Source organism: Medicago truncatula, chromosome 1, assembly GCF_003473485.1.
Source record: "Medicago truncatula cultivar Jemalong A17 chromosome 1, MtrunA17r5.0-ANR, whole genome shotgun sequence".
Classification (NCBI taxonomy): Eukaryota; Viridiplantae; Streptophyta; class Magnoliopsida; order Fabales; family Fabaceae; genus Medicago; species Medicago truncatula.
In genome coordinates, this window is record NC_053042.1 from 54,143,006 (window position 1) to 54,194,525 (window position 51,520).

Here is a 51,520-nt window from a genome sequence, read left to right on the forward strand (position 1 = left end):
TAACCCTATGATTCATAAAGAAAAGAGATTTTGGTAATCTAGAGTTCGGTTGAATGGTAAATAATGAATTCAATTCATTTTTGAGAGAGCTTATTAACGATTTGAGTGCAATACTTGATTACCTACTAGATCAATTTGAATCAACTAGGTTAGCATGAAGAAAACAAAACATAACCGGTAAAATGCATTTATTATTGTCATATGTGTTTGACCTCGTGAGGGCATATTTCTTTTTCTTTTTTAAAGAACATAAAAGAAATTACTAACAGTAGACCAGGAAACAAATGTGTCCTTCATTGGCATTAAAATAAAACCATTACACATTTATGGCAAAAGTAGGAAATTTTCCCATAACCTTTTAGTAGGGTTGAGAGAGGCAAAAATTTAGAAAACAAAGTGAAGTCAGTAAGGTATAAAATTAGTGAAATTAGGTGAAAAAGACATTTATGGCATATTATAAGTGAAATATTTGTGGTTGGAATAGAGAGACTAAGAAAATTTTGCTAGTAGTAGCTTATATGAACCGAAGAAAAGAAGGTGAATTCTTGTGATGTTTTTAAAGAGGGAACGGTTGCATCACGCATACTGTATCTATTTATTAGAAAAGGATGGTTTTGAGATCTAAAAAAACTAGGCTCTGTATTTATTAGGAACTTCTTTTTATTGTTTTTACCTCATATACTATATATCCCTGTCACATTCAATAAATAACCCGTCATTTGGATAGAGGGAGAGATACCATATGATATTTCTGCTTTTCACCCAATAATTTATATGTAAAGATTTTTTTTTTACGGTTAATTAACCCGTTAAATCATTAATCACATTTAACTTTAATATTAATTACTTCTAAAAATCACGTGTATGATTAGTTGTGATAATGTAAAAACCGTCTCACGCAATATGAGATATACAATAAAGGAAAGAAAGTGATATAAGAAGAAAAAATAATAGATTTGATGTAGCAAAATAGAGAGGAGAAAATGGGGTAAGAAAATCAAGATTACAATTGAAAATGTTGTATAGAGTTAGTACTTGATCGTGCTAGTTGACTTGTTTGTGAATGGCTAAAAAGAATTAGTAAGTAGTAATACACAGTTGCATATCCATTCTTTTATGTACATGCATAATGCATTACATTCTGTGATCGATGTACATGAATGTTTGTTGGCCACTAATAAAATAGAAATTCCCCCACTTTGTTGCAGCATAGTGCTTTATAAATTACTAGTAATAAATAAATTATACGTATGCATTGTTTCTCAATTTATGATCATCAATATATCCATTTCCCAAAGTTGACCAATCCTCTCGATAAGGCCCTTGTGCTTACTTTTGTTGGAATGAATCGAGTTGACTTTAAATTAAGTTGATGAATTTCAATTTCTTGAGTTGCTTGAGGTAGTTAGTTTCGATGATTTGCTACAAATGACAAAAATTGGTTTCCTAAAAATAAAATAAAAAGGTTTAGTAGTTCTAATTTTATGTGCAAAATGCACACAAATTTGGGTTGTGGTTTGAGGTACAGGTTAATAAATTGGAGGTCGGGATTCAAGTCCAAATTAGATGAAGAAAACATACTAATATTTACTATTAAAAATATGCAAATAAATTGTTTGACAATTGTGTTCAGAATATTTAGAACTACTTTACAATTAAGCAGATTTATTTTGTAGGAACCGTTAGATTTGAAGAGATAAATTCCACCGCCCATGCATCTTTTTTTTTTTTTTTTTGTGGTGACCGAGGTTCGAACTCCGACCCTTGTATATATTATACATTATCCTTACCAATTGAGTTAAGGTCACAAGAATCCAATTCTAAACACTAAATTGTCAATGTATGTTTGATTCTATTTTTAGAGAATTAATTATTATTTTTAAGAAGTTTAGAGAGAGAGAGAATTAAAATTGATTTTAAATAAGTAAAATTATGAACACTTAGAATTAAATTATTGTCACCGTAACATTTTATATTCGAAGATCAATTTTGTTTTGTATATTGAATATCCTTGAAGACAAATTGTTTAATTATAATTTGCTGGCATTGTAGCAACCACCTTTTGATCAATCCGATGGTATCTATAAACCATTAAAGTTGACTCCATATCAAGCTTATTAGTTACTATTAGCTAGGGAGTTGGGATCTCTTATCCAAAGCTTCACACCTTATCCTATAGAGAAAACTTAGAAATAATAATGCACCTGTTTTTTCTGTGACTAAACAAATGCTTGTACACTGATCCATGTGATCATGGGTCCTAAAATAATGGCTTAGTTGTAGATAAAAGTAACACTTAGCAAACTTGAAAATGAGGTTTGAGTAGAGGTCCCCAACATTATTTCTTATCAAATTAAAGCCATTAAGCTTTTAATAGTAAACATGACAAAGAATAATTGTAACCTCATGATACATAAAAGGAATGATAACTATATTACACTAATGTTGATGAATCAATAAGTACTTTGGTAGTGATTACATCCAATGGATGCCTTCTACTTAAGGAGAAAACTCCACGTGAATTTTATATTGAATAACTGTCATTTAATTTTAGGCCCTTGTTTTCACAAGTCTGGTTTTACTATAGATCCTCGTGAATCTATATGGATATTTAATTTCCCACTTGCACTGTTTTGTTGTCCCATTCTTATGAGAAAAATATTGTTTTTTTTTTTTTTTTAAGTCTTACATATATTTTGTTAGTTCAGCAGAAAGATAAATAAAATCTGATAAATAATTATTTTGACGAAATTTGAATCCCGAATCTCTCAAATAAAATAATCATATGAGAAAATTATTGATGAAAATGTTTTTCTATTATGTATAAATTTACACAGGTTACGAAGTTCAAAGGGATAAGTTTGTCTTGAAACTTATGTATTTTATATTAAAATATATAATTTTTTAATAAATAATTTTTGGGCGAAAAAATGGTTTTAATCAGATCCCTTTTTCAAAATAATCACAATTGATTCTCTCAAATAAAAAACTAACAGAAAGAATACAAAGTCCAACCAATTAAATATTATCATTTTCATAATAGATGCCAAAATTACCCCTACAAAAAACAGATAGCCAGAATTTGACGAAAATTATACGAGGATCTAAAAACAATAATTATCCTCCCCTCAAGTAAAAAAAAAAAAAAAAACAATGATTATCCTATCCTAAGAATTTAAATATATTTAAGCATATAGTTTTTTTTGTGATTGGAATTTGCCTACGGTATTGGATATTTGGATGTTTCCTATACTAGTGAGTAGTGCCAGCTCCAAACTAGATGACGATTAATTTTATTCAATGCAAAATCGAATAAGTTTATTTTTATCATGATTCCAATAATGAATATGAATAGTATAGTAGAAATGAGATGAATATGAATAATTTAATTTCTCCAATGTGTTTGAAATCTCTTTTTAAATTAGTAGTAGAACCGTAGAAGTGATATCCTTGTGTGGAATCTTTGTATCATTATGTCTTCCGAATCTTGGGTTCTAAGAGAAAAATATAGTTGGAAGTGAACTGTTATGTCTCCAACTACACTTATTGGCTATTGGTCATGCTCCATGCATGGATGCACATGCCAATTTCAATTTTCAACTATGGTTATTCCCCAACCTCTCTGTTTCAGAATTGTTTAATTAACTTCCTAACGAGTATAAGGTTTTTTTTATATTATTTTACGGAGACCAAATGTGTATAAGCTGCTTCAATATATTATCATTGTTAATTATTAAGATTTTTTTTTTAAGGGAATTATTAAGATTTTTACCATCAAAATTTTGTGGCAAATTACACCTACTCACTAAATGCTTTTTATTCACTTTTTTCCTTTTAATTTACTAAGTTCGCACGTTAGAAATTAAAGTCAGATTGCTTAGAAAAATCGCCATCCACCTAATTTGAAAGCTTCTCTTCAGACGAAAAAAATAACGTTGCTGAGAATTAAATAACTTGAAACGCGCGAAGGTGAAAAAGAGTTTCGTGTTGTATATGATCTACTACAAATCTATGACAAACATTTAGCAGCAACAACGAAAAAATGAATGACATGCAAATCTTTGTATGATACACTATTAGCTTTTCCCATATCAATCGAGAAGGTAATCATTATGCCGATAAACCTGTTGATTATGTTTTTCGTGTGCATACATGATTTTATATATTGGGTCTTGTTAACCGATATCTGGGACACTGGTATCTTGTTAACCGATGTCCCAGAATACTGGTTAAGGAATCTATAAATAAAATTTTCTATCTTAGAAATATAACCTGTCATTTTTTATTAAGTAATAATTACATTACTTTTTAATAAAAATTTACTTTACTTGATACTTAACCAATATTCCGGAGGCATTGGTTAATATTCTCCTTATATATTTTAATAGGGAGAACTTTTTCGGTACTATATTATGTATGTCTTGATTTTTTTTGTTTTAAGGATGTATGTCGTGATTAGTGCCCTTTTGTTTTTATGTTTCTTTCACTATATATGAGCTTAGTTCTTGCTCTTATATTGTTTTCTTGTAGTACACTCCGCCTTTCTAACCAAGGTTTTACTCCGCTGTTTGTTGGGTCATCAGTGGAGCTCTTACTTATAATTTATAAAGTGTTCAACCTTTACTTTATTATCTGATGTAGGACATATAACTCACACTTGCACACAACACTCCCCCTCAGTGTCAGTTTATCTATTCATCATACTCCTCCTCAAGCAGAAGCTCTTACTGGCTTGTCCCCCTCAAGCAGAAGCTCTTACTTGCTCGTATCGACATTGCAAGAAAGGTTCACAACAATCTCATTGCTAGAAATATAATAATTACATGCAGACTTTCTAAAAAGAAAGTTATGCAGTACTTACATAATGTACTTATGAAATATAATTTATTTAGCCATTCTTTTTGTACTTATATTTTGATCACATCTCAATTAGGTATTGGAAGGACTGACATACTTATCTCCTAATCACCTGGATAGTTGATGACTACACTAGATTCACCTTTATAATTTTATATGTATTTATTTTTGGATCTATAATCGACTTAAATATTTTTCATAAGCTCAGCAATTTAAATATAATTTTAGTAAGTACCGTGCAAATACGTCTCATCGTGAGTTTATTTGAATTCCTTAAAAATGTTTTTTTTTCTCTAGTTAAGGTGATAAAATTCTGGATGGATATAGATTTGAATCTTAATTGATAGATCAAAAAATTCAATAGTCCATTAAAATTCATTATTAAGTCTAATGTCCATCCATTAAATCTAATGTCCATTCAATACATCTACTACTAGATTTCACTGGATGGATATTAATCCGATCTGTCTAATAGAGTTTTGATAATCGGACACATTTTTTTTAGACACAATACAGACACCATAGGTAATTTGGACTTTTCAACATTAAAGCAGGGGTATTGTTGTAAATACACCACACGTCTGTTCTTCATCCCTTCTCTTATTTATGCGTGTTCACTCACATGACAACACCATCATGTTCCTGTCACTACCACACCATCCTTCTCGTCGTCATCCTCCGGCGTGGTTCTCACAACCGCGGTCGTTTTTACAACCATCATCCTCCTCTGCCGTCGTTCTCACAATCGGCGTCGGTTTTCACCATCCTCCTCGCCACCACGATCGTCCATGCCTCCGTCCAGCACTGACCACCGTCTCTCTCGATCTAGATCTCACCCCACCGGCGGCATCCTCTTGTCCCTCACGTCGTCAGAGATCTGATCACACCTTCCGAAATCCATTCAGTTGTCGCCGTCCAAGACCCGTTCTGTTTTCCCTTCTCTCTAACGTATCTCTCTGTTAGAGAGGGAAAATTGAATTGAAGATGGAGGTGCAAGATTGAGAGAGCAGGAGTTGCAGAAGAGGGTTGGGGAAGAATGAGAGGGAAAGAAAAAAGAAAAAAATACCATATAATTATACGGTGGTGTCTGTATTGTGTCTAAAAAAGTGTGTTCAGTTATCATTTCTCATGGAATAAGATGTGTGTGTGTTTTTTTTTTTAATTTGTTTTGCATAATTATTTTATTAATAAATTGGTGCAAAAAAGTAAAAATGATGAACCTAATAAAAGCCCAAAACAGATTTTCTCAGGCCCAAAACAGACTTTAAAATTAAATATATATTAATAGATGGTTCTCTTATATTAATAGATGGTTCTCTTGTGAAGTTTTTGACTTTTTTAAAGAATAATTTCTGAAACTCATTTGGTTCTCTTGTGCTTGAACGATTTGGATGAAAAGAAACAATCAGATTTTCAACAACAACACCTTACCTTTACATGAGTTGCTCGACCAAGTTAAGTTACTTTCTTTTAATTGTCTCAGGCTAAATCGTTTAACTTCACCTACACTTAGGATGCATGGAGGAGACTTCCTTTATTGTGTATTGGCATCTCTATATAATTTTTTTTTTTTTGCACGGCAACTTGCTTTTGTTTTGGTTTTGGTGAGATTTTAAAAACTCTAGTTGGCCTCCTTTAGCACATCTTGTGCAGGGGTCACTTTCATTATGTTAATATAATCTCATTTTGGCTTGTTAAAAAAAATTAGCAACTGTTTTTAATGTATCATATAAGTAGGGGTGTTCGCAGTGCGGGTTTGTTCGATTTTGATGCTAAAAGTCATCCGAACCGTAAAATAAAAAAGTATGCGGTTTGGTTTGGTTCAGTTGCATTTTAAAATAAAATCCAAACCAAACCAAACCAATGCGGTTTAGATTAGATCGGTTGGTGCCGTTTTATTTAGACAATAATAATTTTTTGTTTCCAACATTAAAATCAAATTAAAAAGCTAAGAGTGTGTTTTGAAAAAAAAAAAAAAGATCAGTTCAAGTAGCACATAAATACTTTTTTGAAAAAAAAGCAAAGAAGGAACTTAACTAGAGAAAAAATGTGTCATTTTATTAAAGTTACCATTGAGTTTCTATGAGTATTGGTCTAGGTGATATATATTTATTTCGTGTTTTTCTTATATTGCGGTTTAGTTTAGTTGATAAAATCAAAACCGCAAACCGAACCAAACCATGCAGTTGAGTAGAAATGATCCGAATACATTTGAACCAAATACAATTTTTGGCGGTTTTAGTTTGAATTGATACGATTTGTGTTTTTTCTATTAGATTGGTTCGGTTTTGAACACCCCTTACGAATAGGAGTATATTTGTTAAAACATTCTAAGAGTGTGTTTGGATGGGGGAAAGTTTTGAGGGAATTCAAATACTTTCAGGTGAATTTTATTGTTTGGATAATAATTTAAAGAATTTTCAAAATGATGGAAATTTTTGAAGTATTTTGTTGAAATTAAATTTAGAAAATTTCAAATGACACATAAATGTTAAGAATTTCAAAATTCTTCATTGTTATATTTTTTTTCTTCTTCATATTTTGCATTTTGGTCCCAAAATTTTCAATTTGACCCCTCAAAATTTTCAAAAATTATAATTTGACCCCTCAGAATTTTTAAAATTTACAAATTGACCCCTAATTTAAATTTAAAAATTTGGCAAAAAAAATTAAATTTATAAAAGTTGCCCAAAAATAACGACAATGATATTTTTTATTACTCCATCCAAACAAAAGTATTGAAAAATGAAAGTAATTTAATTGAATAATTTAAATTGCCTAAAATTCTAAATTCTTTAAAATTTCTCAATTATCTCATTTAAACCACTCTAATAGTTACAATAATTAATAACTACATTAGTTTTGATGTTTTTTTAATTTTTTTTCTTATATTAAGGATCATATTCAAAAGTAGCATAAAATATTGTTGAAACTCACGTCTATTATGACACATTTTTAAACCCAAGAGATGATGTATAATTTAACAATATCGACATTTTTTTTAAGGATTATCGACATTGTTTTGATTAAGGTTATGACAATTTATATAATCCCCTTTAAAAAAAAAGACAATTTATATAATCAATTTTCTTTTTGGTACATACTATAACAAATCTTATCCGAAATAATTTGACTACTACAAATTTAAAAAATAACGAAAACATTTCATCGTCTAATCAATTACCAACGTTCCAAAAATTAAATATCCCCAAATTTGAAATTCGAAATGCCCCACAAACATACCTATCTCTCTTCTTCTCACTTCACCCTCCGGTGCTGACATCATCGACGCTGTGAACAATGTCGGCGATCGAGAAAAACCTCGTTCAGATCTTCGATCGGAAAAAGCGAATCATCGAGCATGCTCGTCAGGAATCTCGTCTATGGGAGCATCACCTTCTTCCTAAACTCATCCTCAACGGAATTCCTCCTCCTCCATGGCTCACCCACTCAGATCCCAAAGGTTCTCTCTCTCTCTCTCTCTCTCTCGATTTTCACTTGTTCGCATGAATTTGGGTCAACAGTGAAATTATGAGGGAGAAATTGCAATTTTCATTTCGTTTTAGGTTAATAAGATTTTACATGCATTATTGTGATATTGGATAGTAATTAACTCTAATTGTTATTATTTTCTGTTAGATCCTTGATTCTGTTAAGTGGAGCATTTTAGATTTTGCTTAATTTTGATAATCTGAAATCTAGTAGTTTAAATCTATGCACATTAACATGAATGATATTTTAATTTTCAGTTACGATATGGATTTTCTTGTTTTCTGTTTTATATAGTTTTAATAGAAGGATCTGTCAAATAGGATAGTGGCTCATTGTTATTATTACGACGATTAATCTGCACATTAAGGTTTAGTAAGGTCACTTATTGTGTTGTGACAAATTCTAAGCTGATTTTACGTTGGGAAATTTGATCCTGATTTGTCATAAATCTTTTTGCATTGTATACAGATTTAAACAGACATGAAGTTGTTTCTGAAGGTTTACTATCGCGGACACAATTTGGAATTCCTTTCACTGGTCAACAATGCAGTCTATACAGCAATCTGGATGCTGTTTTCAATGGTGTTCATTATCCTGTTGGTTTACGCAATGAAGTCTGCGCTTTTAAAAATGACAGTGATATGGGGCGCAGGCTTTCAATTTTGCCGGATTGCTCGGTCAACAATGCTGGATGTGCTTCAAGTGATCCTCCAGAATTGGATTCAGGTGCTATTTCACCTCAGAATCAGATAGAACCAAGAGTCTCCGAGAGTTTCCATGACCCAGCAGTGTCACTAGCAAAGTTGCAAAGGTCAAGGTCGAGGCAGAAGGCTCTCGAGGAACGTAATAGTGCAATAGCATCCAACCGGTTGTCAGGAGATGGTGATAATGCTGGTGATTGTACTGCCGCAGCTACAGGTTCTGCACCGCCGTCTCTACAAGAAGACCATATCAAGGATTTAAGCTTGGTCAATGAGTTTCAACCCAACAGCCAAAGTTTTTTGATGGAAGAAGTGAGAAGAGAGGACTGTCTAACTCAAAAAGGTTCAAGGTCTAATTACTCTGGCCGTAAAACAAGATCTAAAGCTTCATCCCAGAAGTTCAACTCTTCGAGTGCAGGTACTTCTTCTGTAGAGAAGGAAGATGGTCCTCCACTTAATGATTTGAAGGAGGTAATGGAGCTAGTCAACCGGCCTTCTTTTATAAATGAAACTTGTGGGGTTCAGGAACCAAATATAATAGAGTTTCAGAACAACGAAGTTGGAAGCAGTGTCTATGATAAGAGTTTAGCAAAACCTAAAAGTTCTAGCCAAGCAGAACATAATAGTGAATTGTTGAACTTAGACAGCTCGTCAGGAAGATACAAAGTGGTTGAAGCATCTGATTTGAAGCAACCATGTTCTCATGTTGAGTTAACCGATCTAAGCAAAACCTCCGATTGTATCAATGGAAGCAGGAGGAGTATAGTTAAAGATGGTGACTTCTGCCAAACTAATCAAGAAAGTAACATTCGAAGTAGGTTAAGACTGCATAAAAGTTCTTGTCCATCACCAGGGGATGATTTTTTCACAACTGGCGGTTCTGTAAATTCTATTGATAAATCCGTGCAATTGCTTCAACCTTTAATTTCAAAGAATTTGCAGGACCCCTCAGTGGCCATTGTTGGGTCTTTCGGTAGCCAAAAGGAACCTCACATTTCTGCAGGTAAAACAAAAGAACAATCAAGTAGAAGTGGTTCTGGAAAGGCATACTTAACCAGAAATTCAAAGTTTTCAAAGTCTCCAAATTCCAATTCACGCGAGCGAAGTGCTGTCCGTTCTGAATCCGCTGGTAAGAAGTCTCAAAATGTACAGCTGACCAAACTGGATCATAGAAGGTTATCTACAAGTCCAAAGTATTCCAAATTAGATGTAGAAATTTCAGTGAATTCTGCAGAGAAGGAGAACATTGCCGAAGTTGGTGCTTCTAGAAATACAAGGGCTGTGACTAGTCACACAACAGAAGGGCCGTTGATCTCTTCCAGTATAGATGGTGGGTCTTTACTTGCAGAATCATTATACATTAAAGCAGCTGTGGCTGAAAAGGACTTGGATGTCCAAGAAAATATAGCATCTGATGTGAATTCCAATGATAATGCTGAGCACAGATCTGCTGCAACTAATGCCAAAGTTCATCTTGATTTTGATGGATTAGTTGATAATGAACCTTCTTGTTTGGGGTCAAGACTCAATACTGCCAACCCTAAGGTTAGGGAGGATGTTTCTGTCTTAAGGCTTTCCCCTGATTTCGTTGTGTCTGTGATTCCTAAGCAACTTGTTTTTGATGATGGTGAAGAGACCAATAGGGATGGAATAATTAGCCTTGATTTGAAAGAAGGATGCCGAAGAATGTCACTATATAAAGAACCGCCGGCTTTGTCGGAACCATTGAAGTTACTCGATGACATACAGGAAGTTCTGGCAGATTCTTTTTCTGAAGCAGTTACTGAAAATGATTTGCTCAGACATTCAGACAAAAGTGTCACAAACTTTAATGTTAGGTTCTCATCTGGTTCTCCTACTGATGACACAAATGTTGATTTGGCACAACAGGCCCCAAATACCATTTGCTTGGGTCAAAATGGTGACTTATTGCCGCAGGCGCTGCTCAGTAATGGAAAAGTTACTAATTTTTCAACTGACTGCCATAATTTCAAAAGTTCCACACAGAGTTTTACTAATAATGTGGAGCATTCATGCTCTCAGCATAAGAGAAGGAAGGTTGAAATTGCAACAGAGAAATTTCTTCCTGACTCTACACTCTTGGCGGAAAAGCCAGTTGATTCCATTGACCAAAGGCCTGCAAGTGGAACCTCAAGTATCAAAGAAGACAATCCTGAGGCTGTCATTGAAGTTCAACATTTGGCATATGATCAGGCGGATAGTATAGGAGATCAACATACTAGAAATAGCCCAACAGATGCGATGGAAGACACCGAGGAAAGGAAAAAAATGGAAGGGTCTTCAGTTAAAGTGAGAAAAGAAGAGGTAAATCTATTATGTTCTACATTATAAATAATATATTTCAATATTTTTTTTATGCACCCAAAGTAAATATGAATTGTCCGTATATCTTGCGATAACAGAGTTGGTGTCATTCAAAATTTAATATCAAATTGTACGTTAGGGAGTCTTGGTTTATATCTTTGCCGCTGTAATTGTCATGCAGTTTTGTTTTGGCCGAGACATTGCCAGAGTTACTTTATTATGATCTTGCAATTCTTTGAAAGCTATTTTAAATAAAATTTATATACCACAAGTTATGAAAATAAAAAGCAGAATGGTTTGAAGTTTTTAACTCTATTTGAAATATTTGCAAGGATAGAGAGTAATGAAACAGCAGAGCGGTGGGAAGATAGCTCAGTCTACATACACTGTGGCCTAACCTTGTTTTGTACTAGTTGAAAGCTGTAGCTTTTTTCATGTTATCCTTAATCAAATATAGAAGCAATACCTTTAGGCTTTGTTTGGGAGTTTGGAGGGGAGGGGAGGGTTTTGGAAAAAAGGAAGGAGCAAGTGGAAGAAATAGAAGACATTGGGGGGGAGAGGGCTATTTTTTTATTCATAATACAAAATCCCCCTCATTTGAGGGAACTCAAAAATTGTATTGGAGGAGGGTTTTCGAGGGTTTATATGAATTTTTTAATTTCAATCTATGTTGTTATAATATTCTTAAAATTAAAAATATATCAATAATAAGCATTAGTTTATCATTATCTTAAAAATTGCTCTTTCAAAAAATGTGAAAGATTTCTCCATTTCTCTATATATTTCTCACCCTCCAAAACCCTCCCTACCCTTCCCCTCCAAACTCCCAAACAAAGCCTTAGGATGGGAGGGAACAAGGATAAAGGGAGAGGTTCAAGGGAGAATCCTCGGTTGGTTAATAGAAATGAGTCTTATCAACTGTAACAGTAACTTTGATGCAAGCTGGTATTATTTTATGAAAGAGAAATTGAAAACATGCAAGCTACTGATTTAACCTGACATTGGTTCTTTAGACTGGAATTTCATGTACATATATATCCTTTTCAATTTGTCTGTTTTAAAAGGAATATCAATTAGTTTTTTATTCGTTTCCTTGTCATAAATTGTGACACTTCACAGCCTTATAGCCTGGGCCATCTCTTCTAAAATCAGAAAGTTCCATTATCAGGCTAGTTTCTAATGTTATTGTTTGGGGATAACCAGTGAAAGACTATTTTCCATGAGCTGGATTGTGAATAATAAAAGTTGAGACAAATGAGAATGAATTTTTCTATTGATTTATAAATATTACACTTCAAGATATGCCAAGTTTTCTGGCTCTCTATTTGTCATTAGCTTGTTTTAAAATCATTGTATTTAACTAGAACTGCACTGGCAACTGAACATTGATAGAATTCTGTAATCTCCTACTCTGTAATGAACATATAAATGAATACGTGCTGGTGTATAGTTGTAAAAGTTGCTTTTCCATTTTAATTGATTTGTCTGAGTAGATTGTGCTTCAATGATTTTCCTGTCAGCAGAAACTTATATTGGATGGAAGAGGCCGAAGCTCAGACAACCTTATGTTGCCAGAAACAAATCCGTTCAGTTTTAGTATTGACTCAATGAGGTTCAACATGGACGAGAAGGCGGGGTCATGGCATCTTGAGGTTAATTCTGGACAAGATAGTGCAGAGCATCTGACTTGTGTTGAAAGAAGCACATCAAGTAGAAGAATCAATCCCGGAGGTGATACTGAGTTCTCAGATGGTTTGTCTGTTTCTCCAGGATTACGAGATTTGAATTTGATTGGTACAGGCGAAGCTTTACCAGAGTTCGAAGGGTTCCTTATGCAGACAGATAATGCGCAACCATGCACTGCTCGAGACGAAATGGAATTGGAAAGTCTGAGTCTTCCTAGTAACTCCGTAGATTATACATCACTTGGTAGATCTAGATTCATGTATTCTCCATCATGCTATTCTTCTACTCCATACAAGTTGCATAGCCTGGCAAACCTTTATCAGTCTTTACCTAATGGACTTCTGGAGGGATATGGTCTAAGGACTTCCCGTCCTGCATACGATGGGAGTCCAAGGTCCCTTTCTGATTGCCGACCAAATTGTAATGGTCAGTTTACATCTTCGGTCCAAACTCTTTGGGATCGATTTAATTCGAATTTCGGCAGTTCAGGAAAGCGTAAGAGTTCAAAACCAGAGCTACCCTGCATTAATGAAGAAAATGAAAATGTTGACGAGATTGCTGGTACATTTCAAAGAGGCATTGGTTCAGAAGGAATAACAAGGTCAATTACCAGGGGACTACTAGCTGATATTGTAGATAATGCAAACCCTTCAACATCAGTTTTACAAGATGCATTAGCTAGTGGACGTAAGGATTCTGTGAGCTCAGAATTTAACTTCGACGGGACTCCCAATAAAATAAAAAAGAAACCTGACATGCAGAATGGAAATGGGATAAGATTTGCAAATAAGGGGAAGGAAAACAAGAGTGTAGTAAATGGTGCCAAGAGGAACTCTGAATCAGTACGTAAAAGATCCAGTAGGTCAAAGTTATCTGGAAAAAATAGTATGAAAGATCCAGTAAATGGTACCAAGAGGAACTCCGAATCAGTACGTAAAAGATCCAGTAGGTCAAATTTATCTGGAAAGAATAGTTTGAAACAACGATGTCCCACTTTTTCTGGAGGGAAGTCTACACGCAGTAATATTGTATCCAATCTTACTTCCTTTATTCCATTAGTGCAGCAAAAACAAACGGCAGCAGTTTTTACAGGTAAATGGTAGTTATTTAAAAAATGAAATTTGTTTTACTAATATATAGGTTGCCTCATTTGGATTTTGCTCACAATGTTGTCAATGGTGGATGGCGATTTATGGTTGATGGCCAAAATTCCACCAGATAAATCTGGGTTTAATCCATGGCTTTCAAAAATTGCTTATGGCGGCTGGCACAAAATACGCTACCCCATTCCGCCATGGTGCTGCCCTGACCTTTTATGTAACAACAATAAGTGCAAAATTACCATCCTAACATAGAAATACAAATGATTGATCTTTCTTATAGTTATTTTAACCCTAGCATGTGAACATGTAGGCAAGAGAGTTATCAATGTGCCTTCTCTGATTAAAGCTGAGGCTGCCAAGCGCAATGCTGACATTAAAGCGAATGAGCAAAAGAAGAGGAAGGAGTTCATGATGGAGCAGCAGAAGAAAAAGAAGGAGGAAGAAGAAATGGCAGCAAAAGAAAAAAAACAAAGGGAAATTGAAGAGGAAAAGGAGAAAGATAGAAAAAGGAAGCTTGTTAATGACATGAAGCAGCAAGAGCATGGGAAGATGCATGCTAAGAAAGCTAGAGCTGCAGTAAAATGCCTCTTTTGCCAATAAAATAGTTTTTATCTCTCTTTCTCTTTGATTTTGCAAAAAGGCTAACATATAGATTTACTGGTCTAGGGTGAAGAAGTCCGTGAAAGCAGGAAAATTGACAATCGTAACAACTTGCTACTGCAAGAAAATAGACAAGGCAATGTGCAGAAAATTTCAGAAACTGAACCTTTGACCATCAGCGATCCTGCTAATAACAAAACCAAGGAAAGCTGTTATGATAAGTCAGAATCTGTGAGCGAATGTGCCAATAAAGGAAAGGTAAAATAATTTTATGATGCTCTATTCTATGTTATCTTTAACTATCATAGTTGAAAGGATTTCATAGCAGTATGGTCCCGGTTAGGAAAAATCCTTTCCAGTTCTTTAGAAGTTCTTTTCTTCTAACAATGCAGGCTGCTTATTTTTTTAGTCAGACAAATAATGCCAATGCTTTTTGTTTTAATTACTGTGAATATTAATTGTTTAAAGCCAACTGTTTCCTGGTATTTATAGTGCTCAACAATTATTTGAAGAATCCATATGATTTATCCACTCGGCGTTAAACTGTTTAACCAAACATAGTTCTCTCGTGTAATGAGTTCAGCTTGTACGTGTGCTAAGCAGGGGTTGACTGAATACTAGTCTTTACAATGATCTTCTGGAGTCTTATATTCTTTAACATGTGTCATTTGGTTCCTTTATAACCATTGTGATATTTAAATATCTTTATAGGCAAAAATGGTTGATTTGATCAAAGCTGTTATAGACAATGACTCTATCATCAAAAACTCACTTCAAGAGCAATCATACGAGATGTCTCCATATAGATCAGATGATGATGAAGATGATGATGTACCAAATAATAAGTTTATGCCATCATGGGCAAGGTTTGTGACTGTTCAAGTTTTTGAGCGTACCCACTTAATAATGTTATGGTGCCTTCTCTTAATGTGACTTTTGGGGTTTTCAACCTTTCATGGCGCATGTGCTTTTGTGGAGCATTTTTTTATTCAAACTGTAACAAGAAAAAAAAATTAAATAAATGCTTTAAAAGCAATATGTGGTTGGCACCAATAATATTAATTGTGCAAAATAGGTACCCCTGTTTGGGTTCTGGAAATAATGCAGCAGATAGATTTACTATTGCTTGATCACATAGTAATAATGAAATTTTGGCTTATCCATTTACTTAAACCATTGAGTTTGGTTACTTTCTGCAGTAAGCATAGCCTGTCAATGATTATTTCTTCCCAGAAAATTGACCCGGAAAGAATATTTCCTCGGCAAAGTTTTTGCGATATAGCGAAAGGTAACTTCAAATGTTGATTTTTTTATATTTTCTTTATATATTAGTTGTCTATAAACTAAGCACCAATTGCATTCTTTTATAGTACTCCTGCCTCGGAGGCTTCTGTTATAGTACCAGTTCAGGAATCAGGACGTAGTGATTCTCTCATTCATTTCACAATAAGGGATTTTGTGTTAAGGTATGCTGTCTCTTGACATCTTATACCTTGTTTGCATGGAAAACAGCATTGTATTTCCTTTTAATTCTTGGTAAGCATTTGGTTATTCTAAAGGTCATACTTTGTTTTAATATTCTCAGTTTGGAGACTACTTGTAAATAATACTGCCATTGCCATTGCCATTGCCATTGCCATCTTCCTTAGAAGAATTGCATATTATGATGGTTTACACTTTCACTTTTTAGTAGTATTTATTTACTATTCCTTCAAAAGATAGTATTTATTTACTAATGCAAGTCCACATCACTAAATAAGTTGAATTCAAACTGATTATCGCGATTATACTAATTATGTCATACTTTGTTTCCCCAGCATCAATTGCATGTTTTTTTAAAAGGACATTAATTGCATGCTGAAGGTGTGTTTGATTGTCTGATATGTGTTAGATGCCAACACTTGTATGACATATGTCACACTATATTCCAATGTAATACTCCCTCCGTCCCATATTAGATGACTTAGTTGATTCCGACACACGTACCAATGCATATGTTTTATCTTTGATATCTTCAATTCTCTATTAAAAAAATTATGAAAATTTAATATTTTAAAATATTCATCTAGACGAATCCAACAACATCTTACATGGTATTATTTACCTTTGTGAATTAGTAGAAAAAAATTGTCAAAGTATGTTAGGTCAATAATGTATATTGTCAAATAGGCCATCTATTGAGGGACGTAGGGAGTATATAAAACTAATTTTTTGGTTCAGACACTTTGAAGACATGCTGTGGAATGTGGATATAGATTGAGATTGGCTAACTTTGAAGACATGCTGTTAATATAAAACCTATATATTATTGTTTCTCACCTTAACTACTCTCTTATCATCTTCATCTCTCATGAAACACTTTAGTAAAATACACACTAAAGTCATCGTGACTAATCCCAATCCACGTGGGTAGAGTTCCAACTCTTAGCCACCACTTCAATTTTGTTGGACATTAAAAAGAGACATTGATGATACCAGAATTTTTTATTTTTTGCAATTAATCTCGCTTAAGGAATTCGTGTGTGTATGTGTGTGTTTAGTGGAAGGTTTAAATTTCAATAAGAAAAGTGTGGAAGGTTTTTAAATTTGTCTATGGAAACCTTCCACTTCTTTCAAGGATTACTGTACGATAACACCAAGAGAAAACTAAAATATGAATCACACGCTCAACTAAGATAATTCTAAATGTTTATTTTTATAAATACAAGCTGAATAATGGGCGTAAGTGTGTCTGTCTGACCGTTTTTCTACTGCACTAAATTAATATAAGAGAGATATTAATTCAAGTAAGAAAACTCGATCATTATGATAAATAAACACAATTGATCGTGATTGTTGAATTCTAATTTTAATTAACTAAAAATAATGGCTTAATTTATTTTCAATTTTAAAAGAAGCTAAGTTACTCTTTTTCCTCTATTGGCCAACATGGCTTAGATTAATGAAAGACAAGTCACGACTTTGTTGCACCAATATTTCTACACTTGTGATGGAAGGTGGTTCAGTATTTGACACCGACAGATATGTGATTACATTTTATTAATTTTTTTTATTTTAAATTTTCAATTTTTTTTTTTGGAGAATTTTCAAAATGTTTATATGTTCATTTCGTGTTTGATGTCCGTGTGTTAGTGTTTCATAGGATGCTACGCTTGTATGTACAGGTTGAGGACTTGTGACTAAATGACTTGGCAAGGGTTTTTGCCTGTTTTATACAATATAAAAACCTTCTAATGAAGATGAAGAATCAGCTTTATAATGTATAATTATCTAATCTAATAATAGACTTGGTCTGTTGTATACTTGTGGCAGTTTTTTGTAGAGCGTCTTTACGGATTAAGACGTTGCTGCAAAGATGATTAGAGGATACCTGCGCTATCTTTTCTGGAGTTGAGCAATGAGTTCAAATCAATATTTTGATGCACCCTCAAGTCTGCTGCTTTTAACGATTTTTTTGTTTGTTTTTGATATGTGTCCTTTTGTAAAGTTAACTAGTTAATTGTAAAAGAAGTCAATGTATATGTATGAAAAAATTCATTGTTAAATTGTTAACACAAAGCGAAGCGAGGAGTTGTATCTATCTATCAAGGCCCTTGAACATGACAACTGTTACGTCAGAATGTAAACGTTGGTTGGCAAGCATAGAATGTACCAGCTCTTTGGTAGTAATGTTAATGTTGATTTATGATTCATATATTAAAAAGTATGTTGATTTATGATCAACTAAGCTAGTAAAAAGTTTCGGATATTTTAAGCTGGATAATGATTGGTGTATATCCATATACCAATTCAAGAGCTTCTAACAGATGTTAAAGATAAAAAGAAAGTGAGGTGTTTGAAAATTATGGGCGTTTATGTATAAGTACTCGTTTAAATTTGAGCAGATAACATGCACGCTCATTCTGTTTTTTTTGCTTTTTGTTTTTTGACAATTGTATGAACTAATAAGAAGGTTTTGAATAACCTCGATGTCAGTGTGAGTTCTTGCACTCTAACGAGGCATTTATCAAGTAAATGCTCTAAAATAAACTTGTTTCATTAGTAGTCGTCAAAATTCAAGAGCAAGAATTGGAGAAAGAAAATAGGTCATTCAAAACACGTAAATCCTCTTATCTTTATTATAAGGAAAAAAATAATTTTTAGATTCATCGAACAACTTATTTATCTTAGGCTTAATTGATCTGTCGGTCTTTAACTTATTTCTTGTATTCAATTTGGTCTCATAAGTCTTAATTTTCTTAAAAACGTCATTTAATTTATTTCTTTTATTCAATTTGGTCCAATTTTTATAATTTTACTCCCCTAAAAAAAAGAGACTGTTGGATTACGGAAGTCTACAGATTTTATCGTGTATAACCAACACCTAATTTATTTACTTTCTTCTTCATCACTAAACCCAACAAATTTAATCATCTTCATCATAAAAATCTAGAAAAAATAAAAAATTAAACATTTCCTTCATCTTCTTCTCAAATCTTCATCTTCATACAACATTCATCAATCTTCATCTTCTTCATAAAAAATTCAATTTTTTTCTTTTAAAAATTATCATTTCAACTTCAACAAAAACCACATAATTAAACACTTACTTAAATCTAGAATTGGCACCACCACCATCATATAACTCACAATCAAAATTCACACTCATTTATCAAATTCATCACCTTCAACCACAAATCCAAATCATCTTCAACCACAAACTCAATTTAAATCAATTTCATCACCCTCAACCACAAATTCAATTCATCTTCAACTGCAAACTCAATTCCAATCTGACACCCATTTTTTTTTTCACCTTTAACCTTCTCTCTCACAACCACTCAGTCATCAATCACATCCCTAGATCTCACCGTTTCTGGAACGCCAAAATCGCTTCTCGTGTTTATGAGGAACACGGTTTCCGTCTTCAATGGTTTCCCTTTGTTCCATTTTCTTCAGCTTGCTGGTGTTCATGTTTCTGGGGGTTAAGATCCTCTCCATTTATGTGTTTCTCCATTTCTTTAATTTGGAGAGATAAAGACACATAAAATCTTGAAAAAAGTAAAATATAATTAATGACGGTGGGACCCACTTAGTGGTTGTACCCACCATCTATTTTTTGTGTCTATCTCTCTCCAACTTGCAAAACTCCATTTATTTTGCCAAATGGAGAGGATCTTCACCCTGTTTCTGGAACTAATAATTTACCTTCCATTTGATTTAAGTTTGCGAATTTCTGATTCATCAATTTTTTTGTTTATGCTAATTAATTACACTAAATAAAGAGACAAATTCAATTGAATTAGAATTGAAAAGAAAGAGTTGAAAGTACCTGTGGTGGCTTGTTTGGAAACTTGTTCAGCCATCTTAATGACATCTTCCCATGTTACTTTGTCATTGAAGGAAGAAGAAGAAAGAGTTTGATCCAAAACCTGTAGGGTTTGTTTGGTTTAATTTGTGAGTTTTTTTTATTTGTGGTGTTTAATTTGAGTTTTTTTATTTTATTTTTTTAGGTTTTCATGAGAAATGTGAAGAATTTTTATGGCATGATAAGGTTGAAAGAAGATGGAGGAAGAAGATGAATAAAGCAAAAAATTAGGTGTTGGTGATACACTGTAAAATCTGATAGACCTATGTAATCCAATGGTCTCTTTTTTTAGGGGATTAAAATTATCAAAATTGGACCAAATTGAATAAAAGAAATAAGTTAAGGGACGTGTTTGAGAAAGTTAAGACTTATGAGACCAAATTGAATAAATGAAATAAGTTAAGGGACCGGCAGATCAATAAGCCTTTATCTTATTAGTATACCGTTGTCTTTATCTATTATACAATTGTATAGAGTTTTTGGATAATATTCTCAGGGGTACTAACTAATGTCAAAATTTGGATGAAACCCATGGCAAAGTACAAAAAATCATCCAAAACTACAATGTCAATGAAGGGCCTTTTTCTTGATGCAACAAAGACAGAAATCCATTCCCTTAGAATGAAATTCAGACCCATGATAAGCTCAAGAGTAAGATCATTAGTTTTGGAATCTTTAATACATTTTATCCTTTGCATGTACATTCTGCTTCCCACAAGATACCTAATAGCTTTCTCTGTCATACTTTGCAACAAACTCAAAGCAACCAGTTTCGTCAAAATAAAATAAAAGGCTTATGTGATATACAACAGATGAATTGATGATTATCAATGCTGAGCCTTCATCTAAAAATCTCTTTGCCGTTGTTTAAGAAAGCAGGGATGGATGTAAAACTCCCTTTATTTGGAGTTAACTGAAAGAATTATACATATCAGAATCCACAAAGTTCACCAAAAATCTCCACAAGAACATAATCCATCCTTAAAGTGATGAAAACGGTTTGTATCTCGAATAATAATCTCTCGGCTTGTAGACTTACAAACAAATTTCATAAAATTATGGCAATCACCACAAATTCTAAGGTTTTTCATAATCCTTATTGGTATATTACTAGGCAAACACATCAATCCAAAGGTGATTGCAAGTTTCTCACTGTGATGCCTCAAAAGCATCTGTTTTTTGCTCTCTTCTACATCGTGCAGGTCATTATTGGTATCAACCTTGTAATTCAGCTTTTCCAACTCTTCCACCAAACTATCCAACTTGGCATAAATCTCATTGATTAGTGGATGATTTCTTTCACCGACAGTAAAAGAGTGAATCTTATTCTTAATTTCAATCCAACTTGTACCCCTATCCTTCTTCAATTCACTATCTCGAAGAAGCTTCCTCGTTTTCGCAACTTCCTCCCACTTTTTATTTGCTGCATATATGTTTGCTAGCAAGACGTGGTTACCGGCATTATCAGGTTCCATTTCAAACAAATGCTTGGCTGCAATCTCAGCAAACTCAATATTTCCATGAATTCTACAAGAAGCCAAAAGTGAACCCCATATAGAACTAGTTGCACTAAATGGCATTCTCTCTATCAAATCATAAGCTTTGTGAACAAGTCCCGCACGACCCAAAATGTCAACCATACACGAGTAGTGAAGAACACTCGGCCGAAGATTATGCTCTCTAACCATGAGATCAAAATATTTGTGTCCTTGTTCATGCAAACCCATATGACTGCATGCATTTAGTACAGATACATATGTTACATCATCAGGAAATAAGCCTCTCTGCTGCATTTTTTCGAATAAGATCATAGCCTCTAGTGCGCATGCATGTCTACCAAACCCAGAAATCATAGCATTCCATAAAACAATGCTTCTCAACTCCTCACCTTGAAACACAATGTAAGCTTCTCTTATGCAACCACATTTTGCATACATGTCTATAAGAGAAGAAGTAACATAAATGTTTGAACCAAATCCAGATTTACAAGAAATGGCATGCACTTGCTTCCCTTCAATCAAAGTTGCAAGGCCTGCACATGCACAAACAGCAGACGATATCAAAAATGCGTCCTGCTCAAAACCCATCAATTGATAATCACGAAAAAGTAACAAGGCCGCCTCATGAAGCCCATTTTGCACATACCCCGCTAGAATCGAACTCCACGTAACAGCATTTGTTTCAGGCATACTCTCAAACATCTTACTCGCATCTTTTATCGAAGAACATTTAGCATAAACATGAAGTAAAGCAGTTCCAACAAAACAATTTGAATCCACAGAAACCTTAATTGAAAAAGCATGTAACTGCATACACTCAAGTATAGCACATTTGAAGGCACATTCACACAGAACACTAGAAATAGTAAACTCATTAAACAACGTTCCCTCTCTTAGCATTTGAATAAAAAGCATGAGGGCTTCTTGTTCCTTTGCAATCCTGGTAAGGGCTCCAATCATTGTGTTCCATGAAACTACGCTTTTAACAGGCATTTCATCGAATACTATGCGAGCATCGTGAACTAAAGAACACTTAGAGTACATATTAATCAGCATATTAGATGTTAATATATCGGTTTCAAATCCAACAAGAATAAATTGAGCATGACATGCCCTTCCAGCAATGGAAGATCTTGATTTAGCACATAACTGCAGTATGTTTTGCAAGTTCGATACACGGGTAGATTCGGCATCAACAACATTAACATCTAATGGGTCTGATTTGGGTAGGGAAACAATAGACAAATTCTTCAAATGAATGGAAGAAGCGCAATTAAAGAGTCTGTGACAAATTCTGAAAGGATTCATGTGAGATGTAGAGAAAGCATAGGAAAATAACATGCTTTTAGCATCCCTGGAACTGCTTTGGATCTTAAGTAACTGTATTGGAATTTGTGTAGTGAGAGGTACAAAAAAATAAAATTGAGGGTTAATGTATGGTTTCAATGTTATAATAAGTTCAACCAAAAAATTGGGATAAAAGGGATTTAACTAATTTTGTAAAATCCCTATTAAAAAATAACTAATCTTGTAAAAAAAAATAAGGATTCTCAAATATCAAAACATAGGCTTAGGCTACGGTAGGAGACCTGCATAGGTCTCTTATCGTGAGAGAGCTTGTTTTTTTTTTTTTTTTTTTTTCCTTTTCGAAATGGATATGGATCTTAGGATGTAGTTTATTTAATTGGATGGTAGTGATTTCCACCTTAGGTGACCTGATTAAATTAATATTGTTGGAAAATATTATAAAATTGATGGTATCATTTACAAATGGTGATTTAGTCATTGAACCAAATTATTATTGAAAAATGCAGGATTCTCATTTATGGCAGTTTAATTTTTATCATTAAAGTATATACCTCACAGTTACAGCAATTTTTAGGAAAGAAAATCACTAAATTATCTAGTAATCAAACACAAATATTTTCACTAATTTAAACCACACTGAATGGGAAGCAAAGATTAAATTTATTATTCCCAACCATGATTAAATTTATTTTTCACAAATTCTATATAGCTTTTTATGGGTTGAAATTGGGAAATTCAAGTAGCTTCATCTTCCATAAACCAATAAATTCATCCACAAATCAATTATCCACCCTGAAAATCATCCCTAAACCCATAATGAATCCCCAAATTCAGAAAAGGAATCTGCCACAAACTCAATACTCATCTTCATCTCACAAATCCCCATACCCGAATTCAAAGCACACTACATAGTCATCCTGAACCCATAAATCCCTAAATCATGAAATTCTCAATTGTTTACATGTCCCCAGTTTATTTAAATCACGAATTTGTCAAACCCATAAACTTTGAAGTTGAAAATGTCTATGAGAAGGGAAGAAGAAGAGAAAAAAGCAATGAATTGAAACTTGTTTAACGAAAATTATATTTAATTCATGTTTTATTTAAAAATTATAATTTTCTTACACATGACAATCTTATCAAGATTAGCTTTCGTTGTATGACAATTCCCCAAGAACTACTCTCTATGTTTCTTTTAAGTGTCGTTTTGAAATATTAACACCAAACAGTTGTCGATTTAAAAATAACAAGAAACAAACTTTGTTTTAAAAAAAACTTTAGTTTTTCAAATTTATAACATTAATTAGTTTTTTGAAAAAGATAAGAGTAATCAACAAAGGGTATAATTGATAAATTGTACCCTTAAAATATCAAAATGACGGTTAAATAGGAATGCTAAATTCACATTCAAACGACACTTAAAAAGGAACGGATGGAGTAATATTCTTATCTATGACAGTCTTACTAATACTAACTTTCGTTTTATGTGAATCTTCTTAAGAAGTAAGATTTTTATCTATGACAATCTTAGTAAGACTAACTTCTTTTCTATGCGAATCTTTTACATTTATGAATTAAATATTATAATATTCCCATTTATGGTCGTTAAAATATGAATTAAAAATGAATTTTTAACAAAACATGATATTACATTTATGACCGTTAAAAATTTATATTTAATTCATGTTTTGTTTAAAAATTCTAATTTTTTTTTGTGAGATCTTTATAATATTCTAAACATTTATGGCCGTCCAAACACTAATTTCTTATCTAGAAGAATATTTCAAATGACTAACATCTTCTATGAGAATCATCAAAACACTAATTTCTTATCTATAAGAATATTTCAAAAGACTAACATACATTCTATAAGAATCTTCTCAAGACTAACTTCTTATTATAAGAATATTTCAAAAGAGTAACACATGTTATATGATAATCTTTCAAATACTAACTTCTTATTTATAAGAATCTTTCAAAAGGTTAACATCCGTTCTATGAGAATCTCCCAAACACTAGTTTCTTATCTATAAGAATCTTTCAAAAGATTAACAAACATTCTATGAGAATCTTTCAAAGACTAACTTCTTATCTATGAGAATCTTTCAAAAGACTAACATACGTTTTATGAGAATCTTCTTAAGACTAACTTCTTATCTATAAGAGTATTTCAAAAGATTAACAAACATTCTATGAAAAACTTTCAAAGACTAACTTCTTATTTATAAGAATCTTTCAAAAGACTAAAATCTGTTATACGAGAATTTTTCGAAACCCTAATTACTTATCTATAAGAATCTTTGAAAATACTAACATCCGTTCTATGAGAGTCTTCCAAACACTAATTTATTGTCTATAAGAATATTTCAAAAGACTAACATCCATTCTATGATAATCTTCCAAACACTAACTTCTTATCTATAAGAATCTATCAAAAGACTAACATCCGTTCTATGAGAATCTTTCAAAGACTAACTTCTTATATGTGAGAATCTTTTAAAAGACTAACATACGTTTTATGATAATCTTCTTAAGACTAACTTCTCATCTATAAGAATATTTCAAAAGTCTAAGACACGTTCTATGTGAATCTTTCAATGACAAACTTCTTATCTATACAAATATTTCAAAAGACTAACACTTGTTCTATGATAATCTTCCAAAGATTAATCTTAAAACTTTGTTGTTTATAAATATTCTTTTTTTGGTAGTGAGTTTAGAAATATTCTAATTTAATTCATTGCATGTGAAAAAAATATAATTTTTTTATAAAAGAGTTCCTTTTAATGCTCTTAACATTTATGTAAAAAAGTGTTAAAAAATTAAAATCTTTAAGTAAAATTAAACAAATTTTAATTTATAGGGACTAAAACATGTAATTTTTTTTTTGAGATCTAAAAACAATATTCAATATATTTATCGGGACTAAAAACTTATTTAACTCTTGTTGTCTATTGACCATTCGATTAATAATATTCAATTATTTAAAAAAAAATCATAATATTCAATCTATAGTAAAAACGTGAATATACTTCCTCATTATATGAAGTCGTTATATTTCTCTAAAGAAAAAAATGAAGTCATTATAGAAAAAAATGGCGTTCAAAGGAATAGCAACGATGTTGTAATCATTACAGATCTGGTGGGAAAGTAATTTCTTTATTTAAGAGGATATTCCAAGATTGCCCTGCACTTAAATGAATAATTTAAATAGAATTTACCTCCAACAACAAGTTACCAATGTACAACCACCTCCAAACACAAATTATTTTAAGACTGGTGCTAGTCACACCTCAAAAAAACAAGTTACACCCAAATTTATTTAAAATTTTACAATAATACCAAAATTGCCCTCTTCATGTAAATTTTTAAAAACCCATCTTTTATGATCATTCTGAACCCTTACCCCCTTTCATCCACAAATCACCATAGATGTGCAACCAATATCTGAATCAACATCTTTGTTATTGATCTGTGTCGCGTCATTTTTCGGAGATCAAGGCTATTTGATTAGCTTTTGACTCACTAATTATTTCACGACTGAACATTTAATTTTATTAAGGAAAGGGGAAAAAAGTTCAAACTACCCCTATTTGAAAAGATTTAGGGTTCGGGGGTTAGTTACATAAAAGGAAGGTGTTAGCACCCTTTATGTCCGTAGTACTCTACGGGAACCTCTTGGTTTTATTTAATCCAATGTGCTATAACTTGCTTGTTTTTGAAAAGAAGGAATTAATGTGATGATTAAAAGAAAAAGAAAGTGAGACCTAATTTATCTACATTTTTTATTGTTTGAAAGGACATGGTCCTCTGCCTACGTACCCGTGAGGGATCAAAACCTCGTAGTTCGGGGTAGAAAATGACGCTTGATTGGTTTTGTGTTTTTTTATTAGTTTTTGAAAAAGGTTTTAAAGATAAAAGCCAAGTGGCAAATAAGAATTTGTTTGTGTTTTTTAATTTAAATGAAAATAAACTCAAGGTAGAATTAAATTGATTGATGTTTGATTAAGAAAAGAAAATAAAGATGCGGTCACTTGATTTGGATCAAGGTTTATTATAAAAAATATTTTTTGTGATTTTTTTTTTGGTTATTTGCATGTTTTGTGATTTTTTTGAAAATATTTAAACTAACGGAGCATAAAGAATAAAAGCGTGGCTACCCTAAGTTAGAAATATAAAATCTATGACTATTACATAAAAACCTATTTACATTCTAAGGTCTGCAATAAAATTAAAATGCTAAGAAAAATAAATAAATACGAAAAAGAATAAAAAAAGGTCCAAACACATGGTGGGGTGCAGTGGTAAACAGGGGTGTGCAGAAAGCAGAAAAAAAAAGGATTGGGCTCAAGGAAAATGAACCGGGTTGCGGGTCATGGGTCATGGGTCGTGGGTTGACCCGTTTGGGGGGTATATAAGGGCTGTTGGGCCCTTTTTCTTTCATTTTTCTTTTTCCTTTCTCTCTCTTCCTCACCGGTTCTCTCTCTTCTTCTCTGTTCTCTCTCTAACTCTCTTCTTCTCCGGCGGAGTGGGGTGGGGGTTCCGGCGGGATTCCGGCGCGGTGGCCGGCGAGCCATCGCGGCTGCGCCGCCGCGCCGGAGCTAAAAAAACTCCCCCTTTTTTATTTTTTCGCTCTTTCTCTTCCTCTTTTCCCCCCTTACGTGATACTAAACCCAAAAATCCCAAAACCTTTACTCAAACGTCTAGATCTAAAAAGAAAGAAATTTATACCTTTTTGTTTTTTTGTTGATCCGGTTTCGTGATGTGATTGTCGCTGTTGTGACGGTTTGTGCGCCTCTGTGTGTGCGTGTATGTGCTGTGTTGTGTTGCCCGCGGCCGTATTCCCGTTTCTGTGCACGTGCGTGTGTTGTGGCGTGGACTGGTGCGTGTGTGTTGTGCGCGGACTGGTACGGTTTGGACTAGTGCGTGGCGTGAGTTGTTGGCTTGTGCGACTGTGTTGTTGCTTGTGCGACTGTGTGTTTGGCTCTTCTTGCTGCTTCTGTTGTTTGTGGCCTCTTTTTTTCGTTCTGCTGCGTTTTTTGTTTATTTTTCTTAGCATTTTAATTTTATTGCAGACCTTAGAATGTAAATAGGTTTTTATGTAATAGTCATAGATTTTATATTTCTAACTTAGGGTAGCCACGCTTTTATTCTTTATGCTCCGTTAGTTTAAATATTTTCAAAAAAATCACAAAACATGCAAATAACCAAAAAAAAAATCACAAAAAATATTTTTTATAATAAACCTTGATCCAAATCAAGTGACCGCATCTTTATTTTCTTTTCTTAATCAAACATCAATCAATTTAATTCTACCTTGAGTTTATTTTCATTTAAATTAAAAAACACAAACAAATTCTTATTTGCCACTTGGCTTTTATCTTTAAAACCTTTTTCAAAAACTAATAAAAAAACACAAAACCAATCAAGCGTCATTTTCTACCCCGAACTACGAGGTTTTGATCCCTCACGGGTACGTAGGCAGAGGACCATGTCCTTTCAAACAATAAAAAATGTAGATAAATTAGGTCTCACTTTCTTTTTCTTTTAATCATCACATTAATTCCTTCTTTTCAAAAACAAGCAAGTTATAGCACATTGGATTAAATAAAACCAAGAGGTTCCCGTAGAGTACTACGGACATAAAGGGTGCTAACACCTTCCTTTTATGTAACTAACCCCCGAACCCTAAATCTTTTCAAATAGGGGTAGTTTGAACTTTTTTCCCCTTTCCTTAATAAAATTAAATGTTCAGTCGTGAAATAATTAGTGAGTCAAAAGCTAATCAAATAGCCTTGATCTCCGAAAAATGACGCGACAGAAATGGCGACTTCACTGGGGACCCCCCCTAAGAGGGTTGAGCCTAACTTGGCTTTATTTAATTCTTTGTGCTATAACTTGCTTAAAACAAAAAAAAAACAAAAAAATAAAGATGGAAATAAATTGTATATATCTTTTATCTTCTCTCTTTCTTCCTTTCTTTTTAAATATGAGTGGTGAGATAAAGCCCTACACCCGGGCTTGAGAGAAACATAAGATAGGACGGTGGTATAACCAAAGTGCCTTTCCGAGAGTCAAGTCTCGTGTTTAGGTTCATGTGGTACAACCCCACTCAATGGAGGAATCTTGAAAGTAATCTATGTTGGCATGAATAGTCGTGTTGGCATTATATTTTCAAGTGACCGTCGAAGTTGAGGACCTTTAGTTACCCTTAACCCATCTTAGCCTTTTAGGACGTAGTGCGGTGGCTAATCAAGAGTAGTCTTGAATTAGTTGATACGCGATACTACACTCAAATGAAACTTTCTTACGGATATTATTGGATCGAGAGTAGTCTTGTAACCTGATAACGTTCGGAAGTAGTTGATGACTTTGGGAACTTAATAGAACCCGTGATACAGGTACAAATGAAACCATAGTCCTTACCAAATGGGGGTTACTACCTTTAAACTCCAACATGATAAGCTTAACCTATGCATAATCATGCATACATGCATTCATTCATAATTTTATCTTTTTTCATCAAAAAATATCGAAGGGCTTATACTTGTTTTTGTAAATATCATAGGCATGGAAAGAAGAAATACTAGGAAGTTTACATTCAGGAAATTGGATCTAGAGAACTTAAAGAAGCTTGCATTTGAAGTAACTAACTTGGAGAACTTTTGTGATCGTCATGGGAAGTTGCTTGGTGTCCTCTGGACAAATATCGAGAAGGGGTGCTTGGAGACCTTGGTCCAGTTCTATGACCCTGCTTACCACTGTTTCACTTTTCCTGACTACCAGCTTATGCCTACCCTCGAAGAATACTCTCACTTAATTGGCCTACCCGTACTTGATAAGGTACCTTTTACTGGTTTAGAACCTTTTCCCAAAGCCGCCACTATTGCAAATGCCCTCCATCTCAAAACCTCCCTCATAAAAGAAAAACTCACCCTAAAAGGGAATCTCCCAAGCTTACCTACTAAATTTCTTTACCAACAAGCCTTCAATTTTTCCAAAACAAACAATGTTGAGGCCTTTTACTCTATCCTAGCTTTACTCATCTATGGCCTAGTATTGTTCCCGAATATTGATAACTATGTTGACATCCATGCCATCCAAATTTTCCTCACAAAGAACCCAGTCCCCACATTGTTAGCTGATATATATCATTCCATTCACGATCGAACCCAGGTAGGTCGTGGAGCTATCCTTGGTTGCGCACCCTTACTATACAAATGGTTTACCTCTCACTTACCTCAGACCCACTCCTTTCAAGCCAACCCAGAAAATCTCTCCTGGCCCAAAAGAATCATGTCCCTTACCCCATCCGACATAACCTGGTACCGTGCCACTTGTAACTTCACGAACATCATTGTCAGTTGTGGAGAATACTCAAATGTACCCCTTCTCGGTACGCAAGGAGGAATCAGCTACAATCCTATCCTTGCCAAACGTCAGTTCGGATGCCCGATGGAAGCTAAGCCAGATAACATCTACTTACAGGGTGAATTCTACTTCAACCATGAAGATCCCTCAAACAAAAGAGGGAGATTTGTCCAAGCATGGCATGCCATTCGCACACTCAATAGAAGCCAATTGGCGAGGAGATCAGACTCTTTACAGGGGTCTTACACTCAATGGGTCATCAATAGAGCTTCCGATCTGGTCTTACCATATCATTTGCCGAGGTACCTATCTTCAACAACCCCAGCGCCGGCTTTACCCTTGGCCCCCGCAACTGTGGAGGAATGTCAAGAGAGGTTGGCCCAATCGGAATGTGTGGGTGCTACTTGGAAGAGGAAGTATGATGAAGCTATGCTCAAAATGGAAACTATGAGTGGTGAGATAGAACAACAAGAGCATGAGGTTCACAAGCTGAGACGGCAAATAGTAAAAAAGAATGTTCAGATCCGAGCTCAGAGCACAAGGCTATCACAATTTATCAGCGCAGGGGAGCGTTGGGAGTTCTTCAAAGATGCACATTCAGATTCTGATGAATAGTCTACTTCAAAGAGCTTGAGAGTTCCCAGTCTTTCTTTTATTTTTGTTTTTTTAAGTTAGATATTTATCTTATTTATTTGCAAAGTCTATCCCTTGGTTTCGTTGTTTAGAAAGGGAATTATCTCGTAATATGTAAATTATTCAAATGGAACTCTCAACTATGATATTTACAAAAATACTTTCATAAGTCCTTCGATAAAAAAAATATACGTCCATTTTTGCATAAACAATCATGCATCATCCTGCATTTCATAGTCTCAAATCAAAGTCTCACACAAACTTCCTTTTCCAGAAAAAGGGTCAACTCGTTTCATACGGTGGCCCCACGTATCATCTACAAGTCAACCCGTACTCACTACACTCGGGCAAACGTAAAAAAGAAGATGGATTATCTTGAGCAGGAAAATCGGGTACTTCGTGAAGAAATGACAGCCATGCAGACTAGGATGGACGAGATGGCTGAATTAATAAAAACAATGGCGGAAGCTCAGACTCAAGCTCAAGCACAGATTCAAGAACAAGCGCAAGCATTGGCACAAGCTCAAACTCAAGCTCAGGCGCAGGCCCGATCACAAGCACCTCCACCTCCTCCTCCTGTCAGAACTCAGGCCGAGGCATCTTCTTCTTGGACACTATGTGCTGACACTCCAACGCAGTCCGCTCCGCAACGTTCCACGCCTTGGTTTCCACCTTTCACTGCTGGGGAGATATTTCGTCCTATCACTTGTGAAGCTCAGATGCCCACTCACCAGTACACGGCTCAAGTACCCCTACCTGCCATGAGGGCCACTCCCGCCACCATAACCTACTCAGCACCCGTGATGCATACAATTCCGCAAGCTGAAGAGCCTATCTTTCATTCAGGGAATGCAGAGGCTTACGGGGAGGTAAGTGACCTACGAGAGAAGTATGATGAACTACGCCGAGACATGAAAGCTCTCCATGAAAAAGGGAAATTCGGGAAGACTGCGTACGATCTCTGTTTGGTACCAAGTGTGCAGGTACCTCACAAATTCAAGATTCCAGATTTCGAGAAATACAAAGGGAGTTCTTGTCCTGAGGAACATCTAAAAATGTATGTGAGAAGGATGCCAGCATACGCCCAAGATGATCAGATTCTTATTTACTATTTCCAAGAAAGCTTGACCGGCCCTGCTTCAAAGTGGTACACAAACCTAGACAAAACAAGAGTTCAAACTTTCCGTGACCTTTGCGAAGCTTTTGTGGAACAGTACAGTTACAATGTAGACATGACTCCGGACCGAAGTGATCTCCAAGCCATGACTCAGGGAGATAAAGAGACGTTCAAAGAGTATGCCCAACGGTGGAGAGACACCGCTGCCCAAGTCAGCCCACGAATTGAGGAGAAAGAGATGACCAAGCTCTTCCTAAAAACTTTGAATCATTTTTATTACAAAAAGATGGTCGGGAGTACACCAAAGAGCTTCGCGGAGATGGTTGGTATGGGAGTACAGTTAGAAGAAGGAGTCCGAGAAGGACGCTTAGTAAAGAATACAACTCCGGCCAGTGGGACCAAGAAGACCGGGAACCATTTCCCGAGGAAGAAAGAACAAGAAGTCGGTATGGTGACTCATGGAGGGCCTCAACAAACTTATCCAGCCTATCAACACATTGCTGCCATCACACCCACCTCTCACCCTTTTCAACAAACAAATAACCATCCTCAAATACCACAATATCCTCAATTCCCACAAAATCCTTCACCACAAAATGTCCAACCACAAAATGTCCAACCACAAAATGTCACACAAAATTCCAACAACAACAAAATTTCCAACAACAACCATACCAACGACAACCATACCAACAATTCCCATATCAACAATACCCTCAACAAAATTTCCAACAACAACCTTATCAACAACGCCCACAACAACCTCGACCACCAAGAATGCCGATTAACCCAATACCGGTCACCTATGCAGAATTACTTCCCGGCTTACTCCAGAAAAACCTTGTCCAAACCAGAACAGCTCCTCCTATCCCAGAAAAACTACCATCTTGGTATAGACTTGACCAAACTTGTGACTTCCATGAAGGGGGCCGTGGCCATAACATTGAAACTTGTTATGCCTTTAAAAGCACAGTGCAGAGGTTGATCAATGATGGAAAAATAACTTTCACAGATTCGGCGCCAAATGTTCAAACAAACCCATTGCCGAATCATGGTGCCGCAACAGTCAACATGATCGAAGATTGTCAAAAGACTCGTCCCATTCAGGATGTTCAACATATCAGAACACCCTTGGTTCCGTTACATGCCAAGTTATGCAAAGTCGACCTTTTCGAGCATGATCATGATCTCTGTGAAATATGCCTTATGAACTCCGGAGGATGTCAGAAAGTAAGAAATGATATTCAAGGGCTTCTAGACCGAGGAGAGCTTGTGGTCGAAAGGAAGTGCGATGATGTGTGTGCAATAACTCCCGAAGGACCTTTGGAGGTATTTTACGACAGTCGAAAGTCAACTATCACCCCTCTGGTAATCTGCTTACCAGGTCCACTGCCATATGTTTCTGAAAAAGCCGTTCCATACAAATACAATGCCACCATGATTGAAGAGGGTCGCGAGGTTCCAATACCGCCTCTGTCCAGTGTGGATAATATTGTTGAAGACAGCAGAGTTTTGAGAAATGGGCGCGTTGTCCCCATAGTGTTCCCAAGGAGGATTGATGCTACAGTAAACAAGGAGGTTCGGACTAAAGATGCTGGTATCGCCAAAGAAGTGGATCAACCCAATGGGGCTGGTACAAGTGCAGAGTTTGATGAGATTCTCAAGTTAATAAAGAAGAGCGAATACAAGGTTGTTGACCAACTGATGCAGACTCCATCCAAAATATCCATAATGTCTTTATTACTAAATTCTGAGGCCCATAAAGATGCATTAATGAAGGTTTTAGAACAAGCTTTTGTGGATTATGATGTAACGGTGGGTCAGTTTGGCGGAATAGTAGGGAACATCACTGCATGCAACAACTTGAGTTTCAGTGATGAAGAGCTCCCAGCAGAAGGAAGGAACCACAATCGGGCGCTGCATATATCTGTGAACTGTAAAACCGATGCTTTGTCAAATGTACTGGTGGATACTGGATCATCTTTGAACGTGTTGTCCAAAACAACTTATACCCAACTCGCTTACCAAGGCGCACCTTTAAGACGAAGTGGGGTAATGGTGAAAGCTTTTGATGGCTCGAGGAAGGATGTCCTTGGTGAGGTGGTTCTACCTATCACAGTTGGGCCACAAGTTTTTCAAGTTAATTTTCAAGTCATGGACATTCAAGCTTCATATAGTTGCTTACTGGGTCGACCCTGGATTCACGAAGCAGGAGCTGTCACATCCACGCTGCATCAAAAGCTGAAGTTTGTAAAGAATGGGAAGCTAGTAACTGTAAACGGTGAAGAGGCTTTATTGGTGAGACATTTGTCATCTTTCTCTTTCATTGGGGCAGACGATGTCGAAGGGACACCTTTTCAAGGGTTTACTATAGAAGATAAGAATACCCAGAAGAATGAAGCCTCTATCTCGTCCCTAAAAGATGCTCAGAAGGTCATACAAGCAGGGGGGTCCACAAGCTGGGGAAAGCTGATAGAGCTTCCAGAAAACAAGCACCGAGAAGGTTTGGGTTTCTTCCCATCTACTGGTTTGTCCACAGCGAAGAAGGGCGCTTTCCACAGTTCGGGCTTTATCCATGCAATCATTGAAGATGGTCCTGAAAGTGTGCCACGAGGTTTTATAACGCCAGGAGTATCCAGCCACAATTGGGTTGCCGTAGATGTTCCTTTTGTTACTCACTTGTCCAAGAAATGCATTTGTCTAGTTTATGCTTTTCTTTTCAAAAAAATCCTTTCGCCCCGCCCCAAGCGAAAGTGAACTTATCTAGGGCTTTTTTTTTATTTCAAGAAATTATCATCAATAAAATAAAAATGTCGTTTTTTTTCCCGATGTTTTGTCTCATTTTCTTTTATGCTTTTCTGAAAAGTGGTAATACAAAAAACCCAACATGAATTTTCAAAAAAAATCTGCATGTATCTTTTTTCTAAAAAATCATCCATCACATGTGCAGATTAGAAATCGACGAACCCGTTGAACAACATACCCCTATGATCTCTCCCAACTTTGGGTTCCCTGTGTATGAAACGGAGGAAGAAGAGAATGAAGAGATCCCTGACGAGATCTCTCGACTACTCGAACAAGAGAGGAAGACCATTCAGCCTTATGGGGACGAATTAGAAGTGATTAATTTGGGCACCAAAGAAGACAAGAAAGAAATCAAGGTTGGGGCATCGCTCGAAACAAGTGTTAAAAAGCAAGTGATAGAGCTCCTCAAAGAATATGTTGATGTGTTTGCCTGGTCCTACCAAGATATGCCGGGTCTAGACACTGATATTGTGGTGCATCACCTACCGTTGAAACCTGAGTGTCCGCCAGTCAAACAAAAATTGAGAAGAACACGTCCTGACATGGCTCTCAAAATCAAAGAAGAGGTACAGAAGCAGATCGACGCAGGTTTCCTCGTCACATCAAATTACCCCCAATGGTTAGCTAACATAGTGCCTGTTCCAAAGAAAGATGGTAAGGTCAGAATGTGTGTTGACTACCGTGATTTAAACAAAGCTAGCCCAAAAGACGACTTTCCTTTACCTCATATTGACGTGTTGGTTGACAGTACTGCCAAGTCTAAAGTCTTCTCATTCATGGATGGATTCTCCGGTTATAATCAAATCAAGATGGCACCCGAAGATAGAGAGAAAACATCATTTATTACACCTTGGGGCACTTTTTGCTACAAAGTAATGCCGTTCGGTTTAATCAATGCAGGAGCTACTTATCAGAGGGGTATGACTACTCTTTTCCACGATATGATACATAAAGAGATTGAGGTCTATGTGGATGATATGATAGTCAAGTCGATTACTGAAGAAGACCATGTCAAGTATCTACAGAAGATGTTCCAGCGCCTGAGGAAGTACAAACTTCGTTTAAATCCCAACAAATGCACTTTTGGTGTCAGATCCGGAAAGCTTCTAGGTTTCATCGTCAGCCAGAAAGGCATCGAAGTAGACCCTGACAAAGTCAAAGCCATCAGAGAGATGCCTGCTCCGAGAACAGAAAAAGAAGTAAGGGGTTTTCTTGGACGACTAAATTACATCTCCCGGTTCATTTCTCATATGACTGCAACTTGTGGGCCGATATTCAAACTACTCCGCAAAGAACAAGGTATTGTATGGACCGAAGAATGCCAGAAGGCTTTTGACAGCATAAAGAAGTACTTGCTAGAACCACCGATTCTCATCCCTCCAGTTGAAGGGAGACCTTTGATCATGTACCTAACAGTGTTAGAAAATTCCATGGGTTGTGTGCTCGGACAACAAGATGAAACCGGAAGAAAAGAGCACGCCATTTATTATTTAAGCAAGAAGTTTACTGAATGTGAATCTCGCTACTCCATGCTCGAGAAGACGTGTTGTGCTCTAGCCTGGGCTGCCAAACGCCTCCGTCATTATATGATTAATCACACTACGTGGCTGGTATCTAAAATGGATCCAATCAAGTACATATTTGAGAAGCCCGCTTTGACAGGAAGGATTGCACGGTGGCAGATGCTACTATCTGAATATGATATCGAGTACCGTTCCCAGAAGGCAATTAAAGGCAGTATTCTTGCTGATCACTTAGCTCACCAACCACTTGAAGACTATCGACCTATCAAGTTTGACTTTCCTGATGAAGAGATTATGTATTTAAAAATGAAAGATTGCGACGAGCCACTATTCGGAGAAGGTCCTGATCCAGATTCAGTGTGGGGTTTGATATTTGATGGGGCTGTCAATGTATACGGCAACGGCATAGGAGCAGTACTCCTTACTCCTAAGGGTACTCACATCCCTTTCACAGCAAGACTCCGGTTTGACTGCACAAACAACATCGCTGAATATGAGGCCTGCATCATGGGTATTGAAGAAGCCATTGATCTAAGAATCAAGAACATCGAAATATATGGAGATTCAGCTCTTGTAATCAACCAGATCAAAGGAAAATGGGAAACTCTTCACGCAGGACTAATACCTTATCGAGACTATGCAAGACGCTTATTGACCTTCTTCAACAAAGTGGAATTACATCATATTCCTCGGGATGAGAATCAGATGGCGGATGCCTTGGCTACTTTGTCTTCAATGATCAAGGTGAATCATCACAATGACGTGCCACTAATCAGTGTCAAATTCCTTGATAGACCCGCTTATGTGTTTGCCGCTGAAGCAGTTTTCGACGATAAACCTTGGTTTCATGATATTAAGGTGTTTCTCCAAACTCGAGAGTATCCTCCTGGAGCATCCAACAAAGATAAGAAGACTCTCAGAAGATTATCTAGTAATTTCTTCCTGAATGGGGATATCTTGTACAAAAGAAACTTTGACACGGTCTTGCTCAGATGTGTAGACAAATATGAAGCTGATTTATTGATACATGAAATACACGAAGGATCCTTCGGAATTCATCCTAATGGGCACACAATGGCTAAAAAGATATTGCGAGCAGGCTACTACTGGATGACAATGGAATCAGATTGCTACAAGCATACCAGAAAGTGTCACAAGTGCCAGATATACGCCGACAAGATTCATATGCCGCCAACTACACTCAATTTGCTTTCCTCTCCGTGGCCTTTCTCTATGTGGGGCATTGACATGATCGGAAGGATTGAGCCCAAAGCTTCAAATGGACACCGTTTTATCCTAGTGGCTATTGACTACTTCACTAAGTGGGTTGAGGCCGCATCGTATGCCAACGTGACCAAACAAGTAGTGGTCAAATTTATCAAGAATCATATCATTTGTCGCTATGGCATCCCCAACCGGATCATCACCGACAACGGAACAAATCTAAACAACAAGATGATGAAAGAATTGTGTGATGATTTCAAGATCGAGCACCATAACTCTTCACCTTACAGACCTCAAATGAATGGTGCTGTCGAAGCTGCGAACAAGAATATAAAGAGGATTGTCCAGAAGATGGTGGTGACTTATAAAGATTGGCATGAAATGCTTCCCTTTGCATTACATGGATATCGTACTTCTGTACGCACATCAACAGGGGCAACTCCTTTTTCCCTGGTATATGGCATGGAGGCAGTACTCCCTGTAGAAGTCGAAGTTCCATCATTGAGAGTCTTAATGGAGGCTGACTTATCGGAAGCTGAATGGGTTCAGAATAGATACGACCAGTTGAATCTAATTGAAGAAAAGCGCATGACAGCCCTATGTCACGGACAATTATATCAAAAAAGGATGAAGCAGGCCTTTGACAAGAAAGTTCGTCCCCGTGAGTTTAAAGAAGGTGATCTCGTGCTCAAAAAGATTTTCTCTTTCCAACCAGACTCCCGAGGCAAGTGGGCTCCTAATTATGAAGGTCCGTATGTTGTTAAAAGAGCCTTCTCAGGTGGTGCCATGACTCTACAAACCATGGACGGTGAAGAACTTCCACGACCTGTGAACACAGATGCAGTCAAGAAATACTTTGTCTAAAAATTTTAAAAGAACAGCTCGGTAAGTCGAAAACCCGAAAAGGGCGACTTAGGCAAAAATGAGCGTCTCGGTGGACTGAAAACCCGAAAAGGGCGGTCCAGGCAAAAATTAGAGACAATAAACAGAGATCATTATCCTGATAGAGTGAAAACCCGAAAGGGCAGTCTATGCAAAAATTAAGGATTTTTAAAAAAAAAAAAAAAAAAAAAAAAAAAAAAAAAGGGAAAATAGAGACAAAGTAACTGCATCCAGTCGAACACAGATACACTTGGGGCATACCTGATATCAAAAACATTCGAGCCACAAGATAACGGATTTCAAAGTTGCTAGAGAACGATAGGGTTATGAAGTTCAACGTACCTTTCCATTTTAAATTACCATTTCTTTTCAAACTTTGTAAATAACTCCATGAAGTCATGCCATTGGCATAGCGTCACTCGATTAATAAACTTTGAGCCTTTACCTCTCTTTTGACTCCTACTTGTTTTGTTTCTCGTTTTTTTTTTTTTTTTTTTTTTTTTTTTTTTTTTTTTTTTTTTTTTTCTCTTTTACTGATGATAATACTTTGAAATAGATTTCTAAAAAGGGTTTATATAATAAAAAGCATAAACAAATAGATACAACTTGGCACTCGGGAGTAAGAAAGGCATATATCAACTCAAGAGAGGTTAGATCCCGCTAAAAGTGTGGCTCGACACTAAGGAAAGTCTCTGAATAAACAAATACAAAAATAATACAAAAAAAGCTCGCTAAGTTGAAAACCTGAAAAGGCGACTTAGGCAACAGAGGGCGTCCCGGTGGACTGAAAACCCGAAAGGGCGGTCCAGGCAAAAATTAGGGGCAAAACAAAAATATTCCCGGTGGACTGAAAACCCGAAAGGGCGGTCCAGGCAAAAATTAGGGATTTTCGTTTAAAAAACAAAAGGTATGACTGCTGAAGCATACCAATGGAAGGACACTCTGTGCCGATTTACAAATAGCGACTTCTTCAGACTTCTTTCATCGACAATGGGCTCACCCCCCAGGAGGCATCGGTGGCTACCTAAGTGCCAGGTTCTTACGCCATCAACGGCTCGATTTGCTCACAATAATATCATCTCCAAGGAAGGTTGCCGAGTGTTTGGAATACAATGTCGGTCCGACTCCCATCTTACCTGTCTTGTCTCGGTTCATCGATTCACGTGTCATGTACATTCACATATCCATACATTCATACAATCATGCATTCACCAAAATTTTCACATGATCATACGTTTACGCGTACACGACATATGCATAACATCAATTCACACATAATCGCATCAGTCAAAGCTTACCATTGTGTCAAGCCGCAAGTTTCTACAAATGAGCGTCTTCCATTTCAAATTTCAAATTCAAAAGTGTCATCCCCGGCGTAAAGCCGTGCTAGTTATGTCACTAATCAATGTCAATTTCAATTTCAAATTCAAAAGTGTCATCCCCGGCGTAAAGCCGTGCTAGTTATGTCACTAATCAATGTCAATCTCAATTTCAAAATTCAAAGGTGTCATGCCCGGCGAAAAACCGTGCTAAGTCATGCCACTAATCAAAGTCAATTTCAATTTTAGTTTCGAAGTGACATCCCCGGCAGAAGGCCGTACTAGTCATGGCGCTAGTTGATCTCGATGTCAACTTCAAACTCCAGGTATCATCCCCAGCATAGCTGTTCTAGAGATGTCACCAATCCAAACTTTTCAAGCGACCAAGTTCCAACCAACGAACAGCTTGTGTCTTTATTTTAAGTAACCAGTTCCAACCAACGAACAACTTATGTTTCAAGCGACCGATTCCAACAAACGAATAGCCTATGTCAGTTCTTTCCCTTTCGAGCAACCAGTTCCAACGAACGAACAACTCATGACAATATTTTATCTTTATGCCCAGCGACCGATTCCAACAAACGAATAGCCTATGCCAATGTCTTTTACCTTCCGAGCAACTAGTTCCAACAAACGAACAGCTCGAGCCAATCTTTTATCTTTATGCTCAGCAACCAGTTCCAACCAACGAACAATCTGTGACAAGTGGCCAATTTCAACCAACAAAAAGCTTGTATCTTTCTTTTTTCCATTTTCAAAACCAAGTCCACAAATAGACATGGAGGTCTGAACCATTGCACTTTGTTTCGAGATGTCGAAACAATGAGGAACAACCATTTTCCCCAGTGAAACCAGATTCCCCAGTAAAGTCGGATCCCTTTCTTCAAAGAATTTGGGTATCCTAGTGTCTTTTCATTCCAGTCGAGCCGTCATTATCATCATGCATTCATAATTAAATCATGAGCATTCATAAACCTCTTAGGTCAAAATTGGTGCACTTTTGTATTTAAGTCTCTTCGGCTCGTCGAGTCAAGGATTTTACCTTCGAATCTCTGAGCGAAGAAACTTAAATAGGGGCATCTGTCATACCCCAAATTTTGACCTAAGGTCCCACTGACACACGTCTCCGAACTCGGACCAGACTCGCATTTCAGTGAAAAATTCGGCAGGGAGGTATTTTGAAATACCTCATAAAGTTCCGAATCGGGCCCTCTTCTCTCAGTCTTTAATTATTTATTTCCATCTTTTAAATTTTTAATTTAGAACTCTAATTTTAATTTTAGTCCAATTTAGATTAAATTCCTTTTATTCCCATTTTAAATTTTCCTTTTTAAAACCAAAAATATAGACATTATCCTTTTTTTATTTTTAATTTTTTCTTTTTAATTAAAATCCCAAAATTGTCCAAAAATAAGTCCAACAAAATAGTCCAAATTCATCTCAATCCTTATACACGTTCTGTTCCTTTTCCATTCTAATCCAAATCCGGATTCACGCTTCCTCTGAAACAAATCCAGTAACAAACAGACACATTTCCTTTTTTCTCCTCCACAAGCCACTGATTTTGTGCTCATCAGTAACAAATTCAAGCTTCAAACCCACTCTATAAATAGAGACCTGCACAACAATTAAAGACAACAAAAAACGCAGCAGAACGAAAAAAAGAGGCCACAAACAACAGAAGCAGCAAGAAGAGCCAAACACACAGTCGCACAAGCAACAACACAGTCGCACAAGCCAACAACTCACGCCACGCACTAGTCCAAACCGTACCAGTCCGCGCACAACACACACGCACCAGTCCACGCCACAACACACGCACGTGCACAGAAACGGGAATACGGCCGCGGGCAACACAACACAGCACATACACGCACACACAGAGGCGCACAAACCGTCACAACAGCGACAATCACATCACGAAACCGGATCAACAAAAAAACAAAAAGGTATAAATTTCTTTCTTTTTAGATCTAGACGTTTGAGTAAAGGTTTTGGGATTTTTGGGTTTAGTATCACGTAAGGGGGGAAAAGAGGAAGAGAAAGAGCGAAAAAATAAAAAAGGGGGAGTTTTTTTAGCTCCGGCGCGGCGGCGCAGCCGCGATGGCTCGCCGGCCACCGCGCCGGAATCCCGCCGGAACCCCCACCCCACTCCGCCGGAGAAGAAGAGAGTTAGAGAGAGAACAGAGAAGAAGAGAGAGAACCGGTGAGGAAGAGAGAGAAAGGAAAAAGAAAAATGAAAGAAAAAGGGCCCAACAGCCCTTATATACCCCCCAAACGGGTCAACCCACGACCCATGACCCATGACCCGCAACCCGGTTCATTTTCCTTGAGCCCAATCCTTTTTTTTTCTGCTTTCTGCACACCCCTGTTTACCACTGCACCCCACCATGTGTTTGGACCTTTTTTTATTCTTTTTCGTATTTATTTATTTTTCTTAGCATTTTAATTTTATTGCAGACCTTAGAATGTAAATAGGTTTTTATGTAATAGTCATAGATTTTATATTTCTAACTTAGGGTAGCCACGCTTTTATTCTTTATGCTCCGTTAGTTTAAATATTTTCAAAAAAATCACAAAACATGCAAATAACCAAAAAAAAAATCACAAAAAATATTTTTTATAATAAACCTTGATCCAAATCAAGTGACCGCATCTTTATTTTCTTTTCTTAATCAAACATCAATCAATTTAATTCTACCTTGAGTTTATTTTCATTTAAATTAAAAAACACAAACAAATTCTTATTTGCCACTTGGCTTTTATCTTTAAAACCTTTTTCAAAAACTAATAAAAAAACACAAAACCAATCAAGCGTCATTTTCTACCCCGAACTACGAGGTTTTGATCCTTCACGGGTACGTAGGCAGAGGACACTCGTCCTTCCAAACAATAAAAAATGTAGATAAATTAGGTCTCACTTTCTTTTTCTTTTAATCATCACATTAACTTCTTTTTCAAAAGCAAGCAAGTTATAGCACATTAAATTAAATAAAACCAAGAGGTTCCCGTAGAGTACTACGGACGTAAAGGGTGCTAATACCTTCCCTTTATGTAACTAACCCCCGAACCCTAAATCTTTTCAATATGGGGTGTTTTGAACTTTTTTCCCCTTTTCCTTAAAAATTAAATGTTCAGTCGTGAAATAATTAGTGAGTCAAAAGCTAATCAAATAGCCTTGATCTCCAAAAATGACGCGACAATCTGTACTATATTCATAAAGATCAGTGAATTTCATGAATTTCATTTTCGATGAGTTTCTATTTGTTTATTGTATGTTTTGGTATGAGATATGCCTGTCAATTTTATTTTAAGTGAGAGGTTAGTGTAAATTAAGTTTACGTGTATGTATATAAAAGGGGTTAGTGTAGTTTACGTAGGTTAATGTAAATTCAAGTTTACGTATGTTCAATTTAGGTTAGTGTAAATTCAGTTTACTTACATTCAATCTAGGTTAATGTAAATTAAGTTTACTTATGTTCAATTTAGGTTAATGTAAATTTAGTTTACTTATGTATATAAGAGGTTAGTGTAAATTCAGTTTACTTACGTTCAATTTAGGTTAATGTAAATTAAGTTTACTTACGTTCAAACTAGGTTAATGTAAATTAAGTTTACTTATGTTCAATCTAGGTTAATGTAAATTCAGTTTACTTACGTTCAATCTAGGTTAATGTAAATTAAGTTTGTAAATTCAGTTTACTTACGTTCAATCTAGGTTAATGTAAATTAAGTTTACTTATGTTCAATCTAGGTTAATGTAAATTCAGTTTACTTACGTTCAATCTAGGTTAATGTAAATTAAGTTTGTAAATTCAGTTTACTTACGTTCAATCTAGGTTAATGTAAATTAAGTTTACTTATGTATATAAGAGGTTAGTGTAAATTCAGTTTACTCACGTTCAATCTAGGTTAATGTAAATTAATGTAAATTAAGTTTACTTATGTTCAATCTAGGTTAATGTAAATTCAGTTTACTTACGTTCAATCTAGGTTAATGTAAATTAAGTTTGTAAATTCAGTTTACTTACGTTCAATCTAGGTTAATGTAAATTAAGTTTACTTATGTTCAATTTACGTTAATGTAAATTTAGTTGATTTGAAATTTTTATTTTAGTTAAAGGGTATATTAGTCATTCTGGGGTGTAACTTGTTATTTTTGGGGTGTGACTAGCACCAATCTTATTTTAATAGCAAAAAAAAAAAAAAAAAAATTCCTTTTATATAGTCTCCTACCGTAGGAGACCTATTCACGTCTCCTACCTTAAACGGCACCCTAAACATAACTTCACATGAAAAGATGTTAAGAGTAGTTTTAGCTCTTTTTATTTCACTAATGTTTGAAAATTATGAACGTTTTTTCTAGGTGGGCGGTTGAGGGAGGGGGCAGGCATGACTCTACGTGGTGGAGGACTATATGTTGTGTCCGTGGTGTGTGTGTGTGTGGTTCGACGATAACGTTTGTCGGATTGTGGGAGACGACCGTACAACTTTATTTTGGCTAGAATTCAACCTTATTTTTTTTTTGTCAAGTAGTCTATTGACTAGAATTCATCCTTTTTAAGGTGAATAAGTGAGGTGTTTGAGGTTTGAACCTCATCCCCTACATATAAAAATGACGTCTCTGTCAACTGAGCTAAGCACATGGGGACAATAATATTATTTTCTATAGGAAAGATATATAAATGGATGATCAGATTTTTTTTAAAATAAAAATCACTTGATTTCAAGAATGTATCTTTGACCATTCATTTACTTTTTGTGTCATATAATTAGGACTTGTTTTAGTATAAAAATACACTTGTAAAAGAGTAATACAAAAACTCTTATCTTCTTTGTATCTCATTTTATAACAAGATGAATGAAAAAAAAGCTTACATGTGTAGCCAGTTCACAGAAGCTTAGGACAATCCAATCACTTTTTCTTAAACTAAATTATTTTGATCTTAAAATTAATGATTAAAACGAGAAAAGGAAAAAAATCAGATCCACGAAACTGCTGCATAGTTAAAATGAGGGGAACTTCTATGGTACATTCACAATTTTGAGTGTACCGGTACTCTTGTTTCACAAAATTTATAAATTAACGATCACTTTAATAAAATAAAAAGGTGTTTGTTAATATTTATATTTTAGAAAACATCATTTCATAAGAAAAACCATCATTTCATTGTTTATAAGGATCAAATTAAAAAATTTACATTTTGTTATAAAAAATAATCAATATTCATTGTTATGAGTAATAAAAATTCTTAAAAATTAAATTTTATTTCGTCGAAGCTTTTGGTAAATAAAATTTAATTATCTTAGTTGTCAATGATAGAAATTAATTATTTTTCTTCAAAAAAACAACTCATTTATTATTAATTTTACGACTTGGTGTACCGATACACCCAATTAAATTCATTGGGTGTATCATAAAATTTGCCTAAAATGAATGGATGTGATAAAATAATTTGAAATCGCATAACAAAGCCACTTATCCAATTAAACAAAACAATTTTTTTTTTTTTTTTAAAATAAGAACATAACTAAGTTGAAATTTCTTCAAAAAAATACTTAGTTGATAAAGACATTACAATATATAAGAATCGGAGTTTGAAATTTCGAATATCTCATTTGTTTATTTAAGGTTTGAATTTTTAGTGATAAGACTATTTAAAAGGGAAAAAAAATCACCGATCAAATGACAATATAGTGTCAAAATTAATTTGGCATCAAATATTCTTTCTATCACCTAATTAAAAAGAATATTTATTATCATTTATTCAATATCAATTTTTCCCTTTTTTGTTTCTCCCAATTTATTTCCTTCACTCATTTACATTTTTTTTAAGGATCTTTACCCATTTACATCTTCCGATCACTATTATAAACACAAATTTATATTTTAGATTTATTCAATTAATGATGTATATGATCTTTATTATAGACCACATACATCATTTAATAAATGAATATAAAATGTTAACTTTTATTTATAATCATACCGGAGAAAATAAATAAAAAGCATTGATATATTTTTTTTTTTTTGCTTTCGCATCGGTTTCCGACCCACCATTGGTGGGCGACAAATCCGGCTCGTGCGTAGAGGCATGCGCACTGGTCAAGTGTTGTTCCCCCTGGGAATCGAACCCGATATTCCCCGGATACGTCCTTGAAAGGAGCTCCTCGCCACTAGAGTCCATACAACTTGGTTTAAAACATTGATATTTCTATTTAGTACGATATAACACCTTTTTTTTTTTTTTATTTTCAGAAAAAATAACTTTTGTTTTTTATTTTATTTTGGTATGATATAACAACTTTTTTTTCAGAAGACAACGAACATAAAAAAAGGGAAAATTTGATTGTGATTTGTGAATTAATTATTAGGCTTAATTTCACTTTTGGTCCCCTATGTTTTAAGAAGTTGCGATTTTGGCCCCCTAACTAATTAAAATACAAAACAGCCCTCTATGTATTGGATCTTTGGCAGTTTTGAAGCTTTATGCCACTGCTTCATCACCACCATGGATTTGCTCCGATTGAATCTCTCTCTCTCTCTCTCTCTCTCTCTCTCTCTCTCTCTCGTATTCGAATTGTAACCAGAAACACGAGGAAGTAAAGTGGCATTCTAATTTTTCAAACACAGGTAAACTAGTTGTAGCATTCAGGAACAGAGTTGATGAGGAAATATAAATAGAAACTATCATTATACTTTTAATAATGTAAACAGTATGTGATTGTTCTGATTTTTTTGGTAGATCATCAAATTGATAATATAGGGAGTTCTTATTCATGCATTCAAGGTAAGATGTAGGAGTTATTGTGTCACAAATGAGGAGTTTTAAAACACTTTTTAACAGATTCAAGATTAGATATTCATACTATTAAAGATTATTCAGATATTCTTTCATTATTCATGCTGACACTGATAATATTGCATTTATAACATGCAACTAATATAGTTGCCTTGTTTTGTGCCCTTTATATATGTCAAAGTGCATGTGATATGCTCCTTTTTCTTTTGATATAAAAACGAAACTTTTGTTTCGTTCAATAGAACATTATTTCATTATCGTGCTTGCATTGAGCTACTCATCCTTTTTCCACTTTTTCCATGCTTCTGTCAATGGAGCAGGTTCTTGAATCAATGTTTTAGAGAGAGATGAGAGGAAGAAGAGCTAGAATCAGATTTTGGAACACAATTTCCTTCTTTTTTTTGTTTCTTTTTTTATTTTTTTTAATTATTTGTTTTTTTTTTTCATTTATTTAATTTTTTAATTTATATGTGGCTTTTTTTATTTATTTTTAATTAAAACAATGCACACGTGGCGCCTTTGAAGTGCCACGTAAGCGTTGACCGAGTCAAAATTGGTCCAGGGGGCCAAAACTGCCAAAGATCCAATACATAGGGGGCTGTTTTGTATTTTAATTAGTTAGGGGGCCAAAATGCCAAAGATCCAATACATAGGGGATTGTTTTGTATTTTAATTAGTTAGGGGTCCAAAATCGCAACTTCTTAAAACATAGGGGGTCAAAAAGTGCAATTAAGCCTAATTATTACTCCTTTTTTTTTTTTTTTTTCTCCCAATTGATTGTGAATGTACATGCTCATATTTTTTATTTTTTTTATAAAAAGCATGATAATGTTCATACTTTTTTATTGTTACCAATGTTCATACTTATGGCTTCCCGAGTCACTCACATTCATGCCCATACTATATATTTTTTATATTAAAAATGCCAACAGCAAAAAATTATCCTAATGATTCTTGTAATGTCTTAAGTTTAAGAGTATTTGTCTTGCTCTTTCTCTCAACAACAATATGTTCCGTTGTCTTCTGAAAGAAAAAAAAAAGTGTTATATCCATAGGCGGATCCATCATAAGGCATGGTGTTGCACTTGCCACATCAGATTATTCCCCATGGTGTGGCATTGTGTAAAACAAATTGCATCGGTTAAACCAATAATGAGCATTATCAATTTTTTTTTAGGGAATGAGTATTATCAATTTATTATGCTTTTTATAAAATAATAATAATAAGAGTATGAGTGTTTTAAGCCTTTGGATTAAAGGAAATAAATGGATGAGATTTGATGTCAAAATAATTTTGACACCACGGTATTATTTGATCACTATAAGTATTAATTACAAAAAAAAATCTCTTCTTACAGATGCTGTAATAAGTAAAGTTTGGTCTTTCACCCTTAAACCCTAATTTTGTGTTACAAGTACAGGATCATTAGTCTATTATTCGCCTTCTCCTTCACTAACCTATTCTCTGCGGCTCACCTCGATCTTCTTTCATTCCTTCCAATGGCACCAAGACGACGTCCCTTAAAGGTTGTTCCAAATTCAGATTCACCTTCATAGTTTTATACTATTCTCTTCTTTATTCTCATGAGTTTTGTTCTGATTCTAATTGTTTGACAGAAAGGCGATAGTAGAATGGACGCGGCTCTCGATGCCATGACTCCTTTAGGTTTCGATAAAAAACTCATTCATCAAACCGTTAACAAACTACTGAAGGTTTTGCTTCCTTTTATTTCTTCAATTAATCATCATTCTTATTAACTTTTAATTTCCTTTGATTATATTTTTATATTAATTACTGCTTAATTTATGTTTAGATTTATGACGGCAACGAAGGCTGGCATTTCATTGAAGACGGTGCTTATTGTCTTCTCATCGATCAGCTTCTTGAAGCACAACAAGATCAGGTAACTCACTTTGTATTTGCTTATCCCCGAAGCAACTCACACAACCTATGTTATATAATTAAAGCAATTATTATATTATTTAAGCACGTTTTGATTTTAAATCTCATGATATGTGGTTATTTAACCGGTGGTATAGTAGTCCGGCCCGGCCCTTAGCAAGTGCAAGGCGAGCTAAATAGTTGGTTCACACAATTTTGGGACCTCAAATTTTTTATTTTGTTAATATAAAGACCAAATGTATTAGTTGTATATCATAAAAGATAAAAATAAATAAAAAATAGGCATCTCACAATGGTTCAATGTTAAACCAAAAATGTGGGATTGAACTTGGTGGGAAAACTACTTAAGCATTTTAGTTTTAGTCAATTTCGTAAAAGATAAAAAAAAAAAAAAAAAAAAAAAAAAAATCTCACAATGGTTCAATGTTAAACAAAAAATGTGGGATTGAACTTGGTGGGAAAACTGCTTAAGCATTTTAGTTTTAGTCAATTTATTTAAAATAAAACATAGAAACACCAACCAATAGGCCGTTATAATTCTATTTATAAAATTTACAATTAATATGCATTTCAGAGCCCTAGCTATACTAAATGTCGAAAATTACTTTTTTTAATAGAAAACTATTATATGTATTAAATTTCTTGTCATTTGTTTGTATTAACAACACAAAATAAGTCTCCTTAAATAATTAGTATTTCTTTCAAAAAAATTAAGCTTAATCATACATGCTAGTACTAATTTGTTACTATTTTCCCCCGATAATAGTACTAATTTATTACTTTTTTTAAGTAACAAGTACCAATACATTTTTTTTAAGCAACAAAGACCGATATACTTGATATCTATTTCACACTAAATAAATTATCATTATTTTTTAGTTATTGCTGTTCTCTTTATTAAGCGCCTAATTTTTAACACATCAGAACAATTATAGTGGTTAATGGAACTCAACAAAAATTAGTTAGTTACTCCCGTACAAATTACTTACTTTTACTTAGTTTATAAAGATGACTATTGTTAGCCTAGCCTTAAGTTTATGTTATTTACGGTTTAAATAAATGATATTTTCTTTTAAAAAATACATTTTTTTTATTAGGAGTTTGTATTTAATATTTGAGTTGGATCTCCAATTTTTAATATTGAACTATGCTATTTGGTGCAAAGAAACTCATGTGCAAAATTTAACGAATAACTAGCAACCAGTCTATACGTGATTTGTTGGAAATAGGCTAGGTGAAAAAGCAAGAGATTGTGCCTAGGTCGTTTGCTTTTTTTTTATCGTACCTCGTAGCATTTTCCTTTAATATTTGATAGTTCTGACAATGATCACAATTTACTATAGGAAGAGCAGCATATCCGGGAAACGAGAAGAGAGGACTTAACACAAAAGGCTTCCATGTCTAACTCCACGGGTCGTATAACACGATCTAAGAGTTCAACCCAGAAGTTCAACTCTTTCAGTGTAGGTTCTTCTTCTAGAGAGAGGGAAGATAATAAGGATCCTTCTTGTTTGGTGTCTACTAGACTCATAACTGTTAACCCTAAGGTTCAGAAGAATCCTGATTTCACTAAGCAACTTGGTTTTGATGATGGTGAAAAGAGCAATAGGGATCAAATATCTTGCCCTGATTTGAAAGAAGGAAGCCAGGGAATGTCACCAGATAAAGAACCTCTGGCTTTGTCGGAACCATTGAAGTTACTCGATGATGACACACATGAAGTTCCGACATATTCTTTTTCTGAACCAGTTATTGACAATTGTCTGCTTAATCATACAGACAACAATGTTACAAACTTTAACGTTAGGTTCCCATTTGATGCTCCTACCGACGAAGTGAATGTTGATTCGGAACAACAGGCCCCAAATACCGTTTCCTGGGGTCAAAATGGCGACTTAGTAAGGCAGTCATTGCTCAGTAACGGGGAAATTACCAGTTTTTCAACTGGCTTCAATAATTTCAAAAGTTCCGCAGAAGGTTTCGCTAATGATGTGGAACATTCATGCTCTCAGCATAAGAGAAGGAAAATTGAAACAGAGAAATTTGTTCCCGACTCTACACACTTGATGGAAAAGCTAGTTGATACTATCGACCAAAGGCCTGCAAGTGGGACCTCAAGTATCAAAGAAGACAATCCTGAGGCTGTCATTGGAGTTCAACGTTCGACATTTGATCAAGCAGACGATATAAGACATGCACGTATGCCAGCAGATGCAATGGTAGACGCCAGGGAAATCCAAGAAATGGAAGGGCCTTCATGGAAAGTGAGAAAAGATGAGGTAAATCTATTTTGTTTTCATTCTAAAAATATTTTAATTAATTGATGTTTTGAAACTGAAACAGAAGAATCCAAGATTAAGTCTACATACATTGTGGCCTAGCCTTGTTTTATACAAGTTAAAAGATGTAGTACAGTAGTAGCGTTTTTCATGTTATCCTTAATCAAATATAAATCATCTAAGCTATTTATGTATCTTTAGTATTTATGTAATAGAGGGCATTGAAAATGAATTAAATCATTCCAATAGAAATGAAGAATAAATCCTAAAAGCCAACAAAACCCTAAATAATAACTCTAGTAAACATCTTGGGGGAAACAGCATTTTTAGATGTTGTTTCTCAATAACTTCCGTAAGCAAATTCTCTACATTGAATTAAAAACATTTTAATATGTTTTAACATTATGATGGTGTTTAATTATGTAGCCGACTCCGCTTAGTGGTATAGTAGTTACGACAATAATCACAATTTACTAATTTGAAATTCTCTTTTGTCTGATGTGACACTTTGAATTGTATCTTCCGGTTTAAGTTCCTGAATTTACACAGCTATAGTTATCACAAAATCAATATTTAGTTTGTGTTATGGGATGCAAATGCAATGAGTTGGTTTGTATATGTCCAATATTGTTTCAGGCTTCAAGATCTGAAAAGTACAAAGCTGCAAGTAATTATTATTCCACCACATATACTGTGGATGAGCTTATGCAATCAAAGAGTATGAAGAAGGAATCATGCTCTAA

At 35.0% G+C, this 51,520-nt stretch overlaps 3 protein-coding genes across 4 annotated transcripts; 2 read left to right on the plus strand and 1 right to left on the minus strand.

Annotated features, from left to right (window-relative positions):
• Positions 1 to 8,017: 8,017 nt before the first annotated feature.
• Positions 8,018 to 18,456, plus strand: LOC25485551 (uncharacterized). Of its 2 annotated transcripts, none has more exons than XM_024771966.2 (9): positions 8,018 to 8,320; positions 8,818 to 11,375; positions 12,899 to 14,153; positions 14,475 to 14,740; positions 14,831 to 15,022; positions 15,476 to 15,630; positions 15,964 to 16,052; positions 16,135 to 16,230; positions 18,050 to 18,456. In XM_024771966.2, the coding sequence occupies exons 1-8, from the start codon at positions 8,158 to 8,160 to the stop codon at positions 16,161 to 16,163; spliced, it is 4,707 nt and encodes a 1,568-aa protein (XP_024627734.1). In that variant the 5' UTR covers positions 8,018 to 8,157; the 3' UTR covers positions 16,164 to 16,230; positions 18,050 to 18,456. The 2 variants fall into 2 exon arrangements, with proteins under 2 accessions (XP_024627734.1, XP_013470241.1); XM_013614787.3 differs by having other exon boundaries at positions 18,077 to 18,456.
• Positions 18,457 to 20,678: 2,222 nt separating this feature from the next.
• LOC25485552 (pentatricopeptide repeat-containing protein At5g04780, mitochondrial) lies at positions 20,679 to 23,060 on the minus strand. The gene has a single exon (XM_013614788.3). The coding sequence runs from the start codon at positions 22,949 to 22,951 to the stop codon at positions 21,059 to 21,061; it is 1,893 nt and encodes a 630-aa protein (XP_013470242.1). The 5' UTR covers positions 22,952 to 23,060; the 3' UTR covers positions 20,679 to 21,058.
• Positions 23,061 to 31,287: 8,227 nt separating this feature from the next.
• Positions 31,288 to 38,504, plus strand: LOC120579409 (uncharacterized). Its single transcript, XM_039831492.1, has 3 exons — positions 31,288 to 32,929; positions 33,013 to 34,720; positions 34,990 to 38,504. The coding sequence occupies exons 1-3, from the start codon at positions 31,288 to 31,290 to the stop codon at positions 38,453 to 38,455; spliced, it is 6,816 nt and encodes a 2,271-aa protein (XP_039687426.1). The 3' UTR covers positions 38,456 to 38,504.
• The last annotated feature ends 13,016 nt before the right edge of the window (positions 38,505 to 51,520 follow it).

Excerpts from the sequence above, each read along its gene's own strand:
- LOC25485551 (XM_024771966.2), top strand. The coding sequence starts at position 8,158 with ATGTCGGCGATCGAGAAAAACCTCGTTCAGATCTTCGATCGGAAAAAG. Across the intron at positions 14,741-14,830 it reads CTAAGAAAGCTAGAGCTGCA|GGTGAAGAAGTCCGTGAAAG; the intron begins GTAAAATGCCTC and ends TTACTGGTCTAG. Across the intron at positions 15,631-15,963 it reads TTTATGCCATCATGGGCAAG|TAAGCATAGCCTGTCAATGA; the intron begins GTTTGTGACTGT and ends TACTTTCTGCAG.
- LOC25485552 (XM_013614788.3), bottom strand. The coding sequence starts at position 22,951 with ATGTTATTTTCCTATGCTTTCTCTACATCTCACATGAATCCTTTCAGA.
- LOC120579409 (XM_039831492.1), top strand. The coding sequence starts at position 31,288 with ATGGATTATCTTGAGCAGGAAAATCGGGTACTTCGTGAAGAAATGACA. Across the intron at positions 32,930-33,012 it reads CCAGAAAAACTACCATCTTG|TGCAGAGGTTGATCAATGAT; the intron begins GTATAGACTTGA and ends TTAAAAGCACAG. Across the intron at positions 34,721-34,989 it reads GTTCCTTTTGTTACTCACTT|ATTAGAAATCGACGAACCCG; the intron begins GTCCAAGAAATG and ends TCACATGTGCAG.